The 72,089-nt window shown below is 37.6% G+C and overlaps 1 protein-coding gene across 3 annotated transcripts; it reads right to left on the reverse strand.

Annotated features, from left to right (window-relative positions):
* Positions 1-31,895: 31,895 nt before the first annotated feature.
* Positions 31,896-36,285, reverse strand: LOC107783856 (protein IQ-DOMAIN 3-like). 3 transcript variants are annotated; one of them, XM_016604884.2, is made up of 6 exons: positions 36,012-36,285; positions 35,157-35,238; positions 34,750-35,064; positions 34,227-34,457; positions 33,600-33,719; positions 31,896-33,010 (listed from the first exon to the last, which is right to left on the reverse strand). In XM_016604884.2, the coding sequence occupies exons 2-6, from the start codon at positions 35,226-35,228 to the stop codon at positions 32,375-32,377; spliced, it is 1,374 nt and encodes a 457-aa protein (XP_016460370.1). In that variant the 5' UTR covers positions 35,229-35,238; positions 36,012-36,285; the 3' UTR covers positions 31,896-32,374. The 3 variants fall into 3 exon arrangements, with proteins under 3 accessions (XP_016460370.1, XP_016460369.1, XP_075084296.1); XM_016604883.2 differs by having other exon boundaries at positions 33,600-33,722; positions 36,012-36,179; XM_075228195.1 differs by lacking the exon at positions 36,012-36,285 and adding an exon at positions 35,849-35,960 and having other exon boundaries at positions 33,600-33,722.
* Positions 36,286-72,089: the final 35,804 nt, after the last annotated feature.

Consider the following 72,089-nt stretch of genomic DNA (forward strand, 5'->3'; position numbering starts at 1 on the left):
AAGTTAGGTGAGTAAGTGTAAATAACAAGTATATAAATAAAGGGGGGTCCTAAATTTTTTAGCCTAAAGGATCACCCTGTGAAACATAAATAATACTTCGCAACTTCTTTAAGGTAGGGGTTGCTCATATTATTCAGCGGGCACAGACTATCATCTCCTGCTACCCAATTACAATATTGAAGTTGTTACTTGATGTGTGGCTATAATTCCATAGTTTCGTACATTATGTGCCTTGCATTTTACATGCTTTAATGATAAATTATACTTTATTTGCGCATAATGGAGTCTATTTTATGTGTAGGTGAATTGGAGATGAAAGTAGAGCAAATGCGATACTTAAACGTTGAAAGTGTGCTCGAGAATAGTGAAAAGGAGAGACTTGGCGAGGCCAGCCAAAATCCAGGCTTAACCAGGCTTTAGCCTGGCGAGGCCAGCCAAAATCCAGGCTTAACCAGGCTTTATCCTGGCGAGGCCAGCCAAAAGCCAGGTTGAACCAGGCGTTAGGCTGGCGACGCCAGGCCTGAGGCCAGGTCCAATCCGAGTTTTGAAGACTTAATTCGTTTCCAGGTTTGAATAGGACTTGACCTACATGTTTAGGATTTTTTTCTACACATATAAATAGACCTAAAAATACCACTTGGAGCACTTTTGCAGCCAGAGGCAAGAAGAGCGGGTGGAATCACCTGTTGGGAGTTATAATCATCAACTTCTATCGCTTTTCATCCTTACTCTGTATTTTAATTATGCAAAATATTTGGGATATTATTACTATGAGTATGAGTAGCTAAATTCCTAATCTAGGGTTTTGATGGAACCTATTGAAGGATGATTTTCTTGTTACGTTAATATAGATTTGCCGTAGTATTTTCTCTATTTGTTCAACTATATTATTCTTGTGGTTGATTGAAGGGCCCTCAATTAGCTGTGCCTATTTAGTATGTATTACTCGAAAGAGAGTGCATATTTAGGTAGTTGTTGAACAACATCACTCCTAAACGTATATGAGGGATCAATACAGAGGTTTAAAGGTGAGTTTAGGGATAACGAAACCTTGATGCGATCGGAGTGAGCTGTACTTAATGCCAGCTAGCGTAATTAGGGAGAATATGCCTAGTAAATTGTGGTAATTACTCAGGGGAGAGTTCCGATAGTTAGAGTGCTCATGGTCGATAGAGAAGACTTAGGCAAATTTGTAGAAAATGTAGCGAAAAAGATTCCGACAATAGGGGAAAAACACAACCTTAGATCATTCCAATTCTTGTTTACAACCCCTTCATAGTTAGTTGTTAATTATTACATTTTCATTACGTAATATTTAGTTAATAAAACCCAATCTATTACTTAAATATTTCTGAAGATTGATTGTGTGAATTTGTGCGAGTCTAGTAGCTGTGTTTGATAGGATAATTCCCTGTGGGATTCGACTCCGGACTTATTAGCCGGAATATATTTGCAACGACCACTTAGTCCTTTTTATAAGGCATAGTTGGGCGTGATTAAATTTTGGCGTTGTTGCCGGGGAATTAACAGTGTTATTAATTGCAGCTAAAAGAAGTGCTAGAATTCTTAGTGTAGTCAATATTCTCCATTCTAAACCAAATACATTGAAATTTTAAAGTTTGTAGTCTTGGGTGTTACAGGTGCATGCCTAGGAACTCCTCAAGAACTGGTGAATTGCTTGAAGCGTTATCAGATCCCGAGAAAGTTTTCAAGGCACTAAATCATGCAAACAACAATAGCAAACAACAACGAAATTCGACAGAACAAATGGAACCAAACATGGCTGACGGAATAGAAAATCCAATCAACAACAGAAACAATGAGAATGAACCAAACATTCGGGGTGTGATGCCTCTTGTACCAGAAATAACATTATATGATTGGGCACAGCCCACCGCCGACAATCTGGCAACCGCAATTGCAGTCCCTTAGATACAAGCAGAATCATTCCAAATCACAAATAACATGCTACATTTGTTGCAGAACAAGGGACTGTTCTCAGGGTCACACATTGAAGATCCTCAACAGCACCTGAAGAATTTCCTGTCAATATGTTTAACGCAAAGTCTACCTAACATAACATCGGACGCAATAAAGCTTTTGTTGTTCCCATTCTCACTGACAGGAGAAGCTCAGACTTGGCTTAATTCACTCCCCATAAATTCCATCACTACTTGGGAGGAATTAGTCAAGCAATTTTTGAACAAATTCTACCCACCAAATAAAACTGCCCAACAGATTGATGATATATTGAGCTACAGGCAGAGACCTATCGAATCACTACAAGAAACGTGGGAGAGGTTCAAGGGCATGCTGGTTAAGTGTCCACATCATGGAATTCCAGATTAGATGTTGGGGCAGAGATTCTACATGGGACTGGCTGACAGCTTAAAGGCCAATGTTGATGCTTCAGCAAGTGGAGCATTTCTGAGTAAAACATTCGCAGAATGCAAGATCCTACTTGATAAGATGGCACAAAACTCAGGATGGATGACAAGAGCCTCCACGATCACTCCGGTAGTTCACTCAGTGGCGTTGGACCCAAACAACTCCATAGCTGAGAATGTGGCCACTCTAATGACACAAATGAGTGTCCTCACCAAAAGGATTGATGAATCAGGCCAAAAGCAACAGGTTCACATAGTTGACACAACTAATGGGGGCTTATGTACACCATGCATTAACCAACCATATGTTTGCTCGTGGAGTGCGGAAGGTGACAACCAGCAATATCATGAAGATATGAGTTATGTAGCCAACTATAGGGGATAGAGGCAAGGTGGTCAGAATTAGGGTCAACATAATCAACAATATAGACCAGCGCAACAACAATACAATAACAACAACAATCCTGGAGCTATGCGACCACTGGGTCAAGTTGCGCCTTACCAAAGGCAACATGGCTACATTCAGCAAAATCAGCAGCTGACTTATCAACAACCTCAACAACAATAGATTATGAGACCAGATGATGGGTTTACTAAACTTGAGGGAATGCTAGACAGCAACAACAGAATACTGCAACAATTGATTGGGTCCACAGGAAAAATGCAACAGAGGGTAGACTCGCATGAATCAGCGATAAAGGGTATTGAGATTCAATTAGGACAGATTTCTATGGCCCTAAATAATCGTCCTCAAGGGAGGTTACCTACAGATACACAAGTTAATCCAAAAGAACAGGGCCCGAAACAGCTTATGGCAGTGAGTCTACGAAATGGTAGAGACCTAGATCTGGAGCAAGAGATGGCTCGCGAAAGCCGGCCTACTGAAACACTTATGCCAGTACCCATCGAGATAGATGACTCAACAGGGTTAACAGAGGTGACGGTACAATATGCGCTAGCTGACACAAGCAAAGAAAAAGAAGTCACGAAGAAAACTGAGTTAGAGTAAGAGAAGGCAACAGAAATAGTGCCAGAGCAGGTTCAAAATCAAACCACATTAAAGAAGCGGTCTCCAGCACCCTTCCCCCAAAGATTGGCCAAATATCAAAAAGATGAGCAATATAAGAAATTCTTAGAGATGTTGAAGCAAATTCAGGTAAACATTCCATTGATTGACGCCTTAAAGGAAATGCCTGGTTATGCAAAAATGATGAAGGACTTAATGTCTCGTAAGTTCGACTTTCAAGACTTGGCCACGGTTACATTGACTCAGACATATAGTGCTATTGTGACAAGACCATAGTTGAGAAGTTATCTGATCTAGGGAGTTTCACAATCCCATTCACAATAGGCAACTATGTGTTTGCTAAGGCACTTTGTGATTTGGGGGCAGGCATAAACTTGATGCCCTTGGCTATCTACAAAAGGTTAGGCATTGGAAGAGCTAGACCCACATCTATGTTATTATAGCTGGCCGACCGGACAGTGAAGAGGCCCTCTGGTATTCTTGATGATGTATTAGTACAGGTGGGGAAGTTTGTTTTCCCAGCAGATTTTTTCATTTTAGACTGTCGGCTTGACGAGGAGATTCCCATAATTTTGGGAAGGCCATTCTTGGGCACTGGGAGAGCCCTAATTGATTGTGAAATTGGAGAGCTAAAGATGAGACTGAACGATGAAGAGATAACGTTTAATGTGCATAAATCTATGCGGCAACCCAGTGAGTTTGCTAACTGCTCTCTAATAGAAGTGGTGGATGTGATCTTGGAGGAGGAAGATGAGACTCTGAATACAAAAGATCCTCTAGTAGCATGCCTCGTGAACTTAGAAGAAATGAATGGTAAAAACTTGGCAGAGTGGGTTTTGGCCCTTAAAGGGCGAGGGTACTGGAAAAGAGAGCTCAAATTCGAGCCCTTACACTTAGAAGAAAGAAAAACACCTCCAGCTAAGCCATCAATTGAAGAGCCACCACAGTTGGAACTAAAACCGTTATCGTCTCACCTCAGGTACGCTTTCTTGGGACCTAAATCCACATTACCTGTTATTATCTCATCCAGTTTGTTAGATGTGCAAGCAAAACAACTTTTGTAGGTGTTAATGGAATGCAAGACTGCAATTGGCTGGACCATTGTAGATATTAGGGGGATCAACCCGACATTTTGTATGCATAAGATTCTACTGGAAGATGGGCACAAACCTTCCAGAGAACATCAAAGAAGGTTAAACCCCAACATGAAAGAAGTGGTGAAGAAAGAATTGATCAAGTGGTTAGATGCGGGAATCATCTTCCCAATCTCTGACAGTAACTGGGTTAGCCCAGTTCAGTGTGTGCCAAAGAAGGGTGGAATAACTGTAGTGCCCAATGAGAATAATGAGTTGATCTCAACTCGTACCGTTACGGATTGGCGAATTTGTATGGATTATAGAAAACTGAACACAGCCACCCGGAAAAACCATTTTCCTTTACTATTCATTGACTAAATGTTGGATAGACTGGCAGGGAGGTCTCACTTCTGCTTTTTAGATGGGTATTCGGGGTACAATCAGATTTCCATAGCCCCTGAGGATAGAGAGAAGACATCATTCACTTGTCTGTATGTCATCTTTGCCTTTCGGAGAATGCCGTTTGGCCTATGCAATGCACCGACCACCTTTCAGAGGTGTATGTTAGCCATTTTCACTAACATGGTTGAAGATATTATGGAAGTCTTTATGGATGATTTCTCTGTGGTGGGGGATTCGTTTGAAGACTGTCTGCACAATTTAAGAAGAGTGTTGAAAAGGTGTGTGGAGACAAATTTAGTGCTGAACTGGGAGAAGTGCCATTTTATGGTACAAGAAGGTATAGTGTTGGGGCATTGAGTGTCCAGTAAGGGTATTGGGTTGACCATGCTAAGGTTGAGGTGATTGAGAAGTTGCCACCGCCCATTTCAGTTAAGGCAGTAAGAAGTTTCCTCGGGCACGCAGGGATCTACAGGCGATTTATAAAGGTTTTCTCTAAAATTGCTAACCCCTTATGTAAACTCCTTGAAAAGGATCATTATTTTGTGTTTTTTGATAACTGCAGGTTAGCATTTGAGGAGCTGAAGAGGAGATTGGTGACTGCACCAATCATCGTTGCACCCAACTGGGAGCAACCATTTGAGCTCATGTGTGATGCGAGTGACTATGCTATAAGAGCAGTCCTGGGGCAGCGGAAGGACAAACCGGTGCACCCAATTTACTATGCAAGCAGAACGCTAAGTGGTGCACAACTAAATTATACCGTGACTGAGAAAGAGATGTTGGCTGTGGTGTTTGCATTAGACAAATTTAGGTCTTATTTGATTGGTTCAAAAGTAATTATTTATACTGACCATGCAGCACTTAGGTACCTGATAGCAAAGAAGGAGTCAAAGCCACGCTTGATCTGTTGGGTTCTTTTGCTACAAGAATTTGATTTGGAGATCCGCGATAGAAAAGGGGCAGAGAACCAAGTGGCAGACCACTTTTCAAGGTTGGAGGGAGCTGAAAAGAAAGTCGAGGTAGAAGATATAACTGAGACATTCCCAGATGAACAATTGCTAGCAGTGACATTGGAGGAAGTGCCGTGGTATGCACACATTGCAAACTACCTGGCAAGCGGTATTGTCCCCTATGATCTTTCTTCTGTTTAAAAGAAAAAGTTCTTTCGTGACTGTCACATGTATTATTGGGATGAGCCTTGCCTGTTCAGGATTTGTATTGATAACATGATCCGGAGATGTATCCTCGAGATAGACCAATCTTCTGTTTTGTAGGCTTGCCATGCATCACCATATGGTGGGCACTTCGGAGGAGTAAGGACCACCGCGAAAGTGCTGGAATCAGGCTTCTACTGGCCGACAGTGTTCAAAGATGCACACTTATAGGTGAAAAGTTGTGACGAATGCCAATGAACTGGGAATATTTCCTGCTGACATGAGATGCCTATGAACCCAATTCAAGAGGTAGAAGTGTTTGACGTGTGGGGAATCGATTTCATGGGGCCTTTCGTCAGCTCATATAGCAACAAATACATACTCGTAGCTGTGGACTACGTGTCGAAATGGGTGGAAGCTACAGCGCTCCCAACAAATGATGCTAAGGGGGTAATTGTTTTTTTAAGAAAGAACATATTCACCCGATTTGGAACTCCAAGGGTGATAATCAGTAATGGAGGCACTCGCTTCTACAATCGAGCCTTCGCAAAGCTATTAGAAAAGTATGGTGTACGTCACAAAGTTGCCACCCCATATCATCCACAAATGAGTGGGCAAGTAGAAGTGTCGAACAGAGAGATAAAGAGTGTTTTGACAAAGACTGTGAATGCTACAAGAACGGATTGGGCAAGAAAGTTAGATGATGCACTCGGGGCCTATTGTACCGCTTTCAAAACTCCGATTGGTATGACGCCATATAAATTGGTATTTGGGAAGGCATGTCACCTACCAGTGGAGTTGGAGCATAGAGCTTTATGGGCACTGCAGCAGTTGAATCTCAATATAGAAGCTGCGGGCACAAGTAGAGTCACAGATCTGCGCGAGCTTGATGAATTTCGTTACCACGCTTTTGAGAGCACAAGATTATACAAGGAGAGAATGAAAATAACATACGATAAAAATATTCTTAAGCGGGGTTTTAAACCCGGAGATAAGGTATTGCTATACAACTCAAGGTTGAGGTTATTCCTAGGTAAGTTAAAGTCACGATGGTCAGGACCATTTAGTGTGGTAGAGATTCACCCCACCGGAGCCATAGAGATTGTTGCATCTAATGACTCTCGCACGTTTAGAGTCAATGGGCATAGGTTAAAACAAGATTTGGGCATGGAAGATGCGAAAGTAGTGTTGGTGACTCATTTGCTCGAGCCACCAAGGTTAAGCGAGCCTTAAGTGCAATTACCTGTGTCGTGCCACGACGTTAAATCAGGCGCTCGTTGGGAGGCAACCCAATTCATAGTTGATTTTTAGTGTAGTTAGAATTTTTATTTTTCTTTTTGTTTTGTTTTTAGGTACTAACAAGTTTGCAGGCGAGTTTGGGCAAGTCGAACAGGGTTTCAGCATCACCTGACGTATACCAGGCGCTGGGGCAGGCGACGCTAGGATAAAGCCGGCCAAAGCTGGCATTTGGGCTAGCGACGCCTAGCTAATACCAGGTTCTGCTTGGCCTTAGGTTGGCGACGCCTAGCTAATGCAAAGTTCTTCTTGGCCTTAGGCTCGCGATGCCTGGCTAACGCCAGGTTCTGCTGGGCCTTAGGCTGGCGACGCCTGGCTAACGCCAGGTACTGGGCTAGGCGATGCCATGTAAGTTATTTCGGCCCAGTTTAAGTTATTTTAGTCGAACCTCCTCATATTATACGCCCTAAACACTGAAAACAATACAAACAACCCTAACCTCAAACACACATCAAGTTTTAAAAGGAAAAAAACATTCACAAGCACACACATCTTCTCATCAGCGTTGCTCTCAACCAAACACACTGCATGAATTACCCTCACCCACAAACACTCAACAACACATTGCCATAGTCGTCTCCCCCATCCCCATTGAAGTCAATTTTAGTCTTGCTATTCTTTCATACTCATCAGAAATTCTCAGGCAGCTCCCTCCTCTCAAAAGCTTTAAAGGTATGATTTGATCTCTTTCCTTTGTAATTTCGAGCGAGGTACATGTATACAATTACACACAAAAATTGGTGGTTGTTCTTCATTGTAGTATTGAGTTTGTGTGCCCCAACCCCATGACACCCCATAGGAATGGTGCTGTGATTGTGGAAACATGTGGTAGTACGGAACCCCCAAGCCGATTTGGGAGGATGAGGCAATCCCTCATTTCCATAAGAACTCCCATGGAACTAATGCATGTTAAGTGTTTGATATAATGCCTCAATGGCATTCCTTGTCCCCATTGGAGCCCGAGTCTCCGGGATTAATAGACTAGTGTTATGAAGTCAAACACCACGATAAAATCTTAAGTGTGGGGTGGCTCGCGGGTAGCCCATGTATTGTTCTTTGATTCTAATATTAAGAAAATACGAGGTGAAGTCTGAGTAACCTCGGAAAGTCGGGAAAAATTATGTGTGCGGTGTGTAATGCAGTTTTATCTGACTACTGCTTACTTGTGTAGGAACAACGATGCCTCCCAGAAAAGACACAGGCAAAGCCAAGGCTACTTCCACTGCGCCGGCTAAAGTAAAGGCGACCTCAGCAACTCCCCCAAAGAAGAGAAAAATGGGGGGGAGGGGGGGAGCTACCTCCAATCTAAGTGGAGTACAAGATGTGGAACCTATAGCAGCCATGCGTCAACAACCACTAGGCCAACGGGAGTTTGGCAACAACAGTATACCACCGCATACTAAGGATTGGTACAGGCGATGTAGGCCTAAACATGTACACCCAGAAGCAGCTATCAATGAACGCAGCTTGAAAGCAAAGTATCAGGCAATTTGGAGGGGCATTCAGGATATGGGGTTGAGCTATGTATTCAAGAACACAGGAACATTAATCTCAACTTAGTCCGAGAATTCTATGCAGGGTTTGATCCGCAGAGTACTGAACAACTGGTGCTGATTCGTGGACGATTGATAGATTTTTCACCCACGGCCATATGTAACTTTTTAGGTGCTCCGGATGTTCCTGTGGAGCCATTGGACCACTTCACTCGCCGGTCTACATACAGAGAGTTGAGACATATGCTTTGTGGTGCTGATTCTACAGCAACATGGGTCCGGGATAAGATAACTAATCGGCATAAGAGGTTTCCCAAGAAGAAGATGAGGGCGGAGGCTCAAGTGTGGCTTAAACGGATAAATGCATGGCTCCTACCGTGCAATCATGACACACTCATTAGCCGCGAGAGGACTTGTGTAATTTACTTCCTCATGACGGGTCAAAGGGTAAATGTGGGTCATCTGATCCGCTACCAGATGTCTGTAGTCGGAACGAGTAAAAAGATCGATCGAATCCATTTGCCAATTTTCTAACTCAGTACTTAAGACACGAGGAGGTTGAGGAGGAGCCAGAGTTTGACCACACCATCGATCAACCCCTACGACAAACGGACATCACTAGCCTCCGGTTGAAAGTAAAGACTGCCATGGCATCGTTAACAAGTACCGAGCGCAATGCTCAGGATGATAGTTTTATGGCCCATCTCTATGGGATGATGGATTTGCAGCTAAGGATAGGAGGTCGACAGGCCACATCTGAGGAGAGGACTAAATTGGAGCACCGGTACCCGCTCAATGCTCATGCCCAGCAGCTGGTTGGGTTAGGAGAGGGATACAGACTCCCCGATGATGAGGATATCAATACACCGGAGCAGTCTGAGGCTGAGCCAGAGCAGTCAGATGGTGAGGGAGATGATGATAATGAGGAGGACGAACATGATGATGAGTGGAGAGCGTCAGAGGATGAAGACGTTGCTTGATCAGGGAGTTTCTTTACACCCTACTCATTTTTCGTGTTTTGTCATTTTGTGCATGCACTGAGGACAATGTATGATCTAAGTGTAGGGTGGGGACTTGTACATGGTTAATTTTAGTTATTTAGTTATTTAGTGTTAATTGTTTTAGTATGTGTTTTAGTAGTTTAGTAATTGATTTGGCTATGTGATTTAGTTATTAAAAATAAATTAAATTAAACAAAAATAGAAAAATTGGACTCATCCTGACGATGAATCTCCCAGACAGTTTTCTTGAGGGAAGTAAGTCAAAAGAAAATACCAAAAAGATTTTTTTTGTGTGTACAAAGAGTAGTAATTCCCCCTTGATTTTTCTTTGGGCCGCGGTTCTTTTCCAGAGACTTTTAGTTGAACCGGGTGTAGTTAGTTTTAACTTTTAGGAGTAGGAACCACGAAGCTATGCATTTAATTGTAGCAATATCTCTTAGCTTTGTTATGCCTTGAGAATAGTTAGTACTATGGTTATGACGCTTAGGCTCGTTTTTTTGACTCTCGCATAAGTACCTTAAATCGTAGATTCCTAATTTTGCTTAACTGCTTTGACTGGAGTGTCACGATTAAACCAATCCCGAGTGAGTTATGTGCCATGTGTGTGTGAGTTTTGTATGTATTCTGTGCATTGCATTTGATGTCTAGATCTTGCTCTGTGTGTGTGCAAAGCGAAAAAGTAGTATTGTTCAATTTAGGAAGTGATATAGGTGTTTCTTTGTTAAGCCAGATATATAAAGTTTACCCGCCTAAATGTTATGTATCGTAGTTAACCCTGTTGAGCTTGTAATCCTGTTTCTTTGGCAACCACACTACAAGCCTTACCCAATTGTTTGAATTAACTATCTATTTTAACCTTTTCACCTCTAATGAGCACTTGAATTGTTATGAACTTTGTAAAAGTTAAAGTATGGGGTGGTTGGTTTGGTTTTTGAGTGGAACTAATGAAATAAAGAGAAAGGTGAACTGTTTTGAAAAATTAAGAGTCGCTTGAATTGAAAAAGAAAGAAAAAAAATAGTTGTATTGCTGGGAAAAAGAATATTCTTTGATAAGTGGCGACTCTTAATGTAATTATGCTTAAAGAAATATGGGGTAATATAAATTGAAGTGAAGGTGGAATGTTTGGTTTGGCATAAGTATGGGATGTGTGCTAAAGTATATGTATTAGAGTGCTTAAGGGAGGTGTAGTCACTCATATCCAAATGTATCCTACCCGACTCGCAGCTTACACTACAACCAATGAAAGTCCTACTTGATCTTAGACTGAATAGACTCGATTAGTAGAGTATTACACTACGGGCAAGCCTATGGTGCATCATTCGTGGCATATGAATGTTATTTCTGAGAGCGAGTGAATTTTATCTATCTTGAATTCCTATGTTCTTAAAATTCATTGTGTGTGGAACTAAGCTCTTTGATTGGGTGAGGGCACATGATTCATGAAGGAAAGGTAATGTTGTTGACATCCATGTTAGAGTAAGTAAGTGAATTGTGAATAAGGCATGGTATTTGTGAGTTGAATTTTGAGGCGAGGATGTCACACTTGTGTGCTTAAACTATTTTAAAAATTCTTGGTGTAATGAGTTAGGAGAATTGCTTAAAAAAGGTCATATCTATAAGTGTAGTTTGATTGCTCGAGGACGAGCAATGTTTAAGTGTGGGGTATTGATGTGTGGCTATAATTCCATAGTTTCATACATTATGTGCCTTGCATTTAACATGATTTAATAATAAATTACACTTTATTTGCGCATAATGGAGTCTATTTTATGTGCAGGTGAATTGAAGATGAAAGTAGAGAAAAAAGGATACTTAAACGTTGAAAGTGTGATAAAGAACAGTGAAAAGGAGAGACCTGGCAAGGCCAGCCAAAAGCTAGGCTTAACCAGGCTTTAGCCTGGCGAGGCCAGCCAAAAGCCAGGCATGACCAGGCTTTATCCTGGCGAGGCCAGCCAAAAGCCGGGCTGAACCAGGCATTAGGCTGGCGACGCCAGGCCTGAGGCCAGGTCCAATCCGAGTTTTGAAGACTTAATTCATTTTCGGGTTTGACTAGGACTTGACCTACACGTTTAGGATTTTTTCTACACATATAAATAGACCTAAAAACACTACTTGGAGCACTTTTGCAGCCAGAGGCAAGAAGAGCTGGTGGAATCACCTGTTGGGAGTTAGAATCATCAATTTCTACAGCTTTTCATCTTTACTCAGTATTTTAATTATGCAAAATATTTGGGATATTGTTACTATGAGTATGACTAGCTAAATTCCTAATCTAGGGTTTTGATGGAACCTATTGAAGGATGATTTTCTTGTTACGTTAATATAGATTTGCCATAGTATTTTCTATATTTGTTCAACTATATTATTCTTGTGGTTGATTGAAGGGCCCTCAATTAGCTGTGCCTATTTAGTATGTATTACTCGGGAGAGAGTGCATATTTAAGTAGTTGTTGAACAACATCACTCCTAAACGTATATGAGAGATTAATACGGAGGTTTAAAGGTGGGTTTAGGGATAACGAAACCTTGATGCGATCTGAGTGAGTTGTACTTAATGCCAGCTAGCGTAATTCAGGAGAATATGCCTAGTAAATTGTGATAATTACTCAGGAGAGAGTTACGACAGTTAGAGTGCTCATGGTCGATAGAGAAAGCTTAGGCAAATTTGTAGAAAACATAGCGAAAAAGATTCCGACAATAGGGGAAATCACAACCTTAGATCATTCCAATTCTTATTTACAACCCGTTCGTAGTTAGTTGTTAATTATTACATTTTCATTACGTAATATTTAGTTAATAAAACTCAATCTGTTACTTAAATATTTCTAAAGATTGATTGTGTGAATTTGTGCGAGTCTAGTAGTTGTGTTTGATAGGTTAATTCCCTGTGGGATTCGACTCAAGACTTATTAGCTGGAATATATTTGCTATGACCGCTTAGTACTTTTTATAAGGCATAGTTAGGCGTGATCATTACTTAAAGGCGTTCTAATTCGATTCTAAACCGTACCCTATGTGTGCACTACCCGTCCCATACCTGCGGTCTAGGAGGCTTTGGACCTCTATTTGGGTGGTTCTAGACTTTACCTAGGTTACTCAAAATGATAAAACTAATCGCGCATTCAAAACAAGTAGGACTGCACATAATAGCAAAGAGTGGCTCATGTTAGCCTCCACACGTAACAACAAAGCACACAAACAAGTTCCAGGCTACACAGTAGACAATTTCAGGATTAAGACGTATTTGAGACGTTAGGTCCTATAGACATAGCTTCTATGTGATTCTGATTTCCAGCAGTGTACACGCAATGTTACATATTTAGGCTAACAGAGTTGTAGATTAAAAGTATTACAATCCTATAGGCAGGATATCTAAATGTTCATGTAGTGAGGTAATAAGACTGTTCAAAAACCCAAGATTAACAACGTTGATCTTATGAATACGCTGCCTAAGACGAGTAATAACATCCTATAGGCAGGATTTCTAACGGATTAATATTTGGGCGGCAAAGTTATTGAAAGCGCAGGTTTGTTTGTTTATTCCTACAAGCATGCTTTCTAGGCGAGTCACGTAATGGAAGGAAATATACCATGGTGAGCAGTTTTAATTATTGTGTTGACATGATATCTAGGTGCAAAGATGAGGCTGTTAAACAAGCAACAAACAAGTCCAATTTAAATCCTATAGGCATGCTCTTCTAACATTGCGAGTTAAGACATTAAATTAATCCTAAATCATGTTTTCCAAGTGAATAGGCAAATTAACCAGCAAGTTGTACAGATAATTCCCTAAAGATGAAGCATGGAAAGTAAACAAGACAGTTAAAGCCCTATAGATAGGTTTTCTACCCATTCATGCAAGAAAATAAAATATCCCAGCCCCCATTTTCACTAATTCCCCATTATTCGTTATGACAAATTATTACAGACCCAAATGAAATAGTACAAACCCAAATATGACTAGTTATAGAATGAAATAACTACAAGCCCAATAGAACAAATACATGCCCAATTCAGAATAACCCAGTGATATTTCTAGGCCTTCAACATCCTTACTCTTTGCACAACCAGCAGGCCCAAATCCCAGGTTTACAAGGACAATTAGAGTACGCATGAATCCAATGCCCAGGTCCAACAACGTATATGGCCCAATACACCAGGCCCAAATGAATGCTTTACTGACCCAATTGGATGCCAAACTAACCATACAAGTGACAACTATAAACTAAGTCACAAAGACATGATTACATGAAATAGGGTAGGCTCATGTTGTATTTCCAAAAACAAGTTCAAAGTAACAGGATTGAACATCATAATCTAGCAAACCACTACAAATAGAGTTTCAAAGTAAAGGATGATCCAGAATTAGCCTAGAGGACTTTAGACATAAGAGTTTTAACATGAAAGTCCAGCAGAATCAAAGACAAGAACAAGTGAAATAGCAGTCTTCACATGGAAGTTCTAACATGAGAGCGTAGTGAAGGTATGATCACAAACATCATAACAAATAGGCTAGTGGACATAATCTATAATGGCTGACAAACAATCACTTAGTTGAACATGGGAAACTTAACATGCTGAGCATCAGTCATAACACAAAAGTTCATAAACAATACCAGAACTCCTAGTAGGTGAAATATGTCAACTCTAGATTAACAGGATAGGCAGGCATCAAGATTTATACCAGTTAAACATATATAGAATAAGAGGCTGCATATTGAAGTCTTAAGCAATATTTGAAGAACACATAATTGAACAAGTCAAAAGAGCACACATTCAAGTTTACAAATAACAAGAAAACATGCCATGTTTGTTTAGAAGTTCAGGCAATACTGGCATTTAGAAATTACATGAGCATGGATCAACCACAAGAAAGTTAATAAGTTGTACATGAATGACTCAATAGGAAGTAATACATTAGAATAAATTCTGTGCACGAATTAGTCTATCACAGGAATCTGAAACAAGTAGAGAGATGAACTCATGACAAGCAGCAGATATAAGCATTCAGACATACCCAAACACATTAGGCTAAGCAAGTTTAAGATAGTCAGAAGTCATGGGCATACATCAAAGCTTAGAGCTTAAGGCAGGTTCTGATGCTAGGAAACACAGGGCTACAGGATAACTTCAAAGCAAAGAGGACCACAAACAAAGACGACATAGTAGCATATTGGCCCACCAAAGATTAAGTGACATAGATATACATAGCATGAACACAAGCAAAAGAGAATGAAATTGCGAGAGTCAAAGGTACTTACTAGTAATAGATTAACGAACAAGCAAATAAGAAGAGAAATTTCCAGCAGCAATTCAATTATCAGTAGCAAAGAGCAGCAGAATCCCAAAATCTCAGTGCGTCATAGTTCCCAAGGTTTTCAAGTGAACCCCGGGCAGTGTTCGCACTGAGAAAAGAACACAATCGAATTCTAATGGCCTTGGCTTTCAGCCGGCCAAGGTCTCAAGTTTAGAAAAATAGAATAAGTGAGAGTGAGAGAGTATTTGCAGTGATTTAATGATATTCATTGAGACTTAGAAGGGGAACGGGGAAGGGGCTTATATAGTAGTAGAATTTGAACGAACAAACACGGAAATATAATCAATCAAACACGAATAAGGAAAGAAAATATCACATGCAATCAATAATAGAGCCGGTAAAAGGGAGAAATCGAAATCCAAACCCTAATTAGGGTTCAATGTTTGAAAATTAGTTTGCTGGTGTGAGAAATTAACCCTTTTTCCGTGTATATGGATGAGATATTGTCCAGATCTTAGAGATTGAAGTTGAACGAGCCCGATTCTGAGAGATGGTACTTGCCATGTTTAGGCAAGTACTAAGTAATACCACGTTTGCATAGACACTGACACGGTAACACAAATAAGGAAGGTGAATCACAAGGAAATTCCATTGCCTAGCCGAAATGGGAGAATGGTTAGAGATGAGGCGTCTAGGGTTTCTCAGGGGGGAAGAAATATTGGGAGTGTTTGAGGGCGGCATAGATGGGAATTGTCTTTAGGATTTAATGAGGAGGGATATAAGGAGAGGGTTCGACTTAATTTGGGTCGTTGATCATTTGAGATCAACTGTCAAGATCGAAAGGGGAGCGGGGCGAGTTAAAGTCGGGTCGCGACCGATTTTTTAAGAGGGTCGTTTGGTCTTGGGCTGTTGAAGAGTGAACTGGGGATGAGCCAAATGTTTTGGGCCTGTTTTTGGTCTGAAAAGTAGCCTAAAATTGGGCTAAGAATTAAATACATAAAATTATTTAAATAAAATAATTAATAAATAATAAAATATTACTTATGCAATAAAATGATTGAAAATAATAACTTAACATTATAAAAATATAAAAATGCTATTTTAGCATGAATAATGTAATAAATATAATTATGCATAGCATATAGGCTATTATTACAAAATTGTGTAAATAGCTTAAAATACAAATATAATTATATAAAATGAAGTAAAAATATTATGAAACATATATGTGGATGTAAATAATAAATTTGGATGATCAAGTAACATAAAATAATTTAAAGGGGGTAATTAATACATGTTCAAGTAATTTAAATGCAAGAAAATTAATTTTAAAGCTTTAAAATTTTTGAAAAATTATGAAAAATTATAGAAAATACTTATATGACTTTTGTAAATTGGTGATGATGTAGGAATGATATTTTAAAAGCATATATGATATTTATAAAAATATGAGGGCAAAATTGGGTATCAACAGCTGCCCCTCTTTACCCGGAAATGATGAAAGAGTTATCGGGTAAAGAAAATGATGACCAATTTTGTCCGAAATGAGTGGGGGATGATGTGTTTTGAAAATATGGGGGTCGAACCCTGGTTATTGATTGCCTACATATCCCTGGTGTTACGGAAATCAGGTCGTGTGTAGTTTTGGATCCAACGGCGAACGAAACCGATGGAGTTGTTGTAAGAGTGGTCGCATGTTTCGAAAAGAATCTTTTGGATGCGATATTGTCGTGATCAACGGATGATTTCAAGTGGATCTATAAATGCGAATTTGATCGTTGCGGATGTATGAGGCGGATATTTGAACGGTTATAGAACAGGGGTAGTCAATTGCTGATTATTGGTTATGTTTGAGGTGATCGAAGGATGTGAACATTGTGAACGGAAATAGGAGTGAGAATTGCTCCTATTCGTAGAACTGTTACCTCCAGAGTTACCTGCAAAACTTAAAACACGGTGCACGCGAGTATATATGGGTTATTGTGAAAATTTAAACATGATGCAAATTCCCTTTTGACCATGAGAGTTGTCTTTGGATGGTGGGGATGATGTCCTTAGACTATGACGTCCTGTGCCATGAAGCGTATGATAAGGGATTCACATGCTATGAAATAGTATCCTCAGGCCATGAGGATGGTGCCTCCGGACTATGACGCATTTGAATAATGATATGGAGTTTCGAGAGATCCTCTGGCCATGGTATGATGTCTTCGGGCTATGAGGATGATGCCCTCAGAATATGGTGCCTTCGGACAATGTGGCGATATTTCAGCCTATGAAATGCAAAGATGCGGTGATATCAATTGTTTGATAGAGGAAACATGTGATGCTTAGCCATATGTGAGATTGAGACGAGACAAAGTTTAGTCTTGTATGGTATGAGGATAGTGTTTTAGCCCGATGCAAAGCGTGGAGACAATGCTCAATCTCATGCAGGGAAAGGCAGTGCTTAGCCTTATGCAACGGTGAAGCAGTGCTTAGCCTCATGCAGAGAATGGATACGGTGCTTAGTCTCATGTCAGGAAAGGCCGTGCTTAGCCTTATGCAATAATGGAGGCGGTGCTTAGCCTCATGCAGGGTGAGGGAAATGGTTAGCCCTATGCAAGGAGTAGAGACAATGCTTAGTCTCATGCAAAGAAAGGCAGTGCTTAGCCTTATAAAACGGTGAGGCAGTGCTTAGCCTCATACAGAGAATGGAGACGGTGCTTAGTCTCATGTAAAGAAAGGTAGTGCTTAGCTTTATGCAATAATGGAGGCGGTGCTTAGCCTCATGCAGGGTGAGGGCAGTGTTTATCCCTATGCAAGAAGTAGAGACAATGCTTAATCTCATGCAAAGAAAGGTAGTGCTTAGCCTTATGCAATAATGGAGGCAGTTCTTAGCGTAATACAAGGAATAGGGACAGTGCTTAGTCTTATGAAAAGAAAGGCAGTGCTTAGCCTTGTGCAATAATGAAGGCAATGCTTAGCCTCATGCAGGGTGAGGGCAGTGTTTAACCCTATGCAAGGAGCAGAGACAATGCTTAGTCTCATGTAGGAAAGGAAATGCTTAGCCTTATGCAATAATGGAGGCAGTGCTTAGCCTCATGAAAAGAATGGAGACAATATTTGGTCTCATGCAAAGAAAGGCAGTGCTTAGCCTTATGCAAAGAATGAGGGTAGTGCTTAGCCCTATGCAAGAAGTGCAATGATTAAATACGAGAGGGCACATTATTTCTTAGCTTGACGCATTTGTGCTTGGCGACTTCTGTCGATATGAAGATAGTGATCTTGTTGTGTGCATATATTTGCGAGTGTTCTTGTTATATTCACTGTGCCTATATCCAAAGGAAAATTGTGAGTCTTGAGGGGGAAAGGTTGGTTCGTGTTCTCGATTTCTTGCTTTGCCTTCGTTCCTGTCTTGAAGTCCTGTTTGAGTTTCCCCGTGTAACGTCTGGCTACTATAGAATGAAATTTTCGAAAAACATGCATTTGTCATATATTGTTTATATATAAAATATAGTTGTTTGAAATATGTGATGATGCATGAGAGCAAATAATTTTGTTGAATTGATGACCGTGACACGCTTTTGAGACATTGCAACCTCCTTAACTCAAAATTTTGAGGATCCTCCTCAAAATTCTGCCCCAGTTTAAATGCATACTTCTAACGATACATTCCTTGATAATTATAAATACAATGTGATCGGGCAAACTCGAGACCTTGCACCAGTTTCTGACCATAGAGGGGAATGAGGATTTAATTATGATGTGACCGAACCCACAGGGCTTCCTACGTATCCCATCTTAAACGAGAATCAAGTCAAGCGTAGTTCAGGTTACATCAAATAGAAAATGCAAACATAGCCTTAAACATAGTATCTCTTGACTGCGTCCGAATTGATAGGTTTTGGCCAAATCTCTCCATCCATCTCTACAAGTATAAGGGCTCCTCCTGATAGTACTCGATGAACCATATAAGGGCCTTGCCAGTTAGGTGAGAACTTCCCTTTTGCTTCATCCTGATGTGGGAAGATTCATTTCAGTACTAATTACCCTGGTGTGAATTGCCTTGACCTAACCTTTTTATTGAAAGCTCTTACCATTCTGTTCTGGTAGAGTTGACCGTGACACGTTGCATTCATTGGTTTACCATTAATGAGAGCTAGTTGTTCATACCGATTCCGTACCTATTCCGTTTCGTTGAGCTCGAGCTCTTATATGATCCTTAGAGAAGGAATTTACACTTCGGCAAGGATAACGGCCTCGGTACCATAGACCAGTAGGTAGGGGGTTTCCCCAGTGGACGTGCGAACAGTGGTGCGATACCCAAGCAAATCAAATGGTAGCTTTTCATGCCATTGCTTGTAGTTGTCCACCATTTTCCTTAATATCTTCTTGATATTCTTGTTGGCGGCCTCTACGGCTCCATTCGTTTGCGACCTGTATGTTGTAGAGTTCTGATGATTAATCTTGAATGTTTCACACATAGCTTTCATCAGGTCACTGTTAAGATTGGAGGCGTTGTCAATAATGATTGACTCAGGTACTCCAAATCGACAAACAATGCGGTTCCGAAAAACCTATGTCTGTTTGAAGCAGCAGGTTCGATTGGTCTGATGACATCCATGCCCCAAGCAGAGAAAGGCCAGGGCGAACTTGTTGTATTGAGTTCGTTAGGCGGTACTCGTATCATATCAGCATGTATCTGGCATTGGTCACACTTTTGAACATATTTGATGCAGTATGTTTCCATAGTCATCCAAAAATACCATGCTCTTAATATCTTCTTGGCCAAATCGAAACCGTTCATGTAGGGTCCGCAAATTCCGGCATGTATTTCTTCGAGCAATCTAGATGCCTCATTGGCATTGACACATCGCAACAATCTCAATTCAGGAGTAATTCTATACAGAATTCCTCTGCTTTGAAAGAAATGATTGGCCAATCTTCGGAGCGTGCGCCTCTGAGTGTGTGTAGCATTCTCTGGATATTCTCCCTTTTCCAAGTATTGCTTGATGTCGTGGAACCACGGATTTTCGTCAAACTCTTCTTCAACATAAGCACAATAAGTTGGCTGCTTATGAATTCCTATTGGGATAGGATCGATGAAATTCTTGTCTGGATGTTGTACAATGGAAGACAAAGTGGCTAATGCATCTGCAAACTCATTCTGAATCCTTGGAACATGTTTGAATTCTATCTTTGTGAACCTCTTGATCAACTCTTGTACACAATGCAAGTATGGTAATATTTTGGTGTTCTTAGTAGCCCATTCTCCTAGAACCTGGTGCACCAATAGATCAGAATCTTCGATTACCAGCAACTCCTGAATGTTCATGTCGACGGCCAACCTGAGTCCCAAAATATTTGAACATGTTTGAATTCTATCTTTGTGAACCTATTGATCAACTCGTGTACACAATGCAAGTATGGTAATATTTTGGTGTTCTTAGTAGCCCATTCTCCTAGAACCCGGTGCATCAAAAGATCAGAATCTCTGATTACCAGAAACTCCTGAATGTTCATGTCGACGGCCAACCTGATTCCCAAAATGCAGGCTTCGTATTCTGCCATATTGTTGGTGCACGGGAACCTGAGTTTTTCGGATACTGGTTAATATTGACCGGTTTATGATACTAAGACAACTCTGATGCCCACTCCCTTGAAGTTTGCTGCTTCGTCGAAGAACATCCTCTAACCATCGTATGCTTCGATAATGTCTTCTCCTACAAATGACAACCCTTCGTCGGGAAAATACGTCTTCAATGGTTCGTATTATCCGTCTACGAGATTTTCTGCCAAGTGATTAGCCAATGCTTGCCCTTTGACTACCTTCTGAGTTACATAGATGATGTCGAACTCACTCAGCAATATCTGTCACTTTGCTAACTTACCCGTAGGCATGGGTTTCTGAAAGATGTATTTTAGTGGATCTATCCTTGATATGAGATATGTAGTGTATGCACAGAAATAATGTCTCAACTTCTGGGATATCCATGTCAAAGCACAACAGGTGCGTTCTAACAAAGAGTACCAGGTTTTGTAAGACATGAACTTCTTGCTCAGATAATATATCGCTTGCTCTTTCCTCCCAGTTTCGTCATGTTGACCAAGAACGCAACCAAAGGCTTCATCCAACACGGATAGATAAAGCAGCAGAGGTCTTCCTGGTTCTGGCGCGACCAACACGGGAGGTTTAGATAAATACTCCTTGATATATGGCCCAATAAACCGGGCCCAAATGAATGCTTTACTGACCCGATTGGATACCAAACTAACCATACAAGTGACAACTATAAACTAAGTCACAAAGACAGGATTACATGAAATAGGGTAGGCTCATGCTGTATTTCCAAAAACAAGTTCAAAGTGACAGGATTGAACATCATAATCTAGCAAACCACTACAAATAGAGTTTCAAAGTAAAGCATGATCTAAAATTAGCATAGAGGACTTTAGACATAAGAGTTTTAATATGAAGGTCCAGCAGAATCAAAGACAGGAACAAGTGAAATAGCAGTCTTCACATGGAAGTTCTAACATGAGAGTGTAGTGAAGGTATGATCACAAACAGCATAACAAATAGGCTAGTGTACATAATCTATAATGGCTGACAAACAATCACTTAGTTGAACATGGGAAACTTAATATGATGAGCATCAGTCATAACACAAAAGTTCATAAACAATACCAGAACTCCTAGTAGGTGAAATATGTCAACTCTAGATTAACAGGATAGGCAGGCATCAGGACTTATATCAGTTAACCACATATAGAATAAGAGGCTATATATTGAAGTCTTGGGCAATATTTGAAGAACACATAATTGAACAAATCAAAAGAGCACACATTCGAGTTTACAAATAGCAAGAAAACATGTCATGTTTGTTTAGAGGTTCGGGCAATACTAGCATTTAGAAATTACATGAGCATGGATCAACCATAAGAAAGTTAATAAGTTGTACATGAGTGACTCAATAGGAAGTAATACATTAGAACAAATTCTGGGCACGAATTAGTCTATCACAAAAATCTAAAACAAGTAGAGAGATGAACTCATGACAAGCAGCAGATATAAGCATTCAGACATACCCAAACACACTAGGCTAAGCAGGTTTAAGATAGTCAGAAGTCATGGGCATACATCAAAGCTAAGAGCTTTAGGCAGGTTCGAATGCTAGGAAACATAGGGCTACAGGATAACTTCAAAGCAAAGAGGACCACAAAATGAGATGACATAGTAGCATATTGGTCCACCAAAGCTTAAGTGACATAGATATACAGAGCATGAATACAAGCAAAAGAGAATGAAATTGCGAGAGTCAAAGGTACTTACTAGTTACAGATTAACGAACAAGGAAATAAGACTAGCAATTTCCGGCAACAATTCAATTATCAGTAGCAAAGAGCAGCAGAATCCCAAAATCCCAGTGCGTCAGAGTTCCCAAGGGATTCAAGTGAACCCCGGGCAGTGCTTGTACTGAGAAAAGAAACAATCGAATTCTAATAGGCTTGGCTTTCAGCCTGCCAAGGTCTCAAGTTTAGACCAATAGAATAAGTGAGAGTGAAAGAGTATTTGCAGTGATTTAATTATAGTCGTTGAGACCTAGAAGGGGAACGAGGAAGTGGCTTATATAGTAGTAGAAATTGAACGAACAAACAAGGAAATATAATCAATCAAACACGAATAAAGAAAGAAAATATCACATGTAATCAATAATAGAGCCGGTAAAAGGGAGAAATCGCAATCCAAACCCTAATTAGGGTTCAATGTTTGCAAATTCATCCCTTTTTTCTGTATATATGGACGAGATATTGTACAGATCTTAGAGATTGAAGTTGAACGGACCCGATTCTGAGAGATGGTACTTGCCATATTTAGGAAAGTACTAAGTAATACCATGTTTGCATAGATACTGACGCGGTAACACAAATAAGGAATGTGAATAACAAGGAAATTTCATTGCCTAGCCGGAATGGGAGAATGGCTAGAGATGAGGCGGCTAGGGTTTCTCGGGGGGGAGCAATATTGGGAGTGTTTGAGGGCGGCATAGAAGGGAATTGTATCTAGGGTTTATTGGAGAGGGATATAAGGAGAGGGGTCGACTTAATTTGGGTCGTTGATCATTTGAGATCAACGGTCAAGATCGAAAGGGGAGTGGGCAGGGTTAAAGTCGGGTCGCGACCGGTTTTTGAAGAGGGTCGTTTGGTCTTGGGCTGTTGAAGAGTGAACTGGGGATGGGCCAAATGTTTTGGGCTTGTTTTTGGTCCAAAAATTAGCCTAAAATTGGGCTAAGAATTAAATACACAAAAATGTTTAAATAAAATAATTAATAAATAATAAGATATTATTTATGCAATAAAATGATTGAAAATAATAACTTAATATTATAAAAAATATAAAAATGCTATTTTAGCATGAATAATGTAATAAATGTAATTATGCATAGCATATAGGCTATTATTGCAAAATTGTATAAATAGCTTATAAAATACCAATATAATTATATAAAATGAAGTAAAAATATTATGAAACATATATGTGGATGAAAAGAATAAATTTGGATGATTAAGTTATCATAAAATAATTTAAAGGGGTAATTAATACATGTTCAAGTAATTTAAATGCAAGAAAATTAATTTTAAAGCTTTAAAAATTATGAAAAATTATAGAAAATACTTATATGACTTTTGTAAATTGGTGATGATACATGAATGATATTTTAAAAGCATATATGACATTTATAAAAGTTTAAGGAAAAAATTGGGTATCAACACTGTGTTGCTTCTTTGGGGACTTCAAGGTACATCTGCCCGCGTTCGCGGGCCTCAGAGTCCCCTTCTACCCTCTTTTCCTTATTTCTTTATGTTTTTGATAGACAGTGATGTATATGATTGTTCAGCATTGTATCTAGAATTTGTGACTTATATCTCACCAGGTTTTGGGAAATTATATGTATTGAGCAGCTTATAGTCTATTGATGAAATTGTTGAAATTTTAAAATTTTAAGTTTTATTTGTTGTTTTCGCATATTGATAGGCTTACCTAATCTTAGAGACTAGGTGACGTCACGACATCCTACAGAGGGGATTTGGGTCGTGACATGATCTCATAATATTTGTGACTAGGAATAACTGAGGTTATTACGATATATTCATACTTTAAAATATTTTTGAGATCATTTTAGATATTTAAGTTTAAACAAATTAAAGGTTTGATAAATTATTGCGAATATTGAGGTCTTCTTGTGATAAACATAATATATTTTTACGTTGTACATTGTGCTTGACCACAGAAACCGTGAATAATCTAGGTTTAGCGATTTTCATAAACATATGATTATACATTCATAATTAATAGGCAAAAATGTTTGGACCCATCTAGACTTGGCAATTTTTATTTAGTCCCCCCTTAAACTTCACGTGGTCTTTAATACCCCCATAAACTTGAAAATTTAATAGCCTTAACCCTCATAGTTGCTGATGTGGCAAAAAGCGTGAATACACTCTCTTTTAGGCGCGTGGGAGGGAAGAAAAATCGAAAAATTAGCTTCCAAATGGGGTATTTTTTAAATATTAATTGCAACATAATCAAATATAATAATTTATTTGTTCCAATTGTATTTCTCGTTGTTTCTTCTTAATATAGATTGCATATTTTCCCAATTGTATTTTTTTTTAAATACAATGAATATATGTTACTATGTATTTCTTATGTTTTTTTCCGGTTCAAATCTACAAAAGTTAGTTTAAACCCCATTTAATTTGCCAAATAAAAAAAGATTTAGAAAAAGTAATGAAGTTCAAATGGTATATTTTCTCCAAAAAGGAAAATGTACTGTGTATTTTTATTTTTATTTTCATCCGATGACTATTTATTTAAATTATGCATTTTCTTTTTTGAGTCAAATTCGGAAATATTTGGTCGGAATTTTACTTTTCTTAGCTAAAATTTTTATTTAGCCAATATATAGAGTTCCAACAACATTTTTATTTTATTTCTTTAGACGCAATGATAATATGTTCTAACTAAGTATTTCTTCTACCAAATATATACAAGTAACTTGATTAAATACCATTACATGTAGCCAAATAAAAAACGGATAAGGGTCAAATATGTCCCTCTACTATTCGAAAATGTTCACTTATACCTTCCGTTATACTATTGATCCACCATAGCCCACGAAATCATAAAACTGGTACAAAAATATCCCTCTGCCGTTAGGACCCTCTACCATGGCAAAATTATCCCATGTGGCCTGACATATCGCTGAGGTGGATGCCACGTGCCATGCCACCTCATTGCATCTATCCCATTTTGATCTCAGCCAGGGACATTAATAGAAAATAAACTACACTCCCTCCAAAATTTTTCATTTCCTTGATGAAGGAGAGAGCACAAACAACAATCTCTTTATAAAGTCAAAGAATGTTACAAATAACTATACATTTCTGTTGATTTCACCAACAAGCTCATTTACAAAAGGGTGACACTTTCTGCACAGTTGCTGAAGCTGATCGTAGTCCAACTTCTCCAAGCATCTTGTTCTTTTTCGAAATAGCTTCGACGTTGTCAATAAATGTGTTATCAAAGTTGGTCATACCTGGAAGTATATCCAAAAGAATCAAAATGCAGATCCACTGCTTTTCATCTTTCCTAGCATCACATCTTTAGTTTCATTCATCTTAGAAGCAACATAATGGCTGCCACCAGCATCAGGATGGTTTGCAATCATAACCCTTCTATGTGTTTCTCGAACCACCCTCTCTAATCAATCAACAAAAAGTTAAATGATGGCCTATATGTTTAAGTTCTGCTGATATAAAATGTACAAACTATGAGAATGGAGAATAGAAAATTCTTTCATAAAAAAATTAATGCATGCCACAAACTTCAATCACGTAGAGGCGGATGCAGCACTGATGCACTAGGTTCATCTGGACGTAGTACTTTCCATGGGAAGCATAAATTTATGTGTAAAATTGCAACAAATAACAGGCCCGACCCATAGTTTTAAAATACAATAGGTTTAATGCTAATAACGCTAAAGGTTGAACTATAAAACTAAAATCCCGAGAGACATGCATTTCCAGGGGATTTGAGTAACACCAGATACAAAAGAAAAGAAACGGGCATTTGGATAATTAGCAACCACCCCCCTCTCTTCTTTATTCATCTAATATGATTCCAATCTTTTCTCTGTACTACTGAAGAACTCAACTCATTTTATCGAAAGGCCGATTTGGTTAAAGGTAAAGTCCATGCTCCTCTTATTGCCATTTAGAAAGTAGCAAAAGTTGGCTGCAAAATTATAATAATGCTGATAAATCTTACAGCTACAAAGGCTGACGGTGAGTATATACTCTATATAGTGTTTGGTAGCACAAGATCTATTTGCGAAATGGATGGAGCCGATAATTAATTTCCACCAAAAAGATGTAACCTAAGACGGAAGCTTCTATAGTCATCCAAGGCAGTTGCTCAAGCTGCAGATATGAGGTAATGTAACCTCTCTCTTACTTTAAAAATTTACAGAGTTTGGACAATATGGTTTGATTATTTTGGACTCTGTTGTAAAACTAAAAATATGGTTTCAGAGTTTTACAACCGAGTTACAACAACAACAACAACCACCCAGTATAATCCCACTAGTGGGGTCTGGGAAGGGTAGTGTGTACGCAGACCTTACCCCTACCCTGGGGTAGAGAGGCTGTTTCCAAATGACCCTCGGCATCCTTCCCTCCAAGAACTCCCCACCTTGCTCTTGGGGTGACTCGAACTCACAACCTCTTGGTTGGATGTGGAAGGTGCTTACCATCAGAGCAACCCACCTTGTCAAACAACCGAGTTACTGCTTCATAATTATTTTTAGAATGGCATCAAAAGCAACCATTCAGAAATTGGATACCATCGCATAGAAATGACGAATGCAAGTCATGTGTTACTTCTTCATGGCACTTCTCTATTTGCGGACTTTTCAACTATTGATCCTAAGTTTCAAACTTACTCCAAATTTAGTTCTTGTGAAAAGCTCTCACCAACACATATTACCTTTTAAGATGGATCTGTGAACGTTACTGAGTTAAAACAAAATTCAGGAAACTGTTAGAAAAATAAAGAAATATATCAAATAGTAAAGAATCAGAAATTTTCCGAGTCCACAATTTTCTTGTGCGTCCTTAAGGAATTTTAACCCCCTCACACGTTGCCAAGGTAATGGATTAAATCCTCCCAGGATAAAACGGAATAAACCTTCCTGCAACAGTGACAATACAAACTGCAGGTTACATAATGACTAGAAACTAGAGATACCTAGTACTTTATAACCTAATATACAGTTAATTATTTGAGAAGCAAGGGAAATATTGCGAATGAAAGTAACTATCACCTTTTAATAACCTTTTGTTAGCACTGGCTGTGTTTACTACAGTCAGTGAGAAGGAAACATATTCTGCCTCAGATGGAACAATTGTTTATAGTCTGCTGAAAATCATACTCAACTTAATAAACATATTCTGACTTTATTAAGATAAAATTAGTAAGACCAAGAGGATCTACTAGGCATCTACTGATACAAATCTTTATAAATAGAACACCTAGATCCATAACACTTTCATGCTTTGCTTTTCCCCTCAGTTCTGTTGGTGTTTCTCAACATGTAAGACTATATTACAGAGAAACAACGGAAACAGTCTTCATGTGAGAGGTGACAAGAAATTTCTTTATTCCTATTCCCTACTCCACCAATCCTAGGCAGGTTCAGGGGTAACTGGAGCCCCAAATGGTAGAGTGAATAAGCTGAAACATCTAGTTAACAGACTACACAAATTCATTATGAATATTCAGCGCTTACCTAATTCCAAGGATAAGAGCTGCTTCCCTTTTGGTCATTTTAGGCTGGAAACCTCCTTCATAAAATTTTCGAATTCTAGGGGATCTAGTCTTAAATGCTTGCCAAGCTTGAATTCCATATCTAACCAGCAAGAGCTGCAGCAGCTATTGCAAGCCCAGCAAACTATGGTGTTGTCTGGCGGTATTATCAAAGTAGTAAGTACAATTTCCACTAGGTATAAGAACTAGAGCAGTAAATTATAATTGTACTCAATTTGATACCACATGTACTTATCCAACAAACAGATGACAAAGCTCTACATCATAACTAAAGGTCACATTCACACTCCACTAAAAGTTCAATAAAATAAGTAAATGGAATTTATCAAAGCATCCCTAAGATGGCCACTCCAGAATTACTACAGAGTATAATGAGATGCTAATTTATGATTACCGAACAGCTATATGACGATGCGAGAAAAATGTAGCACTGGTCATACTAATATGCCTTTTCGCTTATCCAGGCAAGTAACTTGATACCTATTTCACATTACTAGAGACTAGTGACATCCAACTAGCATTTAGATCAAGAGAAATAACAAGAGAATCACCATTTATCACCCAAAAATAAAGGATTAAGAAATTAGACAATCTTTTCACTTGTGGCAACCAATCTCTGCTGCTGGTTTGCTACAAATATTATTTTAAAGGGAACAAAAAAGGCACAGTAATCATTATACAACATTTTTCACCAAATAAAAAAGATACTTGACTAAAACCAGTAGCGGAGCTAGGATTTTCATTAAGAAGTGTCAAAATATTAAAAAGTAAATATACGAAGAAATCAAGGGGATTCAACACATAGTATATATACATAAAAAGAAAATTACCTATCTAAAAATATATAGATTTTCAGCGAAGGGGTTTCAATTGACACCCCTTGGAGCTATGTGGCTCTGCCACGGGCTAAAACCATAAAAATACTACTCATTAGGAAGTGTTCAAATAAGCAAAGAACCCAAGGCTCCCATTTTCCCGCGAGAAAATCGCACTTTTTAAAGACAGTTTCATTTCTACTGCATGTGCTCAATTGCCATAAAGATTGAGCTAACTCTACTCCTTGACACGAACTATGGGTTCAACCCATAAGCCTCAAATTCTGGCTCCGCCTCTGACCACAAGCTTACTGGCCAAAATTACAAGGATTCATTGGTTTGCTATTGAGACCGCTCTAAATAATCCCCTTTTATCGAATTATTACCGATGTAATCATAAAAAGTTAATTTTTCAGGAATTTTAGACCAAACTCAGAGGCGGATGTAGCGTACTAGCTACGGGTTCAACTGAACCCATAACTTTCGACGTTGAATAAATATTTGTATGTAAAAATTCATTAAAATTGCAAAAATAGTAGATATGAACCCATTACTTTAAAAATATAATGGGTTAAATGTTAAAAATCTTAAAATTGAACCCATAGGATTTAAATCTTGATCCGCGTCTGACCAAACTTCTGATAAACTTTAATTTTCTGCTAACCCATCACTAACTCTTCGCTATATATTTTTGCTAGAAGTACCCCTGATCCCATTGGTAACAAGTGGGCCCAAATAATTCAATCGCGGTAGTTGTCGAACCATACCACATAGTTCCAGCAACAACAAAAGCTGCAAAAAAGACAGCAGCGATATTACTGGAAAGGACGATTTCAATATTTCCCATACGCAATCCTTTGTACAGACATTGTGGCGGACGGATGCTAAAATGGAATATACCCACTAATATATCTAATGTTCCTGTTGCAATATGATGAGAAGCTACTCTCGGAACAAAAGGAACAAAACCTTCCACGCCCCATGCTGGATTTATAGGTTGTACTTTTCCCGTTAGTCCTTTTTTTTTAATGCACTTAATCTTTCGATAGTGTTAAAAAGCGAATGTGAAAGTGAAAATATAACATTTTTTGACAGCAGGCTTAGCTCTCAATTTCCTTGGCTATGGTATCACTAGTCGTCTCAGATTTCTCATGGACTCTGGTATTAGGTATGGTATTCAGTATTAAGAAAATATCAAAATATCGATACCGTATTAAAGTAGATACTAATTTTTATTATACACATTTTATTTATAGTATATCATCTCTTTGTTGTACATGTAGAAGATGTTATGTGAGATGATCTGTGAGAGTGATGTGCTCAGGGGAGGATGCAACTTAAAATAATCGAGTTTATCTGAACCTAGTACTTTCGACACGAAGTATAAATTTATGTGTAAAAATTCAAAAATAATATATATGAACCTATAACTATAAAAGTATAATGGGTTTGAACCCATATAGCTTAAATCTTGGATCCGCCTTTGAATTGCAAGGCATTTGCTACTCTTGGCTTTGTTCAGCTTGGTTTGAGAGCTTGACTAATTTACAAGAATCGCTCCTCGTCCATTTAATAGATCTCTACGCAGAGTTTCTTGGTCTTTGGACTACTATTTTCTTTGGCATTCATATTGAAGCTGGCAGTAAAAATGAGGGAACAAGTAGGTTGTAGATTTTGAGCCTTACTCTCTAGGTTGCCAAGCAGTTTTACGTAATGTTTCTATGATTTTAGAGTGTTTCTTACTTGTGTATTACTGTTGCATTGGATTAGTTCTTATTGTATTCTCAAAATTCAACAATAACTTTGCAAGAAATACAACATTTTTAATGACCAAATTTATTCCCTTATGTATCTTTTCTTTTCTTTTTTTCTCTATGAGTCGATACTTGCTGGTTTTGGATAAAGATTTTGTCAATAGTCAGGTGAGCTTATAACATTTTTATTTTTGTATTTGTGAGTACCTTAATTAAGAATATTACAGTATATGCCTCTATGCATTAATTATCATTCGAGCCGAACAAACCGAAGTTACCAGACCGAATAAATAGAAATCGAAAAGAGAAATATCGAATTATACCGAATTTAATTATGTATGGTATTAGTATAGTATTTTAAGAAATCGAATATCAAAATACCAAATCGAAATATCTAAATACCGTACCGTACCAACACCCTTAATTATGTGAACATTATCTGGTTTCAAAACGCAAAATTTGTCAAACTCAAAATTCACAAAAAAGGAAATATTGCCGAAGAAATAACTCAACATGGTGTATTAGTTTGGAACGTAAGTGAAACATTTGCCAACGAGCTTCAACAATAGAGTGATTTACTAACCAAAAATGTGAGTTAGAAACTGACTGCACCCTCCTGCATGTCTTCCCCCAAAAAATAGAAACGAGAAAACGAAAAATATATACATAATGGGAGTCATCCCTGTAGTGCATTATTTCTGCAATGGTTCTTACAATGCAGTGATCTTTAAGCAAAAGATTTCATTATTCTTCACTCGAGACAGTAGTTCACGACACCATATTCTCCATATGTAGATCAATCATCACTCGTAATTATTCTAACACTAAATTTTTTCAATTTTATAATTTATCATATACTTCCTCCGTTTCAAAATAATGATGATTTTTCGAGTAAGAATGTTACAATCACCTAATTCTTAATATGAATTCCTCTGTTTTAAATAAAAATATACATGTTTAGTAACAAGTGATAAAGTTGTTGGTAAAGTTGATGCCATGTGACCAAGAGGTCACGGGTTCGAGCCGTGAAAACAGCCTCTTGCAAAAATGCAGCCCTTTAGTAACAATAGAAACGAGTGATAATATATTATAAAATGAGGGCAGAGTCCTTAACAGTAAACTACTTCAATTAAAATCAATTTCTTTAGCTCACAATATTTTCCTTCTTCTTTAAACCTTAGAGTGTTTTAAAATGGTTCATACCTTGATTTTACAAGTTAAATAGAGATCTAATGTACCAAACAATGCATTAAAGTTGCACCACGTGACAAATTGAGTGAGTATAACTTATGCAATATAAACTTGTGTATGAATGTCAGGCACATGAGTTGTGTGGCAAAAAGTATAGCAGACAAAACAAATCAATTTAAGAATTTCGTATATTAACATAATCAAGGTAGAATCACACACTGATGATTCAAAATTACAATGTAATAACACCAGAATGGCTGGAAATTATCAACATCTAAAGTTGCACCCAAAGCAGAGAGAATAGAAACACAAAAGAAGAGCCACACCCCCACAACATCACTATAAAGAAAATGACACTACATTTAATCTCTAGCACACAAACTTTAAATGTAGTAATGCATAAGGTTAGAAACATGTTGGTGATTGAGATGGAAAACGACTCAAAATTATCAACGATGCCCGGATTTTCCATTTTCTCTTCCATTCCTATGTAGTTGCAGCTCACCTTATTCAATATGCACTCCCATGAGAATAGTTTTTTAAAATGACAAGTCAAATAAACAGTCTTAACTTCTTGATTCCGCTGCTATCTGAAGTACGTCCTTTCACTTCTCCAGCAGCGCTAGGATACTTGTATTTTTTAGATACTTTATATCTCTACCTTTGGTGGACCAGAATGTCTCCTTGGTCCACCGCCAGGGGATGCCGAGAAAGACAATCGCTTCTTCGCAGAGTTAATTGTTCCCTTCTCTGGTGTCCCGTTCTTTTCGAAACCCAAAGGACTTGGTAAGCGGGACCTGGCTCGTGCTGATTCCGTTGCTGCCATGTAACTTGGAACAGCTTGCGAGCTTGACAAGCTTTCATCGTCTCTAATTGATGAACCAGCAATACTATGCCTCCTGCAGCGTTCTGACTGTGCACTCGCCATGCTTCTAGAGTCATCATCAACATTACTTCCCCTGGGGCTTGCTGGCCTTATTCTCCCTGTCTTTGATCGGGGTGTTGATGGCGATTGGCGGCTAGGAGGACGGCTTTGCTTATGAGCGGTCGGAGAAGACCTATTGTCAAGGTGGAAATCACGATGAGTGATAGCAGTCACAGCATTGGGATGGCTTGCTGGGCTATTTGCAGCGACTTGGTCATTGTTAACTTCTTTATCGGTTCCACATTTATCTTCCCATGGTCGCGCAGCCATCCATCGCTCCAACCAACTCCATCCCCAGTGGGGATTATTTGGGTCCATGAATGTTTGATCTGTAGATTTTGAAGGATTCCTCCGTGTTGGCTGTTGTAAAAGTTTATAATTCCATATTACATTCTTCCATAATTTACATCATGTAACAAGGGATAACTCTCTACAAAAGGAAAACAACAAACACGAGTGTTGCATGGTATTGCTTGAAGTAAAACATGAATTTTCTTGTTAACTAGTTTTGGAGTTTAAAACCTTACAAATTAGATGGTTTTCCTTATCCATACAAAATCAAATGAATGAACGTTTTACCCCCAAACAAGTTGGAAACATCTGTATCTATAATTTGACATAACGATGTCAGGACAAAACCAAAAGGAAAATATTTGTAACTTTGACACTACCCTTTGATATCACATGTAAGAAAATAACAGATGGTAAAACTACGTTCCAAGTTAGATACATAATCTCATTAAACAAGACCACCAGTACTAGAACATAGTTCAACTACTTTACTTCGACGAAATGCAATATCAAGGATCTGGAGAATTTTACAGGAATGAAGCTATAAATGATAACAAGCTCTTTGCAGCTATCTTTCCTAGTTCCAAACCAAGCTTTGGTCTTATGATAAAGATTATGGAATAAGTATGTGGCAATTCAGCATAACAAAAGAATATACCTGATGCGTGTATGCATAAGCCAAAGCCCTTTCCCTTCTCATGGCAGCCTCCTGCTTGCTGTGGAGGGTCGCTTCAACTTCTTCCTTTGATCGCGTGCTGTCATTCCAATCATCCCCAGACTGCTACAAAATGCAATACTCAGCCAAAGGGAAGAAACCATGGCGAAAGAGCACACATTTCTTTGCAGGAAAACTAAGATAAAAGCCACCTCCAAGTGTAAGGAAAAAAGAAAACATTCCCTCCATCTCATTTTATGTGTTTCAGTTTGACTATGCACGAAGTTTAAGAAAAGTTAGGAAGAATTTGGAATCTTGTGGTCAGATGTGTGTAATATATTAAAATGCCCTTGAATCTTGTGGTCTTGATTATGCAATGTGGAATGTTGGAGTTAAAGAGTTGCTAAATATAGAAAAATTCATACTTTTTCATACAGACTAAAAATGAAAGTAAGACACATAAATTGAAACAGAGGGAGTATAAAAGAAGGGGATAACACAAAGCCGATCTCAAACTTTGAAGCTGATGATGCTGAAACATGATGTGGAACTCAAGGACCGCTTCGAAAACAAATTGGCATACAACATATGGGAAAGCAAAATACCGAATGCATATATAAAGGTAATTACAGAATATGCTTTCAGCTTCTCCTGCTCTTTCTCATGCTTCTGTTGGAGTTGTCTTTGGAGAGCCTGGTTATCCTCTGACATCCTAATTCTTCTGGCGCGAACCTGAGATTGAACACGAGCTAGTGTCTGCATGCACCTTAAGGTGGACGTGGCTTGTCGCTTGACAGATTGCCCTTGAATCATTGTCTTCAACCTAACTAATCCTCTCAAAGCCCTCAATGCTCTCCTAGCCTGTTGTAAAATAGGAAAATCAAAGCAAATGACAAACTTGAGAAACCAGCATACAATTCTTCAGTACAAACTTGAGATGGACTCTATACCAAGCATCTTAGATATTTATGGACTACACTAAAGCTAATCACCTACTAAAAGCACGTTATTCAACCTCTTGGTAAGTCTATATACAAGATAAACAACAATTTTAAAAGAGGAAGGAAGATACGTAATGAAATAATCCACACAAGGGAAAGGAAGGAGAAAACCTTCAGTTGTTAAACTACAATCAGAAGTTAGGCAATCCTACCAAGTATCCTCGAAAAGCTGTTTGTATTCTTATAGCTGCAATCTCTTCCTTTGATTTACCCGAGATACAGGCTGCAGCTGTTAGCCGAACGACCTCAGCAGCGGCATGAGCAGCCGCAACTGCTGCTTCTGCAGCAACAGCAGTGGCAATAGCTACCGAATAGGCATGTTTGTTCTGCTCATTCTCGGCTTCCATCAATTTCGTCTGCTCTACAGGATGAGGGGGTGCAGGACTCACTGATGCAGTTTCTGCATTTGAAGAATCCAATTCGCCGCTCCGTTGCTTTCCGGACCATTTTTCAGATTTCTGTTTTTTCTGTTACAAAGAGCATTGCACAGTAACTCAAGGAAATACAGAACATGAGATACCAAAAGGGGAAATAAGATGCCATTAAATTTATTGCTTACCTTGTCTTTCTTTTTGTTACTCGAACCAAGAGCCTTTCTCACTGCTGAAAACCAACTTCCTTTCTTCCCCATTTCAGAGCATCTTGCAGAAGAAGAAAATCAGAAATGAATAATAACATTACAGTATCAAATCAGTTCTGGAGAAAAAGCTGATAATTTCATACAGATTGAGAAAGGGACATATTTTGAAAACTGTTTAAACAGTTTTTTAGAAGATTGCTTCAAAAAGTCAAAAAAGATTTGAGGTAAAGAACAAATTACAAAATCAAAACCTGAAGCACAATATAGTTGACAGTTAAATAAAATCAATGTGCTAGTGGCAGTTCACAAGTAAAAATAAAATAAAATTTCAGAGCAGTTTTTTCTATACTTGATAAAGGTACAATAACTGAAAACAGAGAGATCTAGAGTCTCAGTTTCTGTTCATGTTGAAACAAACTGACAAATGTATCACAGTATTCAAATCTTTAGAGGTATAAAGTCTTATAAAATTTTAAAAATAATTATAAAAACCCCATCCACAGGCAGAAACAGAGATATAATTAACACAAAGGCCAGAAAGGTTACCAAAAGAAATAGAATCCAGCAACAATCAATCAAAAGGAAACAGAAGAAATGACACAATTCAGCATTAGAGAAAATTTCCCAAAAAGGGATTCAAGAAAAAATTGAAATCGAAACTACATTCTTACTTCACAAATCAAGATCATCATTAAAATGAAAAGGAAAATTCACAAATTGTACATCAAATTGACAATTTCCAGGTATATGTCATCACAAAACAAACAACCAAAACCAAACAATGAAACATAAAACAACAAAACAAAAGACAGCTTGCGTCTATTTGACATGTACCTAAAACTGAATCTTGATAAATATCAGAGCAAAGTTTTGTTCTTTCCCTGTTCCTTGTTATAACCCCCAAGTCCCCACCAGAAAAAAAAAGGCAAAACAAAATCAAGAAAACAATGGCCAACAACAATAATATGTAGAGCAAAACAAGAAACTTGTGAGCACGCTTTCAAGAATATGACTCAAAGGGAAAAAAAATAGAGGGTTTTTTTTTTTTTGGTGGGGGGGGGGGGGGACCTGGACAAGGAAAAGTTCAAAGGTTGAGGAAGTTGATGAAGACAAGAATAACGGAAAGGGTTAGTTTTGGTATTTTGACTTTATTTTTTTTGGAGGAATAAATGTTCTGTAGCAGAAACAGAGGATTTGTTTGGGGTGGGACCCAAAGACAGGCTTTGAAGTTAGGGCACAACGTGGATATATGTACTTTATCTCTTTTTGATTCTGAAACTGAGAGTCATTTCTTTTTTAACTGCAGACAACCAACCAACTTGCTTGTCTTTCAGTTATGGGTTTTTGCCAATTTTAACAGTCAAATTAATTGATTTATTTATTAGATAATTAATGAGACTTAGGGGGAAAAAAAAAAAACGTTTCGCTTTTCAAACTAGTGTACATTGTTTGTTTTCTTTCTTATCCGGTAATTCGTGGAAAACGATCGTTCAACTTGATAAATTTACTCACCTAGTAAAATTATTTTCTTTGTTTTAGCACTAAAAAGTCATTATTCATTTATATCTCCAAAAATCAAACACCATCATTAAAGCCACTTTTTATATTAAAAGATAATTTTACCATCCGATCAAGTTGTAATTGATTATCCCTCAATATAATTACTTGAGTACTGCTGGTGTTACTGCTTGTTGCTACTGTTTTTTCTTTTTTATCTTTTCTTGAGCTGGGGTGTAACACCCTAGAAAATTTTGAAGTGTTTTAAGACCATCAACAAGATTGACGGGTGCTAATTATATTAATTCGGGTATGAACATGACTAATAATAGGAAGGATATCAATTGATCATGATAATATATGTATGAGGTGCATTAAGAATGGTTTGTGGTCTAAAAAGATCCCTAAGGCTAAGTCAAGTTGGAAACTATACGATGGCTAAAGTTTCAAATGAGTTTGCACAAGATCTAACTTCAAACAAGAACAACTCCCAATATATGAAGATTTATGTGGTATACGTGAAGATTTATGTGGTATACGACCTATCAAATTAAATATCTATGACTCTAGTTTTCAATGCTTCAAACCGTTCGCCATTTGGATATTCCTACAAAAAGTTATGATCTTTTTACTAAAGGGTATCACAACAGTCACGTAGCTATGCGAGTTGTGCGTAGCTACGCTGCCTTGGGCGTAGCTGATTTCAGCAAGGTATTCAGATGAAGGGGAGCTGAAGAGGAAGGAGCGTAGCTACGCTGGAGGTGTGCGTAGCTACGCATGCCATCAAAATTATAAAAAGTGACTATTTGGGGGAGAGAAAAAGAGATAGAATTTTGGACAAGGGTCTTGAATCTAGAGAGAAGGAGGAGCACATCCCTCATCAACACACTTTAAGGTAAGTGTTTAAGATGCATTTATGACTACATAACACCTATTAATGTTAGTTTTAACATCATTCATGGATCAAAATCCATAGGAAATGTATTGAATCTTCAAGAACACCAAAAAGAGAAAAAGTGAGATTCTTCTACCAAGAGGTAATCTCTTCACTTGAGCTTCACATATATGATATATTGAAGTATGGGTAGCATGTTTATGAGTTTTATTTGAAGTTGTAACGGGATATTATATGAAACCTAAGGTGGGTTTTGAAAATAATATTTTGGGCAAAGAAGAAGATGAATATTGATGAATTGATATAAATGGATATGTCTTGAGTTTTTAATGATTCCTATAGACTTGATAACTTAATTGATGAATGAATTAAATCGAAAATCACCATTTGGATAAGATACAACATTAGTTCTTGAAATGGGTGTTCTTGAACCTAGGGTTTTGTTAGAGAAGACAATGAATCGTGACTTGATAATGTTGGGTAATTAACGTAGTATCATTAATGACTACAAATGAGTATTAAATGATAAGAATGGAATTGAATAGACTAATGGGACCTATTGGATAATTTGGGATGGTTGAAGGCTTGTTGCCGAATTGTGAAGTCTAAATGGATATTTATGAATCTTTTCGTATTTGTTTTGATTAGTTGGGATATCTAATGATAGATTTTGAATTGTGAGTCATATTTGGGCATTTTAATCAATGGAGCATTGTAGTATTTTTGGAGCTTGAAGATTGAGGTAAGTTGATTATGACTTACTCTTCTTGAGGGATTCTCCTTAAAAGCATGATTTGTTAATACATGATATTACTTATAAATGTGCATCCGTACTTATGGGGACAAGCGGGAAGGATGTCACCATGTGTTTCTAAGTTTGTTGATTTTGAAGTGTCATGTGATTTTATCTAAAAATCGTATTTTTAAAATTTATTTGCAAGATGACACTTAATGAAAATATTATAAGTTTTATTAAAACTAATGTGTTGATAAGAGTATAAACTATTTGAGTACTAAAGATACGTTTTCATGAAAAAGTATGTGTTTTGAACTTTGATCAATAGAGTAGCACTTGTTGTATTTTTTAAAAATTGATGTTAAAGTGCTAAAGGCATTAAAATGAAAAAAGTTATTCATTTGATTTTGTTCAAATGGTTTGGATTGGCTATGAAAATTATGATTTCATAAAAATAGATCCTTTGAGGCTTTTAGGCTATGAATCTATTTTTGATATTCAAATATTTTGGGAGTTACTAGTGGAGACAATCGAGATAAGTTCGAACATTGAGTTCGTTACCATGGAACTACACGTGCCGGTGTAGGGACACATTCCAAGGCTAAGCCGAGGTTTATGGGATAAAGTCCCCCATTGGGATGGCAAATGATCATTACTTAAAGTAATGAGATTAAGTTGACTCGTACGACACTACGGGAAGCCGTCCAGACAAGTAGGGTCAAATACTTGTTGCTAGGTCGATCACCTAGCAGTTGTTTATTATATCGGTGTCGGTATAGTACTCCCGGTGAAAGATAAAGAAGACTTTCTTATGTTTAGCTCTAAGGAGCCGAAAGTAATTTTGATGACTTAATGAAATTGAAATGGTTTTGTATGATTTTATTAAAAATCTTGGATTGATACAAATGCTCTAAGAATTTATATCATGGTTTATACTTCACTTGTCTTTTCATTTGAAATGATAAAGAGCATGATTTATATAATTATTTATCACCTTATATCAAATATTGGTTGCATAGTTTTTGTAAAATCTTGTCCCAGAAACTTGAGTTAGAGATAGTCTATGGCACTAATTGAGTACCGTTGTAGTGTACTCAACCCTTAGGGGACCCCCTCCAGGGCCCCACCTACTTTACATGCTTCAGGATGAGGTATGATACGTGACATGCGGACATGACTAGGATGACTGTCTTCCTGAGGTATATGGTGAGGCACCATTCCTATTTCGTGGTAGCTATCATGTTATTTTCTTAATTTATGTTAGTCGGGCATTAGCCCAAGTGTTTAGTTATATTCTTTGGTATAGAGACTCCATAAATAATTGTGAAAAGTTATAGTAATGGGGTTGTACACGACATACATGAAAATATATTTATTTTACTTAATCTCATTGTTATTATTATGAAAGACTTCATGTATGATTCTGAATTGAAAAATTTTCCATCGTTTAACTTGAAAAAATATATGTTTTTCAAAGAGCTTCCGCAGTTAAATTAGTTTTCATGCATATGGTTTGGGTGCATCATATGGGTTGGTTTTCTCGGATCGGATAGTGTGTCGGGTGCCGGTCATGTGGATATGGGTCGTGACAAACTTGGTATCAGAGCACTAGGTTCTAAGTCGAGTTCTAGAAAGTCTATGGAGTCGTGTCAAGTATAGTCCCTCTTATCGATTTGTTGCCGATCACACTTATATCGGGGAGGCTACAAGGACATTTAGGGAGTTTCTCTTTTTCTTATTCTAGATCGTGCGTTGTGCTTGAAGTGAGAGACATGGTTCCCGAGCATATTGACTGCCTGACATGGTAGATACAGAAGTGATGAGCACAAATCTCAAGGTTCAAGATATTGCACGTGATGCTTGAAAAATAGTTGGGAAGTATCAAACTATCCATGAATGAAATGATGGGTTAAGGTCGAGTGTATATTTAAAAAAATGATACAGTCGAGATGTACAACTGTGGTGAGCGACAATCATAAGTCGAATTCTAAGAACTCTTGAAAAAGAAAATGAGATGATGATGTCAGTTAGTACTGTCAGAATAGAGTCAGAACGTACAAAGAACTGTACTGGAGGATGTGAAAAAGGGAACCTCAAAAGGGTAAGGCCGTAGTCTAGAATTTAGATTCTTAGTCAAGATGTTAAAACGATTAGTCACTTTGACGGTCACCACTAATGAGTACGGCAAAGGTACAAAGAAGAAAACACAATGGTTCTAAGATAAATGGGAAGGTTGTATCTCAAATTATCGTGATGAGATGTCGAGGAATGATAAGAATCGAATTGGTAAGAGAATGTGAATCAACCCAGTTCGTAGCAATCACATTGTGACTTATAAGAATGAAGACTTATTTGGGATAATGTCACAAAAATGACCAAAAGCATCTCTAAAAAAAGGTGTAAGGAAACCTTCAAGACTTTCAAAATGTGAACAAGTCAATATACAAGAGATAATCCTCACTCTCACCATAGATTGGGAGACTCTCGACATGACGAGGCCGTCTTATGGTAATGTCATCTATAAGAAAGTAAATTTTAAAAAATAAAGTGTCACGTATCGACACAAGTTCAGGGTATTCAATCATGCCATAAGTATAAGAAGGGTAGGTGAGTCTTGAATGCTCATTCAATAATGCATACCAAGGTATGTGTGGATGAGATAGATGGACTTAAATGGGTAAGTAAAAATAATAATAAGGCATGATATACACAAAGGTGTAACCTGGAAAGGTACAAAAAGCAACATAGGTTACCAGAGAAGGTAAAATAATGTGGAATAACAATCTTGAGTTTGACTAGTTGGGATAAACCTTATTTTGTCCTTTTGAACTTGTGAGAATTGAGAATTTTCAAAGGTAAGCTCCAAAGTACTTATACATGTGTCAAGTGGATCGATTAAATTAGGATTTGATGGACCTTTATGAATTAAGAGAAATAAATGTTTGAAATGATGTATGAGGCAAAGTAACAATTTATGGCAAGTTGCCACCATTATATATGTTGTTGGAGCTGGGCTCCAATCTATAAAAGTTTGCTTTTTATCTTTCTCAGAGCAATCTGATCACTTAAGGCTCAAGAACTTAAAAATGGTAATGGTACGTATGAGAGTTGAGAGGTTACAAGTGATCCAAGGCTACTAAGTCATGCCTCACGAATCCTAACATGTTGTCTACAACAATGAGATTGAAGACACCTTGAGATATGAAGGTAATTATCATACGAATGATCGAGTACCCACAAGTAAAATCCATGAATAATGGGAAAATAATGAGGTAATATTAATCGCACAAGGCATGATGATATGAATGTATGATATTGACTATAGTTAGAAAAATTCATGTTATGATAAGGACATGAAGATATATTGCACGTTTCTTACATTTAGCATTATGGAAATAGTGTATGTTATGGAAAGTTATATGAAAGTTATTCCCCTGTTTAGCATGAGGCAGTTGTATTTACTAGAAATATATTTGAGCATGGACTGAATGGCAAGATGTTACAAAAAGATTTTTAAAAGTAAAATGGGCACAAAAAGTGATATGCTAACTTTATTGTTGTTGTAAGGACGGGAACAAATGATACTTGGCAATATGAGTTGCGGCTAGAAGTGCCATGATACTTGGGTACAAGAAGGGGCAAAGAAATTCTTGATGAGCATAACCATTTTTCTTCTATTGTCAGGATAGTAGGTACTACTAAGTGTAATTGCAAAAATATAAGTGAAGGCTTCATGGAAATTTGAAATAGTGAATTAAGATTTTGAGTTGGGAAAATAAATAACTTGTAGTAGTATATGGGTGTGTGTATAATCAGATGGAACGGTGTACGAATTTAATAAAATCTTCGAGTATCATGTTCGAGCTTTAGATTTGGATTTTACGCCTAAGTGGGGGAGTGTCAGATCAAGTAGAAGTCACCTTAAAGGTGATGGTTCGAAAAATAAAATGGAGAAATTATATTCACAAAATAAAAATGAAGGAAAAATCTTCGGTAAGATTCCTGATAAAATGAGTAAAATTATCATACAGTGCTAGTATAGGGATCACATGCTTATCACGAGCAATAGTTACGGTATTCAATATTGAGGTTATTAAATGGTACTATCTAATAGTCAAATATTTAATGGGATACTCTAATAGATTCTTATAACTTAGGAAGAGGTGTCACTTGAATTAAATTCAACCTTTTGCAGAAAATGAGAAAGTATTTTGGTTATACGTTGGCTAAATAGAACAGTGAGGGTTATAAATGAGGATGAAATATGTGCATACTTGGAATGAAATGAGGTAGAAAATAAGTTATGCTATGCATATTACTGAATAAGAAATACTCTTGCAAACCTAACACAATGTGCTCCAGTAAGAAGCACGTGGTCAGAGAAGAAAAAGAAACTAAAAGGTGCAAGTATATCCAAATAGCATTGTCACTTGAGAGTTGGAAGCCTACAATTCATGATAATATTTCTATGGTAGGCATAATAGAAAATACAATCTGAATTTATGGTAGAGAAATATCATAAAGAACACGGTGGTATCTATGAGTTGGTTAAGGTTAAGAGACTAAAAACATGTATACTGATATTCGGGAATGGATGGTAGACTTGTGCCAGGAGGAGGAAGTGGAATGAATATCTGCGTGGTGAACTTGTTAGTTATGGTGTTTATCAAATCGAGATCTAAAAGAAACTCAAAAGTTACAAGTATAAGTAGAGGTATAAATTATCCACGTGATGGTTGGACCTAAGTAAGATAAATATCTTGCTTGTCTTCGGATGGTGTCGAACCCTATTTTTCTCGCGAAAAGCGGGCTTAGACACGTGACAACTCCTTTTAGAATGGGAGATAGAGTGCTAAAGGAGAAGAGTCACCACCTAACGGCTTTTAAGGTGCGTTAGGGCACCTACTATGCAGATAACTCTGTTTGACTAGTCAACGCCACCAAAGATCAGGTAAGGGCTCAAGTTACCTCAAAGAGAAGGTGTTATGCACTCCTCGAGATCCACAACTGTGGATCCCGGCCGAACTTAAGATTATGTGGATTACGATTAAGCTAGGTGATCAAATAAACAAAAGGAATTCAGAAGTCAAAGAACTTTATTACAACATGATTAATACAGATCTTAGTGCGAGTATAGGGATACAACTATTTAGATCTAATAACAACATATAAAGAGGAGGGAGGGTCCTAAGTTTTTTAGCCTAAAGGATCACACCGTGCAACATAAATAATACTTCGTAACTCCCTCAAGATGGGGTGCTACTCATATTATTCAGTGGGCAGAGACTATCATCTCCTGCTACCCGATTACTATGTTAAAGTTGTTACCTAAAAGCGTTCTAATTCAATTATAGGTCGTACCCTATGCGTGCACTACTCGTCTCATACCTATGATCCAGGAGGTATTGGACCTTTACTTTGGATGGTTCTAGATCTCACTTAGACTGCTCAGAAATGTCAAAATTAGGCGACATACAAAACATATTGGACTTCACATATAGGCAGTCAAGGCTCAAGTTTGCCTCCACACTTAAGAAATAAATGCACGCAAGATAAATTATATGTTAAGCAGTTCAGAATAAGAACTTAAATCCCTATAGACATGATTTTTATGTGACAAGGCGTTAAGGCATAGAAGCAGTTTCAGAAACCAAGTGTTGCCCATAGACAGGATTGTACAGTTGTCGCATATTGATTGTTGAAATTGTAGATTTCCAGTTATTTATCCTGTAGATTTTGTGTCTAAGTGATTTATGTAGTAAAGACAATGGAATCTATCGGGAGAAACCCAGAATTACTCACGCTTTTTATAGTGGTCTAAATGAACAATAAACAATGTTGAGGGGGTCATCATTAACAGTTATTAAGACGAATTGTGGTATCCTATAGGCAGGATCTTTAACGATTAGCATTTGGAACTAATTTTATTGTTATACTTTAACCTTATAGGCATATTTTCTAGGTGAACAGTGCGATACAATAACAAATGAGATGATTAAAATCTTATAGGCATGATCTCTAGTGGATATACTGCAGCGATGCAAATCGAAGGAAAGTTCAACGATATTTATTTCCTATGGGCAGGTTTTCTAATAGGATAATGGAGGTATTTGAGCTCATGCTTTGCTAGTAGATAAGTAGTGTGAGTGTGTGCTTTTCCTAATGGCATGATTTCTACAGTGTACGTAGAGAGTGAATGACACATATAGCAAACATATTATTAAGCCCTATAGGCATGCTATCTACTCGTCATAGGTAAATATTAAAATCTATCCAATCCCTTTTATTAGCAACCCCAATTGTTTATACAAAGATTATTACAGGCGTAATAATGAGTAAAGTAACAATATTACATAACAGTGAACAGGCCCACAATACGCCCAAATTAAAAAAAAAAAAAATACCCAGCATTGCTGGGCCTTCCATATCTCTTACATAGCGTACCCAGGCCTTCAACAAAGAGCCACGTTCAATTCACGATCAAGGGTCCATAGAAGAGTCCAAACCAATTCACTTAGCCACAACACCAAATATTGCATCATTGGAACAACCAATATAGATATACAGTACATGAAAGAAAGTGGAATAGTAGGAACAATTTTGGAGGTTGAGAGAGTGACTAGGACCAAGCCCTAGTGTATCATAGTTTACAAGGGCCTCAATTGGACCTCGAGCAGTGCTCATACTAGGGAGGCCAACAATAGAACCTAGATAGCCTTGGCTTTCAGCTGGCTAAGAATGAAAATTCAGAATAGCATGAGTAGCAAGTAAGGAGAGTGGATAGTGATAGAGGGACAGAAATCAAGTAATACACCAAGTTGAGCATACAGAGCAACTAGTCAAGCAGGCCAGTAGGTTCAGTAGGATTTCACACATAGCAAAGTACTACATAGACAACCTCATATTAAAAGAATTAGGAGAAGAACAGGTTTACAGGTATACATAGATTATCATGTACAGATGCATGAAGTTAAACTAGGTGAGACCTAAAGATCCAAATTAAGTTAAGTATACATCCTAGTGCCTTGTTAATCAATATGTAGACATGATGGGGGGGCATACATTGTGATGTTTACTGAAAGGACAGGGTAGCAAATGAGCCAAAGGCATACTGGGGAAACATATTAGCATAGAAGCAAAGTCACATTTGATAGAAAAAATAGAGTATTTATCTTAAAATCAGGATAGCAAGGAAACATATTTAGAGCAAACTTTGAAGCAGTATTCCATATAGTTGGGACTAATACACAAAGATCAATCAAACAGACACAGGACTTAGCACTAAAGGATTCATTCAAGTGGGGGTGGCTTCCATAGAGTTGGGGTGGTATCCAAAACAAAATATGCAGAAATTTTGTAACTAACAACACATGGTCACAGTAGTCAGATTCATATCAAAATGGACTTGCATTGAGACTCAAAACTGAACATATTCAGATGCTGGAGGTACAGAACTCATTCCAGAAAAACAAATGATCAACATAGAAGTGCAAACCATAGTGAAGATTACAGATTAGCCTAGTACAAACTAAGGACAAAGCAGTAAACTATCTCATGCGTTCAACTAACACAAAATGACAAAGAGTATTGAGCATTATCACAATAGTGCGATATTAGGGACTCACAATTAAATTATGCTTAAGTAATTCAAACATATAAAGGTATGCAGAAGGAAAGAAAGAAAGTTAACATTGCAAGGGTTAAAAACACTAACCAGTAGCAAAATCAAAAGAGTAATAAAGAGCGTAATAGCAAGAACCCCAGATCTCCGATGCTTCAGAGTTCACAAGAGCCTCGAGAATGGGCTCCGTGCAGTGCTTGCACCGGAGGAGGTCGTTTAATGTCCTTGGCTTTCAGCCGGCCAAGAATCAGAGTATAGAATAAGAGAATAAGAGAACAATAGAGTAATAGCTTCGATTTTTAGTGAATCCGGGTGATTAAAAGCATGTCTTAAAGGGGAATATGGAGTGGTTTATATAGTAGTAGGAATCAAATGAACAAACAAGGAAAACAATTAATCAAACATAAATATGGAAAGAAAGTACCACATGCTATCAGTAATGAAACGGGTAAAAGGAAACGTATAATATTCCGAACTCTAATTCGACAGAAATCGAAGATTGACCTAAGATCTTGGCTAATCGGACCCAATATACCCTGGCCATGATGCATATGGACGAGATATCGTCCAGATTTAGGCGATTGACGTTGAACGGCTTAGAATTTGAGAGGTGGTACTTTCCATATTTAGGCAAGTACTAAGTGATACCATGAAGAAACACCTAGTAGCGGAGGAACACTAATATGGTAAGTAAACAATGGGAGAATCCCATGGCTAACGGGATTAGAAAGGGGGATTGGTGAAGGGCGGCGATTAGGGTTCTTCAGAGAGAGGCGAGACAGAGAGAGTTTAGAGGCGGCGGGTAATGGGATAATGGGGTTAGGGTTTAGGTTTAATGGATTTAAAAAGGGAGGTGGCTTACGAGCCGTTGATCTCTGAGATCAACGGCCAAAATTGAATGAAGATGGGGCGGGTCATACAAAACGGGTCCCGGCCGGGTCATTTGTTTTAAACAAAGGTCATTTGGCTTTGGGATGGGGTTCTGGGCTAAGGTGTTGGGCCAATTTGGTCCGAAAAATCACTCAAAAATTAGGCCTGCCTTTTAAACACATATAATTTAGCAAAACTAATTTATAAAAATAATTAGTAAATGAGTAAAAAGTATTGTATGCACTAAAATTATTAAAAAATAGATTTAGCATTATAAAAATATTAAATGCTATTTTCTGGCACAAATAGTATAAATAAGGAGCATTTGTATATGAATATAGGCTATTATTGCAAAATTAGATAAATAGCTCAAAAATGCCAATGTAATTATATAAAATGAAGTAAAAATATTTAAAACCTGTATTATAGGTGCAAATAATAATTTTAGGTAACTAATTCATCACAAAAATAATTTGAAGGAGTAATTAATAATTATTCAAGCAAATTTAAATACAGAAAAATTAATTTTAAAGCTCTAAAATTATGGAAAATTATAGAAAATGCTTGTATAAATTTGTAAACTAAATAATGATGCAAAAAATAATGTTTTGAAAGTATATATATCATTTGAAAAATATAAGGGCAAATTTAGATATCAACGGATGGAATAAAAGAACATTATAGAAGGATCTGGTAACTAGAGAATTAAGAGTCCTATGAGGACAAACTATGACTAGAAGTAATTTTATGTAAATATGAAAGTCTTTGAATGAAAGAAAAATAATTTTTAATGTGTGACTTGGTGTATACATAATAAAAAGAGAATACAGATATGCATGGTAGTAATATATGTTGCAATATAGAGTAACCGGTGTTGGAATGAGCGAGGTATAGATATGCAATTGTTTGAAATTGTAATAAAGTATTTGATGCAATTCTGGTATATGCGCTGCCACATGGGGCTTAGATATTTTGTTGTTATACGTTGAGGATGTATGTGTGGCCGTGTGTGTCCTAGATAGTTTGTTGTTGTACATTGAGTATGTATGTGCGACTGTATAGGGCCTAGACATCATATTATGTTATAGATATTTAATTGTTGATGTTGAAATTGGTGCCCATGTGGGGGCTTGTTCTGGACAGTTGGATTTTTGGGTAGGCCCAGTTACAGGGGATACTCTGCCGAAAAATTTAAGAATTTGAAAAGTTAGCCAAATTTTGGGGACTTTAGGAAGTTGAAATTTTGGAAGAACATCTAAGATCCATATGAAGTCAGGAATGATTAAGGATGATGGTTAAGGTAAAAGGAGGATAATACTATCCCTAATAATTACTTGCAAAATATTCGAGGACGAATGTTCTTAAGTGGGGAAGAATGTAACACACCAGAAAATTTCGAAGTGTTTTAAGATCATTAAGAAGATTGGCGGGTGCTAATTATATTAATTCGGGTATGAACAGGACTAATAATATGAAAGATATCAATTTATCATGATACTATATGTATGCGTTTCATTAAGAATGGTTTATGATCTAAGAAGATCCCTAAGGCTAAGTCAAGTTAGAAACTATACGATGGGCTAAAGTTTCAAATGAGTTTGCACAAGATCTAGTTTCACACGAGAACAACTCCAAATATATAAATATTTATGTGATGTAATACCTATCAAAATAAATATCTATGAGTCTAGTTTTCAATGCTTCAAACCTTTCGCCATTTGGATATTCCTACAAGAAGTTATGATCTTTTTACAAAAGGGTATCACAACAGCCACGTAGCTACGCGAGCTGTGCGTAGCTACGTTGCCTTGGGCGTAGCTGATTTCAGAAAGGTATTCAAATGAAGGGGATCTGAAGAGGAAGGGAGCGTAGCTACGCTGGAGGCGTGCATAGCTACGTATGCCATCAAAATTATAAAAGTGATTATTTTAGGGAGAGAGAAAAAGATGGAATTTTGGACAAGGGTCTTCAATCTAGAGAGAAGGAGGAGCACATCCCTCATCAACACACTTCAAGGTAAGTGTTTAAGATGAATTTTTGGCTACATAACACCATTTAATGTTTGTTTTAACATCATTCGTGGATCAAAATCCATAGAAAATGTATTGAATCTTCAAGAACACCAAAAAGAGAAGAAGTGAGATTCTTCCACCAAGAGGTAATCCCTTCACTTGAGCTTCACATATATGATATATTAAAGTATGGGTAGAATGTTTATGAGTTTTATTTGAAATTGTAATGGAATATTGTATAAACCCTAAGGGTAGGTCTTGAAAATGATATTTTGGGCAAAGAAGAAGATAAATAGTGATGAATTGATATAAATGGATATGTCTTGAGTTTCTAATGATTCCTATAGACTTGATAACTTAATTGATGAACGAATAAATCAAGAATAACCATTTGGATACGATACAACACTAGTTCTTGAAATGGGTATTCTTGAACTTAGGGTTTTGTTGGAGAAGGCAATGAATAGTGACTTGATGATATTGGGTAATTAACGTAGTATCATTAATGACTCCAAATGAGTGTTAAATGATAAGAATAAAATTGAATAGACTAATGAATGAACTATCGGATAATTTTGGATGGTTGAAGGCTTGTTGCCGAATTATGAAGCCTAAATAGATATTTATGAATCATTTCGTATTTGTTTTGATGTAGTTGGGATATCTAATGGTAGAAATTGAATTGTGGGTGATAAATGGGCATTTTAATCAATAGGAGTATTGTAGTATTTTTGGATCTTGAAAGTTGAGGTAAGATGATTATAACTCTTCTTGAGGGATTCTCCCTAAAAGCATGATTTGTTAATACATGATATTACTGATAAATGTGCATCCGTACTTGTGGGGACAAGTGGGAAGGATATCACCATGTGTTTTTAAGTTTGTTGATTTTGACGTGTCATGTAATTTTATATAAAAATCTTATTTTTAAAACTTATTTGCAAGATGACACTTAAGGAAAACGTTATACTCCCTCCGTTTCAATTTATGTGAAACCATTTGATTGGGCACGAAGTTTAAGAAAAGAGAAAAACTTTTGAACTTGTGGTGTAAAATAAGACACATTTATTTTTGTGTGGCTATAAATTATTGCATAAAGGTAATTTATTTTCAAATATGGAAAGGGGTCATTCTTTTTGGCACGGACTAAAAAAAAATAGGTTCACGTAAATTAAAACGGAGGGAGTAAGTTTTATTGAAACTTATGTGTTAATAAGCGTATAAACTATTAGAGTACTAAAGATACGTTTTCATGAAAAAGTATGTTTTGAAATTTGATCAATGGAGTAGCACTTGTTGTATCTTTTAATGATTGATGTTAAAGTGCTAAAGGCATTAAAATGAAAAAGGTTATTCATTTGATTTTGTTCAAATGGTTTGGATTGACTATGAAAATCATGATTTGATAAAAATAGATCATTTGAGGCTATTAGAATATGAATCTATTTTTAAAATATCAAATATTTTGGGAGTTACTAGTGAAGACCACCGAGATTGGTTCGAATGTTGAGTTCGTTACCATGAAACTACATGTGCCGGTGTAGGGGCACATTTCAAGGTTAAGTCGAGGTTTGTGGGATAACGTCCCCCATTGGGAGGGTAAATGACTTAAAGTAATTGAGGTTAAGTTGACTCGTACGGCACTAAGAGAAGCTGCCCAGACAAGTAGGGTCAAATACTTATTGCTAGGTCGATTACCTAGTAGTTGTTTATTATGTTGGTGTTGATATAGTACTCCCGGTAAAAGATAAAGAAGACTTTCTTATGTTTAGGCCTAAGGAGTCGAAAGTGATTTCGATGACTTAATGAAATTGAAATAATTTTGTATAATTTTATTAGAATTTATATCATGGTTTATACCTCACTTGTCTTTTCATTGGAAATAATAAAGATCATGATTTATATAATTATTTATCACCTTATATCAAAAATTGGTTGCATAGTTTTTGTAAAATCTTTTCCAAGGAACTTGAGTTAGAGAGAGTCTATGACATTTATTGAGTATCGTTGTGGTGTACTCAGCCCTTAGGGGGCTTCCTCCAGGGCCCCACCTACTTTACATATTTTAGGATGAGGTATGATACGTGGCATGCAGACATGACTACGATGACTCTCTTCCCGAGGTATATGGTGAAGCACCACTCCTATTTCGTAGTAGCTATCATTTTATTTTCTTAATTTATGTTAGTAGGGCATTAGCCCAAGTGTTTAGTTATATTCTTTGGTATATAGGCTCCATAGATAGTTGTGAAAAGTTATAGTAATGGGGTTGTACACGACATACATGAAAATATATTTATTTTACTTAGTCACATTGTTATTATTATGAAAGACTTCATGTATGATTCTGAATTGGAAAACTTTCCATCGTTTAACTTGAAAATATATATATTTTTCAAAGAGCTTCCGCAGTTAAATTGGTTTTCATGCATATGGTTTGGGTGCATCATATGGGTTGGTTCGCTCATATCGGATAGTGTGTCGGGTGCTGTCCACGTGGATTTGAGTCGTGACACGAGGGTCTACCGAGAAATAGCCTCTCTACCTGTCACGACCCAAAACTGAACCTGTCGTGATGGAGCTTATCATGATACTAGGCAAGACGACAACTCAGACGTACTAACACTTTCAAATTTAAAATATACTAAAACAAGTTTAAATAAGTACAAATCTCATAAAATTGGATAAAACCATCACAACTCGATACAGAAGTTTCCCAAAACTAGGGTATCACTGAGTACATGAGCATCTATATAAACACAAAGTCTGAAACACTGTCTAAGAAACTGAAACTGAGTAAGTAAAACTGAGGTATAGGGGAGGAAAGTCAAGGTCTGTGGACGCCTGGGCAGCTACATCGATAGTCTCCGAATGACTGTAAACTCTAAGAATCAGCAACTACCGTGTCCGAAAACACCTGGATCTGCATACGAAGTGCATGGTGTACCGTGAGTACAACCAACTCAGTAAGTAACAAGTCTAATTATTGGGCTGAAAGCAGTGACGAGCTTCACAGGTACAGTTCAATTACAAAATTACAGTTCATAAATATAGGCATGCTTCCAAGTTTAACGGTTAAAGCTCAAATAGGTAAGATATGTCAAGTTCAATTATAACAAGATATGGTATATCTTGATATCTACATGGCAGTTATGTATGCCAACTGAAGTACAAAACAGTGATGAAACCATATGCATACTCTCAGAGTATCAATCACTCAATCCTCCCATTAACTCCATCATCACAGTCATTTATTCCTCACAGTCACTACATCCTCACAGTCACTCAATCGGCACTCGCGCTCGGCACTCACACGCAGTAGGTATCTGCACTCATTGTGGGTGTGCAGACTCCTGAGGGGCAAATCTAGCTCAAACGCTATAATAAGCCAATCATGGCATGAATTAATAACATATGCTGCGGCGTGCAACCCGATCCCATAAATATCCTCACAATCTGGCCCTCGGCCTCACTCAGTCATCAATGTCTCCAGTCTATCGAGCTCACAAGAATCATGATAATCAGCCCAAACAATGATGATATGATATATAAATAAATGGCAACAGAGGCTGAGATATGATATGCAAATAATAGCCGTGACTGAGTACATAATTTCAAATTAAGCAAATCATTCAACATATAACACGACCTTTGTGGGTCCCAACAGTACCAACATGTAGCCTAAGCATGATTTCTAACATGACTTGCAGCTCAATTTCTCTAACACATGGAGAATATACGGATAACGACAAGATTATTTAACTATACAGTTCCATGGAATTGACCAAATCACAATTCCTATGGTGCACGCCTGTCACCTAGCATGTTCCCCACCTCAACACTAATCATATAGCACGCACTTCGGGATTTCATATCCTCATAACCAAGTTTAGAAGTGTTACTTATCTCAAACCGAGCAAATCTCTACTCCAATAAGCCCTTTCCTCGTGAATCGGCCTCTGAATGCCTCGAATCTAGCCACAAACAATTCGATACGATCAACTCAAGCTATAGGAATCAATTCCATATGAAAATGCTAAGTTGTACATCAAAAGTCAAAAAGTCAACTCAAAAGTCAACCCTCAGGCACACGTCTCGGAATCCGATGAAAGTTACAAAATCTGAACATCAATTCTTCCATCCTTCATCTAGTATTCATAGCTTTTATGTGTAAAAACTATATTTTGATTATTTTTGTGAACATGAGTGGCTAAGGGGTTATGGGTCGTTCTTGACTATTGTAAATTGACGGTTGATTGTTTTGCTTGACTTTATCATTGTAATTTATTTTTTAATCTTGCACTTAATTATTCTATTGCGTAGCTAACATGAGTACTATCTACAAATTTATAGTTGAACTCGAAAGTGAGAATTATAAATTGCATATAGGATTGAATAGAGTGAGTTCTTGAATCCGGGCATCAAAAAATAGATTCGTGATTAGGATAGACATATTCTAGTTGCCTACCCATTCAACCACGAGTCCAACCATACCAAAATTACTCAAATCCGATACCAAAATCTCGCTCAAATCCCCAAAAATCGGCCTAAGAAGTTTTCTCCATTTTTTCCAATCTTTCACCCAAAATAACTAATTAAATGATGAAATAAAAGATATAACTATGGAATTTAACCAAAACTAAGTAAGAATCACTTACCCCAATCACCCCTTGAAAATCTCTCTAAGAAGCGCCTCCAACCGAACTCCCAAAATCAAATTTGTGAAATGAACTCAAACTCTCGTTTTTGAAATAGTTAAGTCCGCCTAGATGTCCCTTCTTCGCGATCGCGGGAAAAGCTTAGTGATCGCAAAGCACAAACTCAAATTCCCACAGAACTTACTCTACGTGATCGCATACAAACTCACACAAATGCGATGCATAGGGTTACCAAGCCTACGCGATCGCGGACAGACCTATGTGTTCGCATAGAACAACACGTGTGACCAGCTCTTGCCTCCTTCCTCTTCTTGAACGCGGCGTAGCCCACGCATTTGCGATGCACTGTCTCCTCCAGTTTATACGATCGTGTACCAAAACTCGTGATCGCATAGAACAAAAACCTCAGCTGCCCAAATCAAGCCTTCACGATCGCAGACCTCTCCAAGCGATCGCATAAAAGGAAACCAGGCCTGAACACCAAGTCCGATTGACCTCAAATTTTGCACATAAGTCATAAATGACATAACGGACCAACTCCAACTTCCGGAACCAAAATCTGAGCCCGGTAACCACAAAGTCAACTCTCAGTTAAACTTCTCAATTTCCAAAACTTTTAATTTTCTAACTTTCACTATTTCAAGCCTACATCAACTACGGACCTCCAAATCATTATCCGGACATACTCTTAAGTCCAAAATTACCCTACGGAGCTATCGGAACCGTCAAAACTCCATTTGGAAGTCGTTTACACATAAATCAATATCCGATCAACCTTTTCAACTTAAGCTTCCAACCTTGAGACTAAGTGTCTCAACTCATTCCGAAACATCCCCGGAATCGAACCAACTACCACGGAAAGTCACATAATGACAATTGAGCATAAAATAAGCAGTAAATGGGAGAACGAGGCTACAACACTCAAAATGATTGGCCGGGTCGTTATATCCTCCCTCTCTTAAACAAATGTTCGTCCTCGAACGGGTATAGAAACATAGCTAGAGTCTCAAATATGCATGGATATCTGCTCCGCATCTCCCAGACGATCTCCTAAGTATCCTCCTTGACTGGATGACCTCTCCACTGCACCTTCACTGAAGCTATTTTCTTTGACCTCAACTTTCGAACCTATCGATCCAACATGGCCACCGGCTCCATGTCATAAGTCAAATCACCATCCAACTGAGCCATGCTGAAATCCAAAACATGAGACGGATCGCCGACTTACTTCCGGAGCATAGAAACATGAAACACTGGATGAACACTCGACAGACTAGGCGGCAAGGCAAGCTTGTAAGCCATCTCTCCAATCCTCTAAAACATCTCAAACGACCCAATATATCGAGGGCTCAACTTGTCTTTCTTCCCAAATCTCATAACACCCTTCATGGGTGAGACCTTGAGTAGTACCTTTTCCCCAACCATGTAAGCAACATCAGAACCTTCCGATCGGTGTAACTCTTCTGTCTGGACTGTGTCGTGCGAAGCCGATCCTGAATCAATTTAATCTTGTCCAAAGCATCCTAAACCAAGTCAGTACCCAATAGCCTAGCCTTGCCCGTCTCAAAACACCCTACCGGAGACCGACACCATCTCCCATATAAAGCCTCATAAAGAGCCATCTGAATGCTCGATTGGTAGCTGTTGTTTTAGGCAAACTCTGCGGGTGACAGAAACTGATCCCATGAACCCCCGAAATCTATGACATAAGTGTTTAGCATATCCTTCAATATCTTAATAGTGCGCTCGGACTGTCCGTCCGTCTGAGGGTGGAATGTTGTACTCAACTCAACTTATGTGCCCAACTTTCGCTACAATGCTCTCCAAAACTGTGATGTAAACTGCGTGCCCCGATCTGAAATGTTGGACACCGGCACATCGTGAAGGCAAATAATCTCGCAGATGTAGATCTCAGCCAACTGCTTCGAAGAATATGTAGTCCCAACTTGAATGAAAAGTGCGGACTTGGTCAACCGATTCACAATCACCCAAATAGCATCAAACTTCCTCGAAGTCCGTGGGAGCCCAACTACAAAATCCATGGTGATATGCTCCCATTTCCACTCCAGAATCTCAAGCCTATGAAGCACTCTGCCCGGTCTCTGATTCTCATACTTCACTTGCTGACAGTTTAGGCACTGAGCTACAAACCCCACTATATCCTTTTTCATCCTCCTCCACCAATAATGCTGCTTCAAGTCCTGATACATCTTCGCGGCACCCGGATGAATTGAATACTACGAACTGTGGGCCTCTTTAAGAATCAACTCAAGCAACCCATCTATATTAGGCACAAAAATCCGACCATGCATGCTCATCACTTCATCATACCCAATAGTAACATCCTTGGCATCACCGTGCTGAACCGTGTCCTTAAGGACAAGCAAATGGGGATCATCATGCTGGTACTCTCTGATACGATCATATAAGGAAGACCGAGAAACCACACAAGCTAGAACCCGGCTGGGCTCCGAAATATCTAATCTCACGAACTGGTTGGCCAAGGCCTGAACATCAACTGCAAGCGCTCTCTCACCAATAGGAATAAATTCAAGGCTACCTATACTCACCGCCTTTCTACTCAAGGCATTAGCCACCACACTAGCCTTTTCGGGATGATACAGAATGGTAATATCATAGTCCTTTAGCAACTCCAACCATCTCTGCTGCCTTAAATTTAGATCCTTTTGTTTGAACAAGTGCTGGAGGCTTCGATGATACGTAAATACCTCACAAGACACGCCATAGAGATAATAGCTCCAAATCTTCAATGCTTGAATGATGGCAGCCAACTCCAAATCATGAACATGGTAGTTTTTCTCATGGGGCTTCAACTGACGTGAAGCATAAGCAATTACTCTACCCTCCTACATCAAGACACACCCGATACCAATCCTAGAAGAATCATAATACACTATATAAAATCCTGACGCTGAAGGCAAAACTAGAACTGGAGTTGTGGTCAAGGCAGTATTGAGCTTCTGAAAGCTCTCCCCACACTCATCCGACCACCTGAAAGGAGCACCCTTTTGGGTCAATTTGGTCAAAGGAGCTGCAATAGACGAGAAACCCTCCACGAAGCGACGATAATAATCGGCCAAGCCGAGAAAGCTCCAAATCTCAGTAGCTGAGGACAGTCTGGGCCAACTCTAAACCGCCTATATCTTCTTTGGATCCACCTAAATCCCCTCATTGTACACCACGTGCCCCAAGAATGCCACCAAACTAATCCAAAACCCATACTTGGAGAACTTGGCATAAAGTTTCTCCTCCCTCAGCCGCTGTCATACAATCCTCAAATGTTTTGCTCGCTCCTCCTGACTACGTGAGTAAACCAGGATATCATCAATGAATACTATGACAAACAAGTCGAGATATGGCTGAAATACATTGTTTATCAGATGCATGAATGTTGTTGGGGCATTGGTCAGCCCAAAAGACATCACCAGGAACTCATAGTGACCATAACAGGTCATAAATGCCGTCTTTAGAATATCTGAGTCCCGAATCTTCAACTGGTAATACCCAGACCTCAAATCAATCTAAGAGAACACCTTCGCTCCCTGAAGATGGCCAAATAGATCATCAATATGCGGTAAAGGATACTTGTCCTTAGTTGTAACTTTGTTCAACTGCCTATAGTTGATGCACATTCGCATAGTACCATCCTTCTTCTTCACAAACAGAACCGGTACACCCCAAGGCGACACACTAGGCCTAATAAACCCCTTATCAAGAAGTTCTTGAAGCTGCTCTTTCAATTTCTTCAACTCAGCTGGTGCCATACAATACGGAGGAATGGAAATGGGCTGAGTGCCCGGCACCAAGTCAATACCAAAGTCGATATCCCTATCGGGTGGCATGCCCGACAGGTTTGTAGGAAACACATCCGGAAAGTCTCGCACCACCGGAACAAAATCAATAGTATGGGTATCAGCACCAAGATCCCTCACAAAGTCCAAATATGACAAACACCCCTTCCCAACCATCTGTTAGGTCTTCGAATAAAAAATTACCCTGCTGGGAATATAATCTAGAGAACCTCTCTACTCGATCCTTGGCAGTCCTGGCATCGCCAACGTCACGGTCTTAGCGTGACAATCCAGAATAGCATGGCATGGAGACAACCAATCCATACCCAAGATCACGTAGAAATCAACCATACTAAGAAATAAGAGATCAACTCCAGTCTTCAATCCCCCAATAGTCACTACACACAGCCGATATACACGGTCCACAATAATAGTATCGCCCACCGGCATAGATACATGAACATGTGAAACTAAGGACTCACGGGGCATATCCAAATAACGAGTAAAATAAGATGATACATAGGATTAAGTAGAACCAGGGTCAAATAATGTGGAAGAATCTCTATGGCACACTGAGACAATACATGTGATCATTGCATCTGAAGCAACAACATCTGGCATAGAAGGAATAGAATAGAATCGGGCCTGACCACCACCTGATCGGCATTCCCCTCTAGGGTGATCTCTAGCTGCCTTGGCCCTACCCCGAGCTGGCTGGGCGGGTTGTGAAGTAACTGGTGCGGAAGTCATAGCCTAACCCCTTTGCTAAACTGGACATCCCGGGTGACGAGGACACTATCTCCATGCTGGTGGTGGTGGGGGCTGAATCGGGCCCTGAGTACCAGAGCAACTGCTAGAAAGACCTGGCACAGATGAAACCTGAATCGATGGAGCACAGGATGAACTCCGAGTTGGTAGAGCATTGAGAGATGACTGGCCCGGACGAGCACTGTACGAACCATGGCTAGATGATGCACCACAATGAACTGGGCGAGTGTAATGATCCGTCCAGTCATTTTAAAAGTTATAGCCTCGTTCCCCTATTTAATGATCATCTTGTACTTTATAACTGTTATATGACTTATCGGGGCAAATTGGTTCGGGTCTGATGAGGTTTTTAGAATGAATTGGAATACTTAGTTCCAAAGTTTAAAACTTAAGTTGAAAAGGTTGGCTGGATGTTGACCTATGTGTAAACGACCCCAGAATAGAATTTTGATGATTCCAACAGCTTCGTATGGTGATTTTGGACTTAGGAACGTGTTCAGAATTTTATTTGGAAGTCTGTAGTTAAATTAGGCTTGAAATGGCTAAAATAGGAATTTAAGTTTGAAAGTTTAACCGGAGAGTTGACTTTTTGATATCGGGATCAGAATCCAGTTCCGAAAATTTTTATAGCTCCGTTATGTCATTTATGACTTATGTGCAAAATTTGAGGTCAATTGGACTTGATTTGATAGGTTCCGACGTTGTTTGTAGAAATTGAAAGTTTCAAAGTTCATTAGGCTTGAATCTATGTGTGATTCATGTTTTTCGTATTGTTGGATGTGATTTGAAGACTCGACTAAGTTCATATGATGTATTAGGACTTGTTGGTATATTTGGTTGAGGTCCCGAGGGGCTCAGGCGTGTTTCGGATGGTATTCGGATTATTTTCCTTCATTTTGGCACTACCGGTAGCTGTTGTTTGCTGGTGTTTCAAACCTTCTTCGCGATCGCGAAGATTGGGACGCGATCGCGTAGGCTTAGTTGGGCAGTGGAGGTTTTGTTCTATGCAATCGCGTGGGGATATCTTCGATCGCGTAGGGTTAATTGGGGATCTGCTGAGTTTTGTTCTACGCGATCGCGTGAAGAGGGATGTGATCGCGTAGCTCTGGGATTTTGTGACTCGCGAACGCGTGGTTATGGTTGCGTTCGCATAGAGTAAGTGTAGTAGAAGTGGAGGTCACGCATTTGTTCTACACGATCACGTGAAGAGGGTTGCGATCGCGTAGAGCTTGGGAACTCTGTCCTTTGCGATTGCGTGGGGATATACGCGATCGCGTAGAGTTAATTTAGGCAGTGGGATAATTGTGCATCGCGATCGCGTGTGAATGTTCGCGATCGCGTAGAGCAAATGACTAGGCAGTGAGTCCATTTTTGACGGATTGGAGCTCGGGAAAAGGCGGTTTTTGGAAGATTTTCAGAGAAAACATAGGGGTAAGTGTTCTTAACTCAATTTTGGTTAGATTACCCTAATCCATCACTGTTTTTAACAGTTAATTGGTGATTTAAATTGGAAAAATTTGAAAACCCTCTTGGATAGATTTGAGGATTTGAGGGTCGAATTGTTATCGGAATTTAGTCATTTTGGTATGGTTAGACTCGTGGTTGAATGGGCGTTCATATTTCGTAGCTTTCGCCGGATTTCGAGACGTGGGCCCCACGGGCGATTTTTGAGTTAATTTCGGATTTTATTGAAAAATATAGTATTTTCTTATGAAATTGATTCCTATAATTTTTGTTGACTGTATCGAATTATTTTGGCTAGATTTGAGCCATTCAGAGTTGGATAATCAAGGAAAAGGCCTACTAGTGGATTAAATTAGAGCAAGTCGAGGTAAGTGACTTGTCTAACCTTATGTGGGGGAAATTTTTCCTAGGATTGGTATTGATATGATAATTGTAATGTGATGAAAGTCAGGTACATGAGATGACGAGTGTGTACACAGGCTAAATGTGAAAGATTGTATTTTTAAATTGTGTAGATCACTGTTGTATCAAATTATTAAATCTTGTTATATTCTCCATCATTGATCGGATTTATATACTTTAAATTTGCTTGACTTTCTCCTGCTAATTATTTTTACCTGTTTAGCTGAAACTTATTTTTTTTATTCTATGCATTATTTGAAGGTGGAATTTCTTTAATTTAAATATTATTAATATGAAGTATTTGATATTTTAAATTTGGAACTGAGGCAATGTATTAAAAAAATTTAAATATTAATTTTGCTGAGTTATTTATTGTGATATATCGTGATATTGATACACATGCAGTGGTATAAGGTCTGGGTGTTAAAACGCATGCGATAAGATAAGGGTGGCTTGATATGCGTGGCTAGTAGGGTAACTACTAGAAGTCATGCGGTGTGATAAGGGTGGCTAAAACGCGGGATGCTATTTCGGAAAAAATATTTTTCTTTAAAATTAAATGTGAAGGCTCCCGCGGTGATATAAGGAAATGAGATATTGTGAATTTATTTATGATTTGGGACTACGAGGCGGTACCTCGGGAGTTCCCTTGTTGATATTGATTTATGGCCGCAGTTGCCTTTGATTATTGTTGTGATTTTCTTAAAGTTGAAAAGAATTCTGTTTTGTTTCCATGAGGTATTATTTGCCATTATTTTGTGTAGTTAATTGGTGACATACTACTTACTTGATTCATTTTCATTGTCATTTCATTTTTATTATATTGTTAAACATTTCACCTTGTCTTTTATTATTCCAGTAGGGCCTAACTTGACCTCGTCACTACTCTACTGAGGTTAGGCTTGGCACTTACTGGGTACCACTGTGGTGTACTCATACTATACTTTTGCACATCTTTTTGTGCAGATCCAGGTACATCCTACCAGTCCAGACATCAGTAAGCTACCTGTATACGGAGACTTCGAGGTATATCTGCCAGCGTCCGCAGACTCCGGAGTCCCCTTCTATCATTATTATGTTGCTTCGTTATTTTCCTTAGACCCTGATATATAGATACATTGAGGATAAATTCTTAGAAGCTTGTGACTTATTTCTAATGGGTTTTGGGAGTTGTAATTATGTGAATTTGAAGATTATTTATTTCAGATTTCTATTGTTATTCCGCATTGATAGGCTTACCTAGTCTTAGAGACTAGGTGCCATCACAACATCCTACGAAGAGAATTTGGGGTCGTGACAGCGAGCTATCTAAGCGGGCCTATAAGGACGACCCCTGCTGTGGTAGGACTGCCCCCAGAAGGAACACCACTGAAACAACCCGAACCACGAGGCCTCTTGGCCTCCCTCTCCTCATGCTCCTGACTACAGACCATCTCTAACCGCCGAGCAATATCAACCACCTCGTCGAACCTAGCACCAGATACACTCTCCCGAGTCATAACAAAACGCACCTGATAGTGGAGGCCATCAATGAACCATCTAATCCTCTCCCTCTCAGTGGGAACCAACCAAATTATGTGACGAACCAACTCTGAAAATCTTATCTCATACTGAGTCACAGACATACCATCCTGACGTAGCTGCTCGAACTGCCTGCGCAGATCCTCCCTACGAGTCTGTGGCACAAACTTCTCCAAGAATAGAACGGAGAACTTATGCCATGAAAGTGGTGCAACAACGACTAGACTGCTCCTCTCGTAAGCCTCCCACCATCCGAAGTCAGCCCTTGATAGTTGAAATGTAGTAAAAGAGACTCCACTAGTCTCCAGAATACCCGCTGTGCGAAGAATCCGCTGGCACCTATCCAAGAAGTCATGGGCATCCTCTAACTCAGCCCTACTGAATGATGGAGGCCTGAGTCTCCCAAATCTCTCTCGTCTCTTTAGCTCATCATCACTCATAACGAGAACAACTTGGGCCTGAGCAGCGGCAACCTGCTGAGCTGGTAGTACCCCTGGTGTCTGAAGTCCCTGCACCACCTGCTCCGGAGTACGGGCGGAAGGAGTCTGAGTACCTCCCTCGGCCTGAGAAGTGGTTGGCGCGGTCTGAGCAGAAACCACCTGAACAAGGCTAGTGCAAATAGTCAATATCTGAGCCAAAGCCTCCTAAAGGTATGGAATCATAATGGGCACAGCTGGTGCTTGAGCTTGCCCCACTGGCTCAACCATATCTGGAACCTGCTCCTGAGCTGGAGCAACTGGTGGATCTGTAGGTGCTGCTCTAGCTGCTGTACGAGCTGCACCTCTTCCCCTACCGCGACCTCGGCCTCTCGTGGCCCTAGTTGTTGGTACTGGTGGATGTCACGCGTCCTCACCATCTGTGAGAGAATAAAATAACAGAAGTTTAGTTCCCGGAATCAATAAATTCGCACGATAAGAATACAAGAATGTGAAGTTTCCTAAGGGATCGACAACCTCTCGGAGATAAGTACAGACGTCTCCATACCGATCTGCAAGACTCTACTAAACCTGCTCATGACTCGTGAGACTTATGTAACCTAGGCTATGATACCAACTTATCACGACCCAGAACTCAACCTGTCGTGATGGCACCTATCATGATACTAGGAAAGCCGACAACGCAGACGTACCAACACTTTCAAATTTAAAATATACTAAAACAGGTTTAAATAAGTAAAAATCTCATAAAACTGGATAAAACCATCACAACTCGATATAGAAGTTTTCCAAAACCAGGGTGTCACTGAGTACATGAGCATCTATATAAATACAAAGTCTGAAACATTGTCTAAGAAACTGAAACTGAGTAAGTAAAACTGAGGGATAGAGTAGGAGAGTCAAGGTCTGCGGACGTCATGGCAGCTACCTCGATAATCTCCGAATGATTGTAAACTCTGAGAATCAGCAACTACCTTATCCGAAAACACCTGGATTTGCACACAAAGTGCAGGGTGTAGCGTGAGTACAACCAACTCAGTAAGTAACAAGTCTAAATATTGGGTTGGAAGCAGTGACGAGATTCACAAGTACAGTTCAATTACAGAATTATAGTACAGAAATGTAGGCATGCTTCCAAGTTTAACAGTTAAAGCTCAAACAGGTAAGATATATCAAGTTCAATTGTAACAAGATATGGTACATCTTGATATCTACATATCAGTTATGTATGCCAACTGAAGTACAAAATAGTGATGAAACCATATGCATACTCTTATAGTATCAATCTGTCATGCCCCGACCTCGGGTAGCACGACCGGCACTCAACAAAGTTACCCCTATCGAGCAAACTTGCACAATGCCGTCTACCCAACTCACCCATGAATAAAGGGAAGGATACATTTCATTAATTAGACGGTAAGAGGTCATGCGAATAACACCAGTTCATTTCCAATCCCATTCACTCCATCCTCACAGTCACTCATTCCTCACAGTCACTCAATCCTCCCAATCGCTCGACACTCGCACTCAGTAGGTACCTGCGCTCACTATGAATGTGCAGATTCCAGAGGGGCAAATCCACCCCAAGAGCTATAATAAGCCAATCATGGAAAGAATCAATAACACATGTTGCGACGTGCAGCCCGATCCCATAAATATCCTCACAATCAGGCCCTCGGCCTCACTTAGTCATCAATCTCTTCGGTCTCTAGCTCACAAGAATCATGATAATCAGCCCAAACAATGATGATATGATGTATAAATAAATGGCAATAGAGACTGAGATATGATATGCAAATAATAGCTGTGACTGAGTACATAATTTCAAATTAAGCAAATAATTCAACATGTAACACGAACTTTGTGGGTCCCAACAGTACCAACATGTAGCCTAAGCATGATTTCTAACATGACTTGAGCTCAATTTCTCTAACACATGGAGAATATATGGATAACGACAAGATTATTCAACTATACAGTTCCATGGAATTGACCAAGTCACAATTCCTATGGTGCACGCCCACACACCAGTCACCTAGCATGTGCGTCACCTCAACACCAATCACATAACACGTAATTCAGACTTCATACCTTCAGAATCAAGTTTAGAAGTGCTAATTACCTCAAACCGAGCAAATCTCTACTCCAATAAGCCCTTGCCTCGCGAATCGGCCCCTGAATGCCTCGAATCTAGCCACAAATAATTCGATATGATCAACTCAAGCTATAGGAATCAATTCAATATGAAAATACTAAGTTCTATATCAAAAGTCAAAAAGTTAACTCAAAAGTCAACCCCGGGCCCACATCTCGAAATCCGATAAAAGTTATAAATTCCGGACACCCATTCAACCACGAGTCTAATCATACCAAAATTACTCAAATCCGATACCAAAATCTCACTCAAATTCCCAAAATTCGGCCTAAGAAGTTTTCTCCATTTTCCCCAGTTTTCACCCAAATCACTAATTAAATGATAAAATCAAAGATATAATCATGAAATTTAACCAAAATTAAGTAAGAATCACTTACCACAATCACCCCTTTGAAAATCTCTCCAAGAATCACCTCCAACCGTGCTCCCAAAATCAAATTTGTGAAATGAACTCAAACCCTCGTTTTAAAATTATTTAAGTCTACCCAAATGTCCCTTATTCGCGATCGCGGGAAAAGCTTCGCGATTGCGAAGCACAAACTCAACTGCCCCCAGAACTTACTCTACGTAATCGCATACAAACTCATGGGAACACGATGCATAGGCTTCCCAGGCCTACGCGATCGCGAACAAACCCACGCGTTCACATAGAACAACGCACGTAACCAGCTCTTGCTTCCTTCCTCTTTGCAAACGCAGCTTAGCCCACGCGTTGGCGATGCACTGCTTCCTCCAGTTTACGCGATTGCGTACCAAAACTCGCGATCGCATAGAATAAAAACCTCAGCTGCCCAAATCAAGCCTTCGCGATTGCGGACCTCTCCACGCGATCGCGTAGAAGGAAACCAGACCTAAACACCAGCAAACTCCAACAATCTTCCAAGTCCAAAATTTGATCCATTAACCATCTGAAACCCACCTGAGGCCCCCGGGACCTCAACCAAACATACCAATAAGTCCTAAAACACGATACGAACTTAGTCGAGGCTTCAAATCACATCAAACAACATCAAAAATACGAAACACATCCCAATTCAAGCCTATTGAACTTATGAACTTCTAACTTCTACATTCGATGCTGAAACCTATCAAATCAAGTCCAATTGACCTCAAATTTTGCACATAAGTCATAAATGACATATCAGACCAACTTTAACTCCCGGAACAAAAATTCGAGCCCGGTAACCACAAAGTCAACTCTCGGTCAAACTTCTCAATTTCCAAAACTTCTAATTTTTCAACTTTCGTCATTTCAAGCTTAAATCAACTACGGACCTCCAAATCACTATTTGGACACACTTTAAAGTCCAAAATCACTTTACGGAGCTATCGGAACCGTCAAAACTCTATTCCGGAGTCGTTTCAACATAAGTCAATATCCGGTCAACCTTTTCAACTTAAGCTTCCAACCTTAGACTAAGTGTCTCAACTCATTCCAAAATATCCCCGGAACCGAACCAACTACCCCGACAAGTCACATAATGACAATTGAGCAGAAAATAAGTAATAAATGGGGGAACGGGGCTACAACACTCAAAACGACCGGCCAGGTCGTTACACTACCTTCTCAAGATAGGAGTAAGATGTGCGCATACATTACCCTCCCTAGACCCCACTTGTGAAATTACACTGGTTTGTTGTTGTTGATAATTACTTGCGTACTTTCTTGGCCTACCATTTTTATCATTTCAATTTTTAAGTACATCCATATTATTCAAGTAATAATGAATCAGATATGAGATATATTATTTAAGAAATTAAGATAATTTCACTTTAACCTAAATTTGAAAATTCTAAGCAGAATTTCACTCCTATTTTCCTTATATAGATTTAATTTTTTTTTATTAAATTAATTATTGAAACTCTAACTAAGAGATGAACTTGTGACATTTTCATATATATTATTTCGTGTGTGTGTGAATATATATATATATTATGTGAACAAAAGTACAAAGCTAAGATGGTATACACTTATCTCATTTTTATTATTTTAAAGTACTTTAAGTAGTTTCTTTTTATTTTAAAGTATTTTAAATGGTTTCCGTAATAATTAAGAATATATTATATAATCTTGAGTTTTTTTAAAAATAAAAAAATTAAGTACTAGCAACTTATATATTGGTTTTAATTTATAAAATTAATGACGACTCTAATATATAGATATATGTGGAGGAGCAAAAAATATGTTCCAAGATAAATTTTTGGAGTGATAGGGAAAACAATACTTACTAACAGTTTTGATATTAATTTAAATCTAAAAAAAAGATTTGTTTGACTGTCAAAAATAGATTAAAATTTAAAACCTTTTACGCGAAAAATTAATAAATTGTTTTTATTATTGTATCTATTTTTCAATGCTAGGATTTTGAACATCGAAAGGGTGCATGGGTGGTTGGTTGAGCCTTGAGTTTTTATATATACAAATAATATATATTTTTACGGTTGGACAAAATAGATAAATTTATCCCTTTACATTAAAAGAGGTTTTTTTCAATGATTCCTTATGCTCTTTATAGATGTGTATGACTTTTGGAGATTCAAATGAATAGTTTAGTGACTGTTTTGTCTAAAAATAAAGAAGTGACTCTGTTAGGTAAATTCATCAGGTTAAGTGTCCATTTGAGAAATTAACTTTTCTTATCCACAAATAATCTGGTGTTTCATTTTTGGTAATAAAGCAAAACTCAGTATACCGATGCTCTCACAAAAATCCTAAAAATAACCCTTCCATGATCAAATTAAACATTTACAAAAGCAAATAAAAGAAAAAAGAAAAAGAACATAATAAAACAAAATATTAAATTTCATTCGACAAAAGAAGAGAAAAAATGAAAAGGAAAACAAATTACGATATATATATATAAATAAAAATAATTAGATGCTTCCACTATTTTTATATAATAAGTAGTATCTAAGAAAAGCTCAAGCTGAAAAAGTTGAGTTCGTTGTTGAAAGAGAGAAAATAAATGGTGGTAAAAAGAATATGTCTCAATTAACTCAATTTGTTTTACAAGATATAGCCTTATTCAGCATCTCAAAAAAGGGTGTTTTATAGATGGTAGGAAATTGGATAAGATTGGCCGTTTCAACTTATTCAATTCATGTGGAGTAATTTGACTCAGATACATTTAAGAAAAAGAAGAGGACTTCAGAATTTTAGTCTTTAAAGCTTAAATGATAAAATGCTTTTGTGTGGCTCAGCTATAAAAGTTTTTCCTTAAAGGTAAAGTAAGTAAAATAAAAAAATTAAAATCAAATAAGGATGGATGAAACTCCATCCTTATTTGATTAACAAGAAATCTGAAAAAAGAAGTGACAAATCATGTGACAAATTAATAAGATAAATATGTCATATAAATTGATAGGACAAAAATTATAAGGATGGATGGATTCAAGACCTTTAATTATCTCGTTCTTTAAGTACCTTTGTATACCGCTAGATACTTTAATTTTAATAACTTAACAAAAGATATCGAACCTATTATTTATAGTCAGATCTCTATATAACAATCATTCGTTATAAAAGTTAATTTTTTAATGAAACTAATTTGTATACTATGTTAAAATATATGCTCTGTCAAAAATATCCGAAACAAATAAGGCTGATACAGAAATTTGAAATTTAGACGTATAAGAGTATTAAAATCGCGCAACAACCAACCCAACAAATAGACATCATGCTCTGCTGTAACAGTAAGGGAGGTCTTTATAGGCAGACCCCTCCTTATTGTCTTCACGCTCATTGTTACCTTTGCCTCCTGCCAAAGTTAAGTTCTCACACAATTAAAAAAACAAATTAGTTCTCAACTACTGCCACTAAAAGGGAAAAAGGAAAAAGGAAAAACTGCTGCCACGTTTACACATAATTTCTTGCTTGGTTCAAAATGCAAGTCGTTTTGGCAAAGCTGACTTCAAAACGTTTGGTGTTCTGAAAAAAACAAGAAATCATTTCTTTTAATATTTGCCCCTATTGTTCCTAATAGTAAAGTAGTACTCCCGTCTCTTTATTTCAATTTGTTTGAACCTTTTCGAGATGCGACGGTCAAATTAATTAATTTTCGATGTGAATTCCGACATTAATTCTTTAAAATAATTAACAATTCAAAATATTTAAAAACTATTTTAAAAAAATATTGCAAAAACATCTTATTTGACTTCCTATGAAGTAGCATCCGGGTGCACTAAGCTTCCCCTATGCGTGGGGTCAAGGGACAAATATATAATATATTAAATATTTTATTAAAATAAAATAATTATTTTAAAATAAATATTATATCTTAACGCATGATTAATAGTATATATCCGTAATACTCTTTTCATTTACTTGTACTTGTCCATTATATTAAAAATATATTTTAACTTTTACTTATCTACTATACTAAATTAAGATAAAAATAATTTTTTTTTCCGTTTTACCCTTATTATTAACTATTTATTCCTCAAATCATTTTTCAAGACTTTTAGAAATGTTATCATTATTATAGGTAAAATTATAAAATATGTACTTCATTTATTTTTTCTTAAATAAAATACAAAATCAAAAGTAAACAACTAAAATCTTCACTGAACCTTCCCCATCGATCACAACTTTAGTCTTTAGTTGGGGTGAGTGCTGGCTCCAAAACATGAAACTTTTAATCTCATTTGGTTCCCTTTTTTATACATACAAAAGGTACATTTTTCCCCTTTTAAGTATCTTTTTATGACAATAACTCAAAAGTAGATTACGTTATCCTAACTACTAAAGTAAAAGGCTTGACCTAATCAGCATGTGATACCATAGTACAGTATTTCCTCCGGTCCACGATAAGCGATTAATTTATCTTTTTTATTTTGGTTCAAAATAAGTGTCCATTTATATAATCAAGAAAAAATTCAATTTGTTTTTCCAAAATTACCCTTATGTACGTATCCCTAAAAAGTCTTTTACTCCTCACATTAACTATGCTGCAATATTTAATTAAGGATAATTTAGTCACACTAACTATTTTTGTCTAGAATTTTATATTTTCTTAATGGGTGTGCCCAAGGCAAATTGGTCACTTATTGTGGACCAGAGGGAGTATTTAAGACTGAAAAACCTAGAAGTACCTGACGACTTTTATTTTTTCATGTTGGTAGAATAGCCTGGTAGACACTCTGTTCGCGTTTGTCATCCTGATTCCTATACTAAACAAAGTTTCATCCAGACACTTATAAGTGTTCAAAGTCAGTATTTTAAACCCCTCTGACCGTTGACCAAGTCTATGTGGCAACTTAACGGCTGAATTTGACAAAATATGTGTATTGCACGCGTGTAAGGAGCGTGAATATTAATATTTAAGCCGAAAATAATTAAAATAAGGAAAAAAGAAAAAAAAAATACAAACATTAAATTAAAAAGTGAAAGAAGAGTGCTTCTTCTCTTTCACGTTCTCCCCCCCCCCCTCACGTTGTCCATTTTAACCCCAAAACCATTGCAACACAGTCCTCTTCCACCACCTCTTCATCAACCAATAACATCCCTAGGCATCCGAAATCATCGGCAGATTGGCAGTAATTTTTGAAAAAATTTCTTTCCCACATCCCCAATCCCCAACTTTTTAACACGAGCTTTTGCAAAGAAAATAAATAAAAATAGTGGAAGAAGATTGCCGATAAAACATGTTTCCGATAAGTTTATCTATAGAGAAATTTCAAAAGTTTTGGGTGAAGATTTTGGTGATGATAGTCTTTTGAGTGGTTATTTTCTAATGGCCTGTTCTTTTGGTGGTTAGACAATTTTTACGATTTTGGGCTAAATACAGAAAGTTTTATCAGTTTATTCTCTTGATTATTTGTAACATAACATTATTACTTATGGGTCGTTTTGAAGGTATTGGTAAAGATAAAGGGAATGATGGGGAATAACGTAGTAGAGGAGATGGTGGAATGATTTTTTTTTTTAAATATGAAAAATAAATTCATGATGATGTGTCAAAAAAATCTGACGGGCACACTGATGTGTCATTCATGTCAGGGATTTGAAGAAACACGAGAGATGAGAGGGGTTTAAAACACTGATTTTGAACAACTATAAGTGTCTGGATGAAACTTTGTTGAGTATAGGGATCGGGATGACAAACGCGACTAAGTACAAGTGTCTATCAGACTATTCTGCCTTTTTATGTTAGTATATACTCCGGTCAATAATAAGTGACCATTTTATTTTTGGCACACCCATTAAAGAAATACGAACTCCTTGAGAAAAAAAATTACTAAATTAACTTTAACTAATTATTACCTTGACACATTAGAATATGTAAATAACGGCGAATCTTAAAAAAATAAAATTAATTTCTTCTTGATTATATATAAATAGACACTTTTTGACCAAAATAAAAAAATAAAATAATCACTTATTATCGATCGGAAGGAGTATTTGTTAAGAAAAACCTACCTCTTCGTCAGAAGATCTAGCCAGATTTCTGCTTCTGTCGGAGCCTTGGCTCACTACTACTAGTAAACTGCCTTTCTCTTTTATATGTTTTATTGAGAAATATTTAAGGGGTAAAACAGTAAAAAGGCGAGCAGTAGTACTCAATATCCAAGTATAAAAAAGTACAACTAGTTTATCCTTATTTATGTCTTAAAATATAATTTTTTTTTATTGAATATTTATTCTATTTATGTGATATGTCCATCTTTAAGAATAATTACTACTAAGGATAAAATAGAAAAAAATTAATTAATTATGTCTTGAACTTTTAAAATGACAAATAATTTGAGATAACTATTTTAATTTTAGAAATAACGACAAATAATTTGAGACAAAGTGAATACTACTAATAGCCAAGTAGAGCAAGAGTGATCCGTTTAGTTTACCTTATCCAATATTTCTTTCTAAGATGTGTAATAAATAGTAGTAGTTAAATTTGTGCTATTAATATTTCAAGGGTGATGTCAGTTTGTTTTTGCAGTACTATTTGCCTTTCTTGGATACTCTTTTGTGTAATAATTAATATAAAAACTTATTTATCGTTGGGATGGCATATATACTTGGTGTATGCAAGATTTTACACAAGTAGCGTCGTTTTTATGGACTTATAAGGACATTGAGTTTGGAATTATGGCGATTTTAAAGGCTTACATGTTGTTCAAAACATTTCTAATTGTTATTTACAAGTATTATATCAAGCAAACGTGAACTTAATAATGTATACATTACTACTATGTTTTAGGAAATATTATTTGCAAACACGTACACAAAAAGATTCTATGTGAAGCGGACAAATACACTTACTATCAAATTCATACAATGAAGAGAGGCATTTGGACTTATTCTCAAGCAATTGAGAAAGAAATTGGAATTGCAAACTGCAAATTAAATACTACTACATGGTGGCCACTCTCTGAAGCAAAAGAGATAAGACTTTGGAGACAGCTACTACTACTCGAGTTTAATTTGACATCAAATTTTGAACCTCTAATTCAGAGTTGTGACCTCCCATTATTGACAAAAGGGATTTCCAAAACTATTAGTAATTCAACTTCTTTTCTTTTCTTTTTTTTCATTTTTAGATTTATTATAATTTTGGGAGCCAATAGCGTAGGAAGATATTTTCCAATTGTCCAAACCGAATTTAACATATATACTGACAGTTAAATATTTTTTATAACTTCAAATATATTATTATCTATTATATAGATAACCAGCTTTATTTTTTATTTTCTTAATTTGATTTATTATGGGCGATTATTAGTAGTTATTATTTAGGTTACTTGATAGTGAATTTTTTTATTAATTATATACAGTGTGTAAAAGTTAAATTCGTCCAAAAAAATATTAGTGACAAATATCAATATGTAGGAACCTTTGCTTGTTTGTGGATATGGAAAATAGGCGTGGTATAAAATTCCTGAAAAATTAGTATTTTATAACTACATTGACAAATTAGTTTATCACAGACGTAATTAGTTTATTAAAGGTAAGTCACTAATTAAATATATGATACTGTATGTTCAACAAAAAGTACTTATTTTTATATGATTAATAATGAATTTCTTTGTAAGTGTAAATACAAAATAGTCTACCCTAGCTCTAAA

Source organism: Nicotiana tabacum, chromosome 13 (assembly GCF_000715075.1).
Source record: "Nicotiana tabacum cultivar K326 chromosome 13, ASM71507v2, whole genome shotgun sequence".
Taxonomy (NCBI): Eukaryota; Viridiplantae; Streptophyta; class Magnoliopsida; order Solanales; family Solanaceae; genus Nicotiana; species Nicotiana tabacum.

Coding starts and splice junctions, on each gene's coding strand:
- LOC107783856 (XM_016604883.2), bottom strand. CDS start 35,228: ATGGGGAAGAAAGGAAGTTGGTTTTCAGCAGTGAGAAAGGCTCTTGGT. Junction 35,065..35,156: donor GTAACAAAAAGAAAGACAAG/GTAAGCAATAAA, acceptor TCTTTGTAACAG/AAAAAACAGAAATCTGAAAA. Junction 33,723..34,226: donor AGAAGCTGAAAGCATATTCT/GTAATTACCTTT, acceptor TGCATTTTGTAG/CAGTCTGGGGATGATTGGAA.